The sequence below is a fragment of the Anomaloglossus baeobatrachus genome, chromosome 5 (genome assembly GCF_048569485.1).
Source record: "Anomaloglossus baeobatrachus isolate aAnoBae1 chromosome 5, aAnoBae1.hap1, whole genome shotgun sequence".
Lineage (NCBI taxonomy): Eukaryota > Metazoa > Chordata > Amphibia > Anura > Aromobatidae > Anomaloglossus > Anomaloglossus baeobatrachus.
Window position 1 is genome coordinate 482,196,270 of NC_134357.1, and position 72,089 is coordinate 482,268,358.

The window sequence follows — 72,089 nt, forward strand, 5'->3', positions numbered from 1 at the left end:
GTCCCTCTTCCTTGCACCTGTGTTGACTGATGGTAGCGGTGGATTCCCTCCGGTTACCCGCTCCCCGACTGCAATCTGGGCCGGAGGAGCTCTACACTTTGCCCGCAGGCGCTGGCCCTGAGAAACTTGTGCCGTGGCGGTGGCGGTGTCTCTCCAATACGGGTTGGGCTGTTGCCTTCAATCGGGACTTGGTTGTTGGGGGATCTGCGTCCCCGTCACTGACGGATTTGGCAAATCTGGCGACTCCTAGCCTTGCCGGGGTCCGAGAGGCCCCTGCCCTGGTGCTGACTGTCCTTCGGAACACTGCTCCAGACCACCGGGCACACAGCCAACGGGGTCCTTCCAGGAACTTCCAAACGGTCCCCCTCCAGACAGTCACCGCCGTTGCTGACCTTGCTGTTCTGGCCCTCACAAAGCTGGACCCTTCAGGCTGTCTTTCTCTTCTGTTACTTTACTTGCTTTTCCTCCTTTTCCACTTCTCTACTTAGCTCCTCACACTTGCCCTGCCTGGGCTTCACTTCACTCCTTCCACTTCCTCCTCCCTGACAGAACTCTGTTGTTTACTCAAGCTCGTCCCTGAGCTATCTGCCTGGTTACTTCCTGCCTCCAGAGTTGTGAGCTCCTTGGTGGGCGGAGCCAACCGCCTGGCCCACCCCCTGGTGTGCATCATCAACCTCTGGAGGAAGGCAACAAGGATTTCTGCTTAGCTGTGATGTGCCTACCTGGAGTGTGGGGTGTGGTGGTGTTGTGACCCGTGTCCCCTGGCTTGCCCAGGGCGACACATTCCCCCTTAGCAAAATGCAGACCGTCCGCGGGCTGCCGTCCTACACCGGTTTTATTTTTCTGTAAAAAGGGGATAACAGGGTTAAGCAAAACATAAATAACATTTTTAATAACTCTTCCCAAGACGGGAGGCACATTTACTTTAACGTTGCAACGGTGTACGGTCACGGTTTCCGCTCTCTCCCACCCAAGCAACCTGGCCCTGATGCTGCCCCTAAAACCCAGGCAGCACCCCTTGACCCACAGTCCAGCACAAGTCACCCGAGCGGGATCTGTCCTTCCCCTCCAGAGGGTGGCCACCGGTTCCTTTGGTGGCTGGGCCCTGGCCTGCTCTGCTCAGGGCCCTCCCTCCAACCTGCCTCTCCGGAGGCGGCATTGCGGAAACGGTAACGGTACCCAACATATTTACAAGCCACTTAACGTTTGTGGTGCCCTGCAAGTTCACGGGCTAGTCCATGGATAGTTCCCATGCCAAACTTTAAACGGTCCCCACGGGGACAACGGTGCCGGCTCCTGCCGGTTGCAAATCAACAAACAAATCAGGTGACTTCTTCGGTAATTTCACTTATCATTCAGCTTTTAAACTTTTCAAACACTTTTAAACAGACACACAACTTCAGTGCTGGTCCCAACGGGGACGGTGCAGCGGCCATCCGCTGCCCTACTGGGTGTTTTCGTCCTCCTCACCCGGCTCGGGGCGGAAGGACACGGCCACCAGCCCCTCCAGTGCATGGCAAGCACGGCGCGGAAGGGCCGCCCGATACCCGTTGCCTCCGGTTCGGGGAATATAAGTGGCCTCCATGCCAGGCAGGGCAACGACCTCCTCCTCTTCTTCCGACACAGGCTCAGTGTCAGGCCCGGAGTCGCTATCTTCTGCCCCTGCCGCAATCACAGAGGGAGGCACACCCGATAGGCCAGGTGCGGTGCAGCACGCGAGTGCGTAGGACGGAGGTAACACAGGAGCCAGGGGCAGACCGGGTCCCTCAGCCGCAGCGACCGGTCCCTCGGGGACACAGGGGCGTGGGTCATTCTCCAGCTCCTCCATCACAGCCTCCACTCCATACACTCGGGCCACAGCAACTAGCGCTTCCACCTCCGCGGCCCACTGCTCCATCAGCCCGTCAATCTGACTCCGATAGTGGCGGCAGATCCCCGCCGCCCGGGCCCTCAGCCATGCCGCTGTTCCGGACACTGGCTCGGTAGTCTCTGCAGGACTAGGTGGGGCGGACATTTTCCGTTAGAGTCGATGGACCGGGGGGGTTCCAGTGTGTTTGTCGCGACGCCACACTTACATGCGTCCAGCCGCCATCGCGTCCCCCTTAGCTCTTTCCGGCCCCTCCTCTCTCGGGGCGGGGTTTTGGCCTTCGCGCCTCTACTGCTCGAGAAGACGCTCGAGCGGGAACTTTTCGCGCCAAAGATGGCGGCTTCTGAAATTTTTCTGCCGGATGCCTCCGGCGGTAACAAGGCGCACCTCTACCTGACGGCAGAGCGGTAAGATCCTGTTCGTGACGCCAAGTTGTCGCGGGCGGGGAGGAGGGTGTCAGCACACCGCGCTCACCCCTTCTGCTCGGGTCCGGCAGCTGCTCCTGGTGGCTCGAGCCGTGGGCCGGATCCCGGGGTTTCTCGAGCGACACTCCTCGCCCGTGAGTGAAAGGGGGTGTTTGTTGGGTGAGGGGATTGTTATAGCTCGTGACGCCACCCACGGTTGTGGTGATTGCACCACCGCTGCTCAGTGTGGGGGTCCCGGGGATGGTGATGCGGAGCAGCCAGGTGTTGTGTTGCCCCTCCGTGGGTAGGGGTTGGTGATCCCGGGGCCCGGTGATGAGATGTAAAGTGTAGGGACGCGGGGGCAGCGCTGTGCCTTGCAGCACTATGGTACTCACTCAGCCTGACACACGGACACAGTCTGTACGGTAAACCAACGGCTGGTAGGACGGTCCCACAGACGGCTGCACCTGCACTCCCGGTAGGTGACGGTGATGTCCCTCTTCCTTGCACCTGTGTTGACTGATGGTAGCGGTGGATTCCCTCCGGTTACCCGCTCCCCGACTGCAATCTGGGCCGGAGGAGCTCTACACTTTGCCCGCAGGCGCTGGCCCTGAGAAACTTGTGCCGTGGCGGTGGCGGTGTCTCTCCAATACGGGTTTGGCTGTTGCCTTCAATCGGGACTTGGTTGTTGGGGGATCTGCGTCCCCGTCACTGACGGATTTGGCAAATCTGGCGACTCCTAGCCTTGCCGGGGTCCGAGAGGCCCCTGCCCTGGTGCTGACTGTCCTTCGGAACACTGCTCCAGACCACCGGGCACACAGCCAACGGGGTCCTTCCAGGAACTTCCAAACGGTCCCCCTCCAGACAGTCACCGCCGTTGCTGACCTTGCTGTTCTGGCCCTCACAAAGCTGGACCCTTCAGGCTGTCTTTCTCTTCTGTTACTTTACTTGCTTTTCCTCCTTTTCCACTTCTCTACTTAGCTCCTCACACTTGCCCTGCCTGGGCTTCACTTCACTCCTTCCACTTCCTCCTCCCTGACAGAACTCTGTTGTTTACTCAAGCTCGTCCCTGAGCTATCTGCCTGGTTACTTCCTGCCTCCAGAGTTGTGAGCTCCTTGGTGGGCGGAGCCAACCGCCTGGCCCACCCCCTGGTGTGCATCATCAACCTCTGGAGGAAGGCAACAAGGATTTCTGGTTAGCTGTGATGTGCCTACCTGGAGTGTGGGGTGTGGTGATGTTGTGACCCGTGTCCCCTGGCTTGCCCAGGGCGACACATGTGCGTGTACGGTGCAGAGCCATGTGTGTACGGTGCAGAGCCATGTGTGTGCGGTGCAGAGCCATGTGTGTGCGTGTACGGTGCAGAGCCATGTGTGTGCGTTTACGGTGCAGAGCCATGTGTGTGCGTGTACGGTGCAGAGCCATGTGTGTGCGTGTACGGTGCAGAGCCATGTGTGTGCGTTTACGGTGCAGAGCCATGTGTGTGCGTGTACGGTGCAGAGCCATGTGTGTGCGTGTACGGTGCAGAGCCATATGTGTGCGTGTGAGGTACAGAGCTATATGTGTGCGTGTGCAGAGCCATGTGTGTGCGTGTACGGTGCAGAGCCATGTGTGTGCGTGTACGGTGCAGAGCCATGTGTGTGCGTTTACGGTGCAGAGCCATGTGTGTGCGTGTACGGTGCAGAGCCATATGTGTGCGTGTGAGGTATAGAGCCATATGTGTGCGTGTGCAGAGCCATGTGTGTGCGTGTACGGTGCAGAGCCATGTGTGTGCGTGTACGGTGCAGAGCCATGTGTGTGCGTGTACGGTGTAGAGCCATGTGTGTGCGTGTACGGTGCAGAGCCATGTGTGTGCGTGTACGGTGCAGAGTCCGATGTGGGGCTGTTATTTGCAATGCTGTAGTGATACCAGGTCAGGTGCTGGGGAAGAATATACTGACAGGGAATGTGTGCAGGGGGCGGGCAGAGGGTGCGGCTGGACACTGGGGTGAGGCTGGACACTGAGGCTGGGCGGTGACAGCTCTGACTGAGGTTTTGCACAGGAAGTGGTCAGTTTGCTAGAGCTGAATGTAAACAAGAAGCTGCAGAGAATAAAGGTATAATTCAAGAGGAACAAAAGTTAGAAAACAAAAAATAACAATGTAGGTGTGATTTATATGACAATACAGCACAGATAAACTCAAACATTTTTGTTAAGCTAATGTCGGACAACCCCTTTAAGTGTCTACATTGGGTATGTCAGCAGCTTGGCATAAGGATTTAACTCCGTTCGATGGGGCATATATTTAGCCAATCTGTGGCTATTTCCTTCAAAATGAGCAAGAAGAATGCATTTTCTCAATCCTCTCCAGTCTCATTTTTTTCTTGCATGTTGATAAATATCCTCATAGATTTTACAGTTGCACTGAATGTGGAATGACAACAGTATTGTGAAATTCACAGTTAAATTTGTATATCTGTGGACTCCAGGCATAAAAAAAGCCACATCTCAGTATAAACTGGATATAATAGATGTGTATGGAGGGCTGCCTTATGCGCTAGTTGTGTCACGCTAGGTACGGAGAAGTACCAAGCAAACGGCAAAAGGGAAGGGAAACCCTGTGACCAGGGAAGGGGAAGATGCTGACCCCTGACCAAACCTTATGCTGGTCTCTGGGGTCCCTCACCAGGTTCCGCCCCTAAGCATTGAGCTGGATACCTGACCCTAGGTACCACTAGGTACCACCTAGGTACCTAGGTACCACCATTTAAGGCCTCGAACCCCCAGTGCGAGGCCTTAAATAGGGAACGGATGGGATGAGCTCTTTGTCAACCCCACTAAACAACTGTAAAAGACAGAAGGGGGACACACAGGGGAGAAAGCATGAGCTACTTATCTACAGACGACTCAGGTACAAGTTCAACAGAGCTTTCAGCAACGATACTACAGAGGAGTACAAGCCACCAGCTTGAAACCAAGGCTTGGAGAAATGGAAAATATTACCAGCACCTGTAGGAAGGAAGGGGTATTTAAACAACATGGGAATACTGACAATCAACCCCTAGGTGGAGGTCGAGCTCCTGCTGTGTCCAAAAGGTAGAGAGATGAATCCAGCAGGAAAGCTACTTATACCAATGAATTCTGACAGCAGGAACAATGGAAAGTCAGGGAGCATTCTGCGTAGCCAGATGCTGTGACATTATATAGCCAGATACCATATGACTGTCTGTCACTCGTGACACGCCTGTGACACGTTGGGGGTCTTTGACAAAAAGCAATACGATCCTGAAATTTGTCATTGAGGGATTATTTGTATAATTCTCCTAAGTACCTTCAATATACACGGATGAAATAAAGATGTCAAAAGAGTCCCATTGGTGATAGATCAGCAACTTCTCACTTAAAGCAATGTTAATTAAACAAGTGGCCCATGTGCACTATAAACAATGTGACTAACTATTGAGTGGGAGCAAAATAATAGATAAAACTTATACTGGACCCTCCTCATTTATGACTGGTGGTCCATTTTTATAACATGTTTGATTGACAGACTTTAAAGGGGTTTTCCACTCAATATTTCAATATGAAAAAGCTGCAGTACCACTGCACTGTGATATTTTCTCTGTGTCTGTCAGTCAGCTGATTGGTGGGAACACCAAGATTCAGAACTAGTGATGAGTGAATCTTTGAAAATTCTAATTTTTTATTTTTTTCCCCCCAAAATTTGATTCACAGCAAATCGATTCAAAATTAATCAAAAGTACTACAAAGCCTCCAACTGACCTGAATAACATGTTACACTATTCTCCATTGATCACACTCTAATCTTTACTGCTGTGCTGTCACACACACTGGGGCCAATTTATTTAGACTGGCGTTGCGCATGGCCAGTCTTAATGAAAGGCTTGCTGCAGCATGATGCGCACACCACTTAATGAACTTGGCACATCTTCATAGTGGCATGTGCCTTGACAGAAATGGTACTCCATTCTGTACCTGGAGTAGCATCTCTGGCGTAAAAAAACGCCAACATTTTTGCTAAATTTGACAGGTGTGGATAGCCTTGCCCAGTCCTGCCCAGCTCCTCCTTTAGTTGGAGTTGCTTCAAACTGATATGAAAATGCCAAAAGTCACAAAATTTTTGCATAACTTTACTTTGTGCAAATGTGACGCCCTGGACTATTCAGGTCATCACAGGGTTCTGCACTCTTTTTCTTAGTGTAGGATTCAACTCCTCATGGTTCTGGGTCTCCATCCTGCAGTACTGCCTCCATCAGCATTCACAAATCCTAGATACACTTTGCACCACACCTGTCAGGCACACCAGTGGGCTGCTTAAGCAGGAATAGGGCCACCCACCTAGGTGTCAGGCAGGGAGGTGGGAGGAGTTAAGTTCAGTTGAGTGGTAGCCCTTGAGCTGCGAGGAGCTCTGAGGAAGCTGGGAGTTTGAGCTCCCCGGCGTAGAAGTAAACTAGGTCGCAGACGGTGGTCTGGACCAAGAGAAGCTAGACCCCGGGTCGCAGGGGATTGAGGCTAGGTGCCTGGAACCCATCAAGGAGGACGGTCAGCAGCCTGTTCCTATCACCGGTCCGGGTCCGAAGGCTCGACGGGGTACACGGACCCTAGGTCGGGGAGAAGCTTCAGGCGACCCGGCAATTAACCTGCGGAGGACAGGGCCTTTACTGACTGTTCCCACTAAGCTCAGAGATCGGGGCCACTAGTGCAACGAGGAGGATAGGCTTTCCATACAAGCAGCCCACTGAAATCCCAAGCGTGAGCTCCTGAGAGCAAGCTCCTTCACTTAGCCATAGTGGGGAGCGGGGCCCAGAAAGCTCCAAGCTATCGGGCCACAACGGACAATCTAAAACTTTGTGCCAGAAGGCAGGTTATGGACCACAGGCAGAGCTGCAGGGGACGGGACCCAGACGAGCTCCTCTCGAAAGGCAACGGCATTCAGAGACTTGGTTTATCCTGTTGTCAGAGTCTGCTTCATTGCTGAGTGAGTACCCGACTGTCCCCTGCACTGTGTCCCCGCATCACCATCCAGAGTCCCGGGGCCTACCCCTACCCGTGGAGGGCAACGTCACCTAGCTGCCCCACTCCATTACCCTGGGTACTCCCATGGCAGCGGCGGTACTCCCAATTACCGTACACCACGGGTGACGTCACGAACTATATCAAATCCCCTGTAAATACTCCCTTTGCCATTTGAGTGTGGCCCCTAGACCCCGGGTCCGGAGACCCTCGAGCCACGAGCAATTACCACCCCCGGATCCGAGCGGTTCGATCCGCTGCAGGGGCGGCACACAAACATTTTGTGATTTTGCAAATCTTTTTACATCAGTTTTTTAGCATACCATAAAAGCATTGATGATTCAAACCCTATGTGTCCAGTTTCTCCAGCTGTGGTTTGCGACGTCCTCTCACTATCCAGATTCGCCACAAATAGCTGCTGCTTTTCCTGCTTACACATAGGCCAAGATAGACCTTTCTAATCGGCTGTGATGTGCTAGCTACAAGGGATTATTAGGAAGCCATGGGATCTTTTACTTGCGGATATAATCTTCTGCAATGTGTAAAAGGGCAGCCTCCATTTTAAGGTGATTTTCATGAAACACATTGTAAACCAAAAATTCAACACAAATTTGATTTGATAAATGTATCTATAGAAGGAGTAGAGTGCTGGGTGGTCTCCCTAAGATACAATGGACCATGGATGAAGAACAAGACCAACCCGTGCCAGAGAACGTTTACTATACTGAAGGTGCAGCAGAAAGTTCTTCGCATCCCACACAATAACACAAAGTGAAATGTAACACATACCCTGCCAGAAGGGACCAAGACCCCTGTGCTACACAACCGACACAGACCTGAGATGTCCCAGATGATGACTCAGCAATTTACCTCATCTGGCCCTCTGCCTAGTGTAGGATCTAAAGACTTAAGGCCGCTTTACACACTGCGATATCGTTACCGATATCACTAGCGTGCGTACCCGCCCCCATCGGTTGTGCGACATGGTCAAACGCTGCCCATGGCGCACTACATCGCAGACCCATCAGACATACTTATCTTCCCTGCGATGTCGCTCTGGCCGGCGATCCGCCTCCTTTCTAAGGGGGAGGTTCGTTTGGCATCACAGCGACATCACTAAGCGGGTGCCCAATAGCAGAGGAGGGGCAGAGATGAGTGGGCGGAACATCCCGCCCACCTCCTTCCTTCCTCATTGCCGACGGCCGCAGGTAAGGTGAGGTTCCTCGTTCCTGCGGTGTCACACATAGCGATGTATACTGCCACAGGAACGACGAACTACATCGTACACGCAGCAGCAACAATAATTGGGAATAGGGGGGCATGTCACCAATAAGCGATTTTGCACGTTTTTGCGACGATGCAAAATCGCTCATAGGTGTCACACTCAACTACATCGCTAAAGCGGACAGATGTGCGTCACAAATTTTGTGACCCCAACGAGATCACTTGAGTGATGTCGTAGCGTGTAAAGCGGCCTTTAATCTATAAGGAACGGTGTACATTGATGTGTGCACTAGCTGGCCCTTCGATGGTGCAGCACAAAGGTTTACAAACATATTTTATCTCTATCCTGCCCTTTTTACCCCCACCCAAAGAGTCACTTCAAATGGAGATATGATTGAGAAAGGAGGTGATTAAAGTCTTTTTTACTGTGAGCAATTTGCTCATTGAAACAAAGTTCAGTCCTCTTTGACTCTAGACCTATCAAACTAACTACTCTTGGTGATAAACTCTAGGTTTGTGTATACGTTCCCACCGAGATTTCTGTGGCGGGGTCGAAGCTCAGGACCTACCCACCGTAACTTGGTCACTGGACAGGGGGCAATAGTACAATCAACCATTAGCTAGATGAATGAGAAAGCAGTGAGGAATCTGGCACTTGGAGCATGGATTACAGGTAAGACCTTCCTCGCGGTGTAACTCAGGGAATATTCTGAGGAATTCAACTCTGCATCCAACCATAGTCATCCCCAAAAAAACACTCTTCTTAGGCAAATGTCTCTGAAACTGGAACAGGCATCTACGATACTTCAGACCATCATGGAACTTCAGGATACCAAGTACTTGAGATTTTGACAGATTTTGAGCTCACTCTCGAATGTCTTCACACTTTATCCACAAGAACTTACTGCGCCACCAGATCGACCAAAGAGTCTTTATCATCTCATATAGGAACTATATTAAGCTGATATGTATGGCCTCTTCTAGGGAGAGATCAGTAATATTAAATTTTGGAAACCCATTTTAATGGTATATTCTCATGGTAGATATTTATGGCAGGTCCACTGGATATCAAATAAATGTCTAAAATATGCAAGCTCTACTTCTATCTCTGCACCTATCTTTACTACACAGGCTCCCCCACTCATTGTTTTTCTTAACATAGCAGTCATTGTGAATATAGAGGTGCCCATAATTGTATTGTTAAAGCTCATAGAAGTGATTGGAGAAATCTGAACAAATGCAGACAGCTCTCCAGGAGCACAGACCAATTAAAAAATTAGGACGGAGAGAGAATTAAAGGTCCCAGAGGTGGAACCCACATTTATTAAATATTTATGACAGTCCTATGTATACTGCAAAACCTACTAACACCATTAGGGTTTGACTGGGCAATCTGAGTACAAAAGTGTACACAAGTAGAAGCACCATTAGGATTGTACTGGAATACCATTGGATCTTCCTGTACGAGCCCTAGTGGTCTGACTGGTTTGACTGGATAATCAGAGCACCAGAGAATCCCCAAGTTAGAATACAATTAGGGTTGACTGGACCTTCAGAATACAAGATGGTCCTCAAATAGGAATACCATTACAATTGGCCGGGACCACGATAGTACCAGAGGATCCACCAAGAGAAGTACCAATGTTGGTTCTACTGTGTTGGACTGGACAATCAATGTAAAATAGACATCATCCAGTAGAAGACCTTTAGTGATGAGCTGGAACACCAGCATACCAGAGGAACATTGGAGGGTCCTCTAGTAGGAGCACCACTAGGGTTGTATTGGACCATCAGAGTTCTGTTGCAGAAGATCTTCCCATAAGGGGACCAGTGAATGTGCTACTGTGTTGAAATGGACCATCAGAGTACAAGATGGTCATTGAGTAGATATACTTGCCCTCTACAACTTGAGGGTTTGACTGTAGTTCCAGCGGATCCTCCTGGTGAAGCTGTCCCAGGGCTGGGATGCAGGATCAGAGAACAAGAGGGTAATTTAGTAGGGACATTAATAAGGTTGGACTAGACAATCAGAGTCCAAAAGGTTTCTCCAGTGTGTGTTCCAATGGTCCTTCAGATCTCCTACTAGAGATACTCTTGTACGCTGATAATCCAGGTCAACCCTGCTGGTGCTACTACTGGATAGTCTTCTTCAACCTTGAGGGTCCAATCTAACCCTGATGGCGCTACTACTGGATAGTCTTCTAGTACTTTGAGGGTCCAGTCTAACCCTGATTGTCATCTGAATGAAAGTAGTCTGGTTGCCTGGTCCATCCCTAAGATTGCTCTAACTAGTACGCTGATAATGCCCCAAACAAGGTTGACAACATGTAGTAACCTGAAATTGAAAGTTGTAGCTTTTCCTATAAGGAAAATGTCTCAGAGGGCTATTTGAGGGAAATGTTATTCCGAAACCACTTTATAAATATTCTTGGATATGACTGATTATGTACATTTGGATTAAGTTGATGTTGTTGCAGTATGAGACAATATATGTTACAATACAATTATCAATGCACCAATCCAGAAATTACAGAAAATACACAAATAGCGCATTCATGGTGGCTGTCGCACACAGAAAATCGCCTCCACATTTCGAGCTTCTGCCAAAGCAGAGCAAACAAGAAGTAATTTCAAACAAGGACGTGAGGTCCCTTGGTTAACTTGACAGCTCTCCACATTTATGATGGGGGAAGTCAAAGAAATAAGGGGATTAAATCAAGGATTAACAGAGATTGCCAAAAAAAGAGCCGGAGCTGCATTATAGAGCAGAGAAACAATCATAACTTTGAAAGGAAACATTAGGATAAAGTTACTTTCCATTAGGGACCGCTCACAGCTCGAAATCTACAAAACCACAGGAGTATAGGGGAGAGAGAGACGTTAGTAATGAACATCAGTCATTTGGGTGATTAGGACGAGGGCGATGCATGCCAAAAAAGTCGGAGCAGACTGTGCTACCATTTTCCATGGTCTCTCAAAATTTTCGGAGCCTCGCGCCTGTTTCTGCATGTGGGAAATAAATGAGTTTTGGGAGGTTTAATAGAGTCTCCAGTGAGTGCTTAATGTCACACACACACATGGAAGACGTAATGGGAGTGGGACCCAATGGCTGGGATTGGGGTGGTATTGCAGGTCAGGCTCGAGGTTCTCTGGCACAGTTCTTCTTGGGGAATTTTATTTGGCTACTTTTCGAGCTACTGCTATTAGTTTCATATGTGTCGACTTCGCTTTTCCATTTTACCTTCAAGCCATCCAGTCTTCAAACAGCACATATTTTATGATTAGCTGACACAGGGTAGAGCGCCCATATCTTATACCGGGGGGATGAGAAACCTGAACGCCAACGTAACAAAATGAAGGGGAGAAAGGGGAGATTAGTGGTGAGGAGGGATTGGCAACCAGGCTCAAGACTGTCGGAGGATTTGGTTTCAGCTTCTGTAGAGCAAAGCCACAATGTCAGTACATGGCAGGAGTCAGGAGTAGAGTGGGGCATTCACATTGACGCGGGGTTAATGCATGAGGCACGGCTTGGTGGGGTTGAAAGAAAATTCTATCAAAGTGCAAAAGAAGCTTATAACTAAGGTGGTTATGAATAGTGAGTAGGTCATTAATACTACAATTACTTTTTGATCACATCATGTGGTAAGGACTTATCTGGAGTATATAAAAGTAACTGGTCTTGACTTTTTCTGTACTTCCAACCATACGATTTACCCAAAAAGCCCAAAACACAAAGTGGATGGGTAACCAGTAATCGTTTGTGCTGGTAGTGCACTGGGGACATGGCAATGTCCAAGGACTTCCTTCAGGGTCATTGACACGCTGCCAATATTATTGTATTAAGGTCCCAGTGGGTAGTCATTTGCTAGGAAGGCTTAACAGCCAATGATTGCCGAAGTTATATCCCCATAGTTCATGGCCACCATGACCACCAACACACAGAAAAATATTTTTATTTATATTTTTATTAGAAATAAAACACAACACAATTAGTGACTCCATCTTTATTGAAATAAAGAACCCCCCCCTCCGCAGTAATCCTGGGTCAAGGGTCCCGCGCCGTCCAATCCGGATCCAATATCATCTGATCGGTTTGCTGGAAGGCAAAGCGATCACATGATGTGTCAGGTTCAAGGCCTGAATCACATGACACATCAGCTGATTGTATAAACGGCTTTTATACAATCAGCTGATGCATCAGTGCAAAAAAAAAACAACAAAAAAAAAACAAACTACACACTTCTGTGCAGCGTTCGACTGGCTACCGGAGGAAACTCCATTAATGCCAGGCCTGGATTCAGGTACCTGCACTGCACTCCGGAGTTCTCACCTGAGCTCCGGCGTGCAGCCTGGACTTTACAGCGAGCAAGAGCCGAGTGACTGATTCCCCGGCACTTGCGATTCAGTTCATGACAGCTGCAGACATCCCGGGCTAATCTCTGGTGCTCTCACCTGAACTCCGGAGATCACCTCGGCCTGTCTGCAGCTGTCATGAACTGACTGCAAGCGCCGGGGAATCTGTCACTCGGCGCTCGCTCGCTGTACAGTCTAGGCTGATGCAGCAGTGCAAAAGAAAAATAAAAAAAACAACTACACACGTCCGTCCTGACTCCCGTCCGACCGCTGCAGGAGCTGCCGGTAATCAGCTGATGAAGTCTCCCGACGGCATCAGCTGATAGCCGGCCGTGCGGTAAAATCCAGCGTCACCGCGAGACTTACGATCAGCTGATGCGTCAGGTGACCGCATCAGGTGATCACTGCCAGGTCCTGCAGCTATCGTACGTGCCTGGGAGTCGGCACACAGCCGGAGCGGGGGTGGCGGTACCGGGAAGAGGAGCTGGGAGTGGACATGGTACTGGGAGTCTGCAGACAGGTGAGTATGACATTTTTCTACTGTTCACTTTTGATTTAGCCGCCGCTTCCACCTCCTGCATGGGAGCGGACATGGCACCAGGCGGGAAATGGAAGCAGCGGTGGCGGTACCGGGAGGATTCACGCTTCTGTGTTTAATGACAGAAGGAATCCTCTTCCTGTACATGTCACTTTACTACCCACCCCTTGCGTTTATAGCTGTCTTTTTAGTCATAAAAACGCACTAAAACGCAGCTATATTTGCAATTTGCTGTTTTCATTGCGTTTTTGAACATCTCATTGAACTCAATGGGTGGAAAACGCAGTGAAAAACGCAAAAATAATTGACACGCTGCGTTTTTGTGGTGCCCACAAAAACGCAGCTAAAAAAACGCTGTGTGCAGACAGCAAAAATGAAAACTCATAGACTTTGCTGGGGAAGCAAATTCATGCAGTTTTCTGAGCAAAAATGTACCCGAAAAACTCGTAAAAATGCACTGTGTGAACTTACCCTATGTATGATATTAAAAACTGACCATGATAGTACAATATTACAAAATGATCTGTATAAGATGTCAGAATGGGCAGATACTTGGATAATAAGATTTATTGTTGATAAATGTATAATAATGGACGGAGTAATCCTATTGCTGTATATACATTAAATGGAAATAAAATTGGGACAACAGAACAAGAGAAGAACATGGGGATTCTGGTTACAACTAAGCTGAGCAGCAGCACTCAATGTCAGGCAGCAGCTGCTAAAGCAAACAAGATTTTAGGGTGTATAAAAAGAGAGATTAGATCCCGTGATCCCAACGTATTGTTACCCCTCTATAAATCACTTGTAAGGCCACATCTGGAATACGGGATCCCGTTTTGGGCTCCATTTTTTAAAAAGGACATTCAGAAGTTAGAGTCAGTTCAAAGGCAGCAACTAGATTATTACAAGGAATGGAAGGCCTCCCATATGATGACAGGTTGAAAAAGTTAGATATGTTTAGCTTAGAAAAAAGACGTCTGAGAGGAAATCTCATTTATATGTCCACATACAGGTGTATTATAAACAAAGGAATGGCAGATGACTTATTCCTTCCAAAGACAATACTATGGACCAGGGGGCATTCACTGAGCGTGGAAGAAAGGCGATTTTGGCACCTATATAGGAAAGGGGTCTTTATAGTTAGAGCAGTAATGGCAGACACTATAGCAACTTATAATCTGTACAAATCCATTGATATTAACTAGAACATGACGTTCCTTTAAATATTAATAACAAGATAAGAAGAAATTTGGTTGCAAAGAGGTATAAAGGAACATTAAAAGCGCTGCAGGAATTTCTGGCTAGTACTGATTGTGTGTGCTATGTAAAGGAAGGTGTTGGCCCTGGGCCACTAGGGAACCATATTCTTTGGCTAAGGAGCCACTGTGTGTGGTTGGAACATCGGGTGGGGTGCTAGTCACTTACTGGTTTCTTCAGGCCAGTGTCCGTCACCCCACTGGCGGTCATTGTTGTAGACAATTAGTAACACACGCGATACCAGTGCTCACGTAGCCAACCAGAAAGTTTGCCTGATTCTTCACACCGTTATGATAGACATGGCTTTCCTTTGCTTCATTCCTCTCAATGTAGAGTATTACCTCTTAACCTGTCCCCTTCCGCTATTTTGGAACTCATCCTCCAGAGCCAGCGGCTGTGTCTTCTTCCACCTAACTCTTCTCACTTTCGTCTAATTCTGGGACCTGGCAGTTATCTAACAGGATGACTCTGTAAGACGGCTAGGGTGAGCCGTAGGTTCTGGACCTCTCGAGGTTACTTCAGGTTTTCATGATTGGCCCTAGCAATGAGGACACATCTTCTTACACTTGAACCCTATTCTGTACTGGCCCCTCTCATGACCTTCCAACCATCCTCTTTCCCGCATCTGTCACTTCCCCTTTAAAAATAGAAATAGAAAAACTCCAGCTTACCGTATGACACTGTGCAGCAGGACTAGGTGTGAGTGTGATCCGCTAGTAAGGACAAGCTGTGGTCAATCACAGTCAGAAAGGAAGTGCATCAATATCTGTGTATTCTGCAGCTCCGGTCACCTCCATGCAGCAGTGCTGGAAGCGACGCAGGAGCATCCTGGATTACGCCGGACATGGAGGGCTTTTTTGGGCTGATTAAAGTGGTTAACCAGGCTATATGTTTGTGTTTTTTATTTCTAATAAAGGATTTTTTCGGGTGTGCGTGTTTATTTACTGTAATTTACAGATTAATCATGGAAGGTATCTCGGGGAGACGCCTGACATGATTAATCTAGGACTTATTGGCAGCTATGGGCTGCCAATAACTCCTTATTACCCCGATTTGCCAACGCACCAGGGCAAATCGGGAAGAGCCGGGTACAGTCCCAGAACTGTTGCATCTAATGTATGCGGCAATTCTGGGCGGCTGCTGGCTGATATTGTTAGGCTGGGGGGCTCCCCATAACGTGGAGCTCCCCATCCTGAGAATCACACACACGTGTGACAGCAAATGAACGACCTACATGTGATCTCATAAGATCCCGTATGCAACCTGGGCGTGTCACATCGCAAATGCGATTGTACAGCTAATTGCAACGTGTAAAGCAGGCTTTACAAAGAAAAATATCCAAACCCATTTTATGTTTTGTCAGCTATGTTTTGTAAAAACCTGCAAGTCTGCTAAAAGCATGGGGCAAAATGTCTCATGGTCAGAAGTCAGAACAGACCAATGTTGAACTATGTGGCCAACTTTAAATTCTAAAAGGTATGTTTGGTATGAAGAAGAAGACGATCAACATTTAAGAACGGCCCAGCCAGAACCCAAACTTGAATTCAATTAAAAAACTGTGGGTGACCTGAAGAGTGCGCTGTACAGAGGAGATGCCCAGCAATCTGATAGATTTGGAGCTACTGCAAGGAAGAGATGGCAAAGATTACCAATTCTAGGATGGGCTATGCTCAGGCTTGGACTAGCCCACAGGATAGCAGGAGAATCCTCCGGTGGGCCCCCTTGCAGTAGTAAGTCACTTTCTCCCCAACATAATCAGTAGTTGGCACTATACACTTGTTTCACTATATAGAGATAAAGGAAACATCTCATCATTCATTTTAAAAACTACCCAGTATATTATTATCTAGAAGCATAGATAAATTTGTGACTGTAATATTTGCATGTAGTTGATCGGTGGACTCAAGAGTCAATGTTACTGGTGGGCCTTTGCCTTGATTTACAAGACTATTGTTGTATTTTCTCATATGTCTGCTGTATATGCCGGTAAGTATATAACTCGGACTTGCCCACCAGAGAGCAGGAGAATCCACTGGTGGGCCCCTTTGCAGTAGTATGTCACTTTTCCCCAAAAAATAATCAGTAGTTTGCACTATACACGTATTTCACTATATAGAGATAAAGGAAGCATCTTATCATTCATTGTACAAACTACCCTGTATATTATTATCTAGAAGCATAAGTAAATGTGTGACTGGAATATTTGCATGTACTTAATTAATGGGCCCTCAAAGTCAATGTTACCGGTTGACCCTGCTGCCTCAGTCTGACACTATGCTGATAGAAGCCAAACCAAAAAAACAAAATGGTGTCATAAATTCATAGGGTCCTTCAACAAAGTATTAGTTTAGGGGTGTGCATAATTATGCCACCACAATATTTTAGCTATTTTATTATTATTATAATTATTATTATTATTATCTTTTAGCTTTTTCCACTGTACAGATTATGGGCGACATTAAAGGAGGTAAATGTTCTGAAATTATTCTTCTTGATATGATTTTTTTTTTTTTCATGGCAAAAACCTGGTGTTTTAACAGGGGTGTGTATAGTTTTTTTTTATCTTGCTGTAGAATTAATTGCACTATGCGAGTAAAAATAGAAATCCTTGAATGTTAATTTTTTTTTAGCATTTTTAAGTGTTTCTTTTTCAATTAGATGTCAGGTGGAATCCGCCTAAAAAAAGACACTGTGTGCACATAGCCGTAAAAATAAATTTTAGCTCAAAATAGCCTAATTTTAATAGTGCCAAGACTCACCGGGTACAGCAAAATTTTATTTTTGAAGTTCTAAGAAGTTTTGCTTCCTTTCTAAGAATCAAGAGGAAATGTTCTGTCTTCCCAGCTATCACTTACACTAAATGCCAATCTCCGGGAGGATTGGAGAATATGTTCCATGAAGCTTCGGTGCGGTTTGGGCAGGAAGACGTTGCCCTGTGTTTGCTGTACTGGAGTAATCTGTAATCACTGGGAGGTAGCACAAGATCCTCAGCTAATACAGCATACACCGTGGAGCGAGCGTTACAAGTACTCCACCCTCTGTCATCAGGGCTACGCTGATTTTGGATTTCTCTGATGGTAATTTCTCCAAGTGGCGTTACATAAGTGACTACATAATAGATGGTGCTTTATTCCTGTTCTTGAATATTGACTTATGGGGTTGTTAAAGGGGTTGACCATCACCATATTTTAAATATTATAAAATATAATAGTATAATAAAAGGAAGCTAGGAATGGGTATAAGCATAATAAATGATCATACTAGCCTGTCCTACTCACACAGCTCCTTGCCCAGTTCTCTGTTTTGGAGCTGTCTTTGAATTGGTGACCATGTGAGGTTCATAAAAAGTTGGAGCCAGAAGATCTGGACCAATCCAAAGACTGATTCAAAGATAGTGGAGGACAAGACGCCGCAATGGCAGCCAAGGTGAAGGGTCAGGCTAAGACAGGTGAGTATAAACTATTAATATTTTTTTTTACCCCTTCTCAGTCCTACGAAGAATGTGCCTGTCACGATAGGTATGGAAAAGTACCAAGTGAACGGTGAAAGAGAAGGGAAACTCTTTGTCTAGAGAAGGGATGTCGCGGGCGGAGGAGGGGACGCCGCGCTCTCCCACTGCTCGGGTCCGGCTGCCGCTGCTGCCGCGGCCTGCTGCTGCTCGGTGGCTCAAGCGATGGGCCGGATCCTGGGCACTCTAGCGGCGCTCCTCGCCCGTGAGTGAAAGGGGTTTGGTTGTGGGGATTGTTTATTGTCCGTGACGCCACCCACGGTTGTGGTGATTAGGTGGACACCACCGCTGCTCTGGCTGGGGATCCCGGGAGTGGTGGTATGGAGCAGCCAGTTGTTGATTTGCCCCTCCGTGGGTAGGGGATTGGTGGACCTCCGAGCAATCTCTCCTGCAGACGGTCACCGCCGTCTGCCAACCTTGCTGTCTCAGTCCGGGGCACACACCCGGACCAACTTCAGGCTTCTTGCTGTCACTTCCTCTTGTCACTTCTCTCACTTTCCTCCTTTACCACTTCACCAGCTTCACTCTCACTTCCTTTCACTTTCACTGCCCTAGCTGGACTGCCTGGTTTTCCCGCCTCCAGAGCTGTGAACTCCTCAGTGGGTGGAGCCAACCGCCTGGCCCACCCCCTGGTGTGGACACCAGCCCCTGGAGGAAGGCAACAAGGATTTTAGTTTTGACCTCGGTGTACCTGCAGGGAATGTGGTGTTACGGTTGCTGCGAGCACTGGAGACTATGTCCAGATTTCTTGCTACTGCACATGTGCGAGCGCTGGAGACTAAGTCCAGATTTCTTGCTACTGCACATGTGCGAGCGCTGGAGACTAAGTCCAGATTTCTTGCTACTGCACATGTGCGAGCGCTGGAGACTAAGTCCAGATTTCTTGCTACTGCACATGTGCGAGCGCCGGAGACTAAGTCCAATCTTGGAGCCATTGCACATGTGCGGGTGACATCATCGCTGACACGAGGTCACATGTCTCTGACACCTTCTATGCCGATTGGTCGCTGGTCATGTGCTTGTGACGTCTTGCTCGGTGATAGGCCAGCATGACGTCACTCCTGTCGTTCTGGCAGCGGATTGGCTCTGGTGTCCTCCATCTTGGATGAGGCACAGAGTCTATATAAGACCCTGACACACGCCGCATGGTGCTCAGTCCTCTTGGTTCATGCATATGAGTAGACGCTCTGTGCGCGTTCCTCTAGGCATTCCTCTGTCTATGCTAGGTGAGCGCTACCGGCAGGGTAGCGTTCTTATACCTTACAGCTTCGGCTGCTGTCCGTATCCTTACCTCTTAGGGGAGCGGACATAGGCAGGTGCCTGAGGCACATGGTCTGGCTGGGCCTTGTGATTCTACTCGTAGGTGGACGTTGCCGCTAAGGTAACGTTCCTTATACTGCGTCTGGCAGTTGTTCGTATCCTCGCACACTAGGGGAGCGAACAGAGGTAGGAGCTTTGTGCGGCTTACGCTGCTGTTCGTCTCTTTTGCACCACTAGAAGAGCGGACCTAGGCAGGTGCCATATCTAGTGGTTCGTATCCTCGCACACTAGTGGAGCGAACGCAGGTAGGAGCTTTGTGCGGCTTACGCTGCTGTTCGTCTCTTTTGCACCACTAGAAGAGCGGACCTAGGTAGGTGCCATTTCGCACACATTGCCTTTGTCTCTGTGATTATTAACAGAGATCATTCCACACACCCTCCAAGTAAGGGAGGAATTGCTTTACTTACTTATTATATCCTTCTGTGAGTTAACAGAGGTATTGCACTCTGCCATAGTCTGCAGCAAAGTCTTTGCACGGTGGACCCTGACTGTCTGATACTCCTTTCGGTTATTATCAGACAGCCCCCCGTAACATTAGGACTGAGCCAAGGGTCTGGCAGTTATGGCAGAATATCAGCAGTTACACCATTACATACAAGTACTTGAGTCACGGCTCAAGAGTATAGAGGATAAACCTCAGACCATGGTGACATCTGCACATGATCCTCGACTTGCTCTGCCAAACAGATATTCTGGTGATGCCAGATCATGTCGTGGTTTCATTAGTCAGTGTCAGATACACCTAGAGGTCAACTCTTCTCGCTTCTCTACGGAGAGGTCCAGAGTAGGCTTTATCATCTCCTTACTTCAGGACAAAGCCTTAGAATGGGCGACTGCCCTATGGGAGCGCTCTGATGTGGTTACTCTGAGACATCAAGACTTTCTTGATGCTCTTAAGGCGGTATTCATGGGTCCGCAGGTTACCCATGATGCGGCCCTGAGACTGTTAGATCTATCTCAGGGTTCGTTATCCACTAGTTCTTATGCCATTGCTTTTAGAACTCTGGTGGCAGAACTAGATTGGCCAGAGAAGGTGTTGATTCCTATCTTCTGGAGAGGGTTGGCAGGCTATGTCAAGGATGCCCTTGCTACTCGTGAGGTCCCTGCTTCTCTGGAGGACTTGATCACAGTAGCAACGAGGATCGATGTACGCCATAAGGAACGTAGACTCGAGGTCTCTTCCTCACGCCCTAAGCATCGGGCTATTCCAGTTGTTGAGGGTCCACTACCATCTTCCTCAGCATCTGAAACATCTCCCACTCCTATGGAGTTAGGTCATACGTTCTCCAGACTACGCAAGTCTGGTCCTCCTATATGTTACGTATGTCGTCAGGCTGGGCACTATGCCAACAAGTGTCCTAGTCGTCAGGGAAACTCCCTGGCCTAGTAACCATTAGAGGGGGGTTACTAGAGACGTCTTCTGCACCCTCTAAGTGTTGTATCCCAGGTCAGCTCTCGTTATCTGAGAATACATGGCCTATTATGGCTTTTGTGGATTCTGGAGCTGACGGGATTTTTGTGTCCTCAGGATTTGTAAAGGGACACAATATTCCCTCTATCATGTTAGAGGCGCCTATTCCTGTCCGTGTTGTTAATGGAACTATGTTGTCTGACTCCATTACATTGAGGACAGTTCCCTTGCGCCTTTCCCTGTCTCAGGGTCACATAGAGGAGATTTCTTTTCTTGTTTTGCCTGAGGGTATAGACGACGTCCTTCTGGGTCTTCCATGGCTTCGGACTCATGCTCCTCACATTGACTGGGAGTCTGACAGCATTATTAGTTGGGGTTCGAAATGTCAGTCCCGATGTCTTCCCTTACCACCTAAGGTCGTTGCGGTTGCATCAACTGATCTCTCTCCCATACCTACACCCTATTTGGATTTCGCTGACGTGTTCTCCAAACAGGGTGCTGAGGTTCTTCCACCCCATAGGCCATATGACTGTGCCATAGACCTTATCCCAGGTTCGGTTCCACCTAAAGGCAGGGTTTACCCCCTGTCGATACCTGAGTCGGAGGCCATGTCGACCTATATAAGAGAGAGCTTAGAGAAGGGGTTCATTCGTAAGTCTGTCTCTCCCGCGGGAGCTGGGTTTTTCTTTGTTCGGAAGAAAGAGGGTGATTTGCGTCCCTGCATAGATTACAGGGGTCTCAACGCAATCACAATAAAGAACAAATACCCATTACCTTTAATTTCGGAGCTCTTTGACAGACTGAGAGGAGCTCAAGTTTTTACGAAGTTGGATCTGCGGGGTGCGTATAACTTGGTACGAATTCGAAAGGGTGACGAATGGAAGACCGCTTTTAACACCCGAGACGGTCACTATGAATACCTCGTCATGCCTTTTGGGTTATGTAATGCACCCGCAGTATTTCAGGACTTCGTAAACGATGTGTTCAGGGATTTACTGTTATCCTCAGTAGTGGTGTATCTGGACGACATCCTGATTTTTTCTCCTGATCTGGAGACTCATCGTCAGGATGTCGTTCGTGTCCTTTCCCGTTTAAGGGAGCACTCATTGTTTGCTAAACTCGAGAAATGTGTATTCGAGCAGTCCTCATTGCCTTTTTTGGGTTACATTATCTCACAAGAGGGTCTGGCTATGGATCCTGCGAAGCTCTCTGCTGTCCTGCAATGGTCCGAACCTCATTCCTTGAAGGCGGTGCAACGCTTCTTAGGATTCATAAATTATTACAGGCAGTTCTTACCCCATTTTTCTACTTTGGTGGCCCCTTTGGTGGCCTTGACTAAGAAAGGTGCTAATCCCAAAGCCTGGTCTACTGAGACATCTCAGGCTTTTGAGGCAGTAAAAAGACACTTTTCAACTGCTTCCGTTCTTCAAAGACCCGATGAGAGTAAGCCCTTCCTCTTAGAGGTTGATGCCTCTTCAGTGGGTGCTGGTGCGGTCTTGTATCAAAAGAACGGTGCAGGTAGAAAAAGGCCGTGTTTCTTCTTTGCTAAAACCTTTTCACCGGCAGAGAGAAACTATACCATTGGGGATAGGGAACTGCTCGCCTTGAGATTAGCCTTGGAGGAGTGGCGTCACTTGCTGGAAGGAGCAAAACATCCTTTCCAGGTCTATACAGACCATAAGAATCTGACGTACTTACAAACCGCTCAGCGTCTGAATCCTCGCCAAGCCCGCTGGTCCTTGTTTTTCTCCCGCTTTCACTTCTCCATCAACTATTTGTCTGGGAGTAAGAATAACAAGGCAGACGCCCTGTCTCGCTCTATGCTTTCTACCCAGGAAGAGATTGACGAACCTCGTCTTATCCTTCCCTCCAGGGTTTTTCATACGCTCTCCCCTGTGACGTTAGACCAAATCCCACCGGGCAAGACCTTTGTTCCGCCTGATCGACAGAATGATATACTGTCATGGGCCCACACCTCAAAGGTGGGTGGGCATTTTGGTATTAGGCGGACACGAGAGTTACTGGAGAGGTGGTATTGGTGGCCACACTTAGCCAGCCACGTCAAGAGATATGTCGGTTCCTGCTACTCGTGTGCTCGCAACCGTCCATTACGGCAGAGACCAGCTGGGCTCTTGCATCCTTTACCAGTGCCAGATAGACCATGGGAGGTGGTAGGCATGGACTTTGTGGGTGATCTTCCATGTTCACAGGGACATAGATTTCTGTGGGTCATTACGGACCATTTCTCCCGGATGGTTCATCTCGTACCGTTATCGAGAATCCCATCTTCCAGGGTACTAGCCAAACTATTCCTCAAGCATGTCTTTAGGCTTCACGGGATGCCAGATCGTATCATTTGTGATAGAGGCCCGCAATTTACTTCCCGTTTCTGGCGAGATCTTTGTAGCCTTCTGCAAATTGAGTTGAATCTCTCTTCAGCATACCATCCGGAGACTAATGGTTTGGTTGAACGTACCAATCAATCTATGATTATATACCTTCGACACTTTGTTGCTGAGAACCACGATAACTGGTCCTCCCTCCTACCCTGGGCAGAATTTGCCCTTAACAATTCGCTGGCTGAGGCCACTGGGCAGACACCGTTCGTACTCAATAATGGGCAACACCCTAGGGTACCGGTACCGTTTCCCGCTGCTGCACCTCCTCCTCTTGTGGCCGACTGGGCAACTAATGCCAGAGAGGTTTGGGATCGGACTCAAGAGTCGATCCAAGCAGCTAAGGACCGTATGAAGACGGTGTCCGATCGGTTTCGTCGCCCGGCTCCTGTCTTTTCTCCAGGGGACTTTGTGTGGCTCTCTGCAAAACACGTGAGACTTAGAGTGAGCTCTGTCAAATTTGCTCCTCGCTTCCTGGGTCCTTATGAGGTTCTTCGACAGGTAAATCCTGTAGTCTATCAATTGAAGTTACCTGTCCATCTTAGGATTCATGACAAATTCCATGTCTCACTGCTAAAGCCGGCTATTTTACCTCACGCTCGTGAAGTGCACTCTCCTGCCTCTGATTCCTCTCGCTCTAGCTATGAGGTACGAGCCATAGTTGGTTCTAAGATGGTTAGAGGGCGCAGGTTCTTCTTGATAGATTGGGAGGGCTATGGCCCGGAACATCGCTCTTGGGAGCCTGAGGAGGCTGTCCATGCTCCCGACTTAGTTGCCGATTACCTGCGTCGCCGGGAGGGGGGCCCTTGAGGGGGAGGTACTGTTACGGTTGCTGCGAGCACTGGAGACTATGTCCAGATTTCTTGCTACTGCACATGTGCGAGCGCTGGAGACTAAGTCCAGATTTCTTGCTACTGCACATGTGCGAGCGCTGGAGACTAAGTCCAGATTTCTTGCTACTGCACATGTGCGAGCGCCGGAGACTAAGTCCAATCTTGGAGCCATTGCACATGTGCGGGTGACATCATCGCTGACACGAGGTCACATGTCTCTGACACCTTCTATGCCGATTGGTCGCTGGTCATGTGCTTGTGACGTCTTGCTCGGTGATAGGCCAGCATGACGTCACTCCTGTCGTTCTGGCAGCGGATTGGCTCTGGTGTCCTCCATCTTGGATGAGGCACAGAGTCTATATAAGACCCTGACACACGCCGCATGGTGCTCAGTCCTCTTGGTTCATGCATATGAGTAGACGCTCTGTGCGCGTTCCTCTAGGCATTCCTCTGTCTATGCTAGGTGAGCGCTACCGGCAGGGTAGCGTTCTTATACCTTACAGCTTCGGCTGCTGTCCGTATCCTTACCTCTTAGGGGAGCGGACATAGGCAGGTGCCTGAGGCACATGGTCTGGCTGGGCCTTGTGATTCTACTCGTAGGTGGACGTTGCCGCTAGGGTAACGTTCCTTATACTGCGTCTGGCAGTTGTTCGTATCCTCGCACACTAGGGGAGCGAACAGAGGTAGGAGCTTTGTGTGGCTTACGCTGCTGTTCGTCTCTTTTGCACCACTAGAAGAGCGGACCTAGGCAGGTGCCATATCTAGTGGTTCGTATCCTCGCACACTAGTGGAGCGAACGCAGGTAGGAGCTTTGTGCGGCTTACGCTGCTGTTCGTCTCTTTTGCACCACTAGAAGAGCGGACCTAGGTAGGTGCCATTTCGCACACATTGCCTTTGTCTCTGTGATTATTAACAGAGATCATTCCACACACCCTCCAAGTAAGGGAGGAATTGCTTTACTTACTTATTATATCCTTCTGTGAGTTAACAGAGGTATTGCACTCTGCCATAGTCTGCAGCAAAGTCTTTGCACGGTGGACCCTGACTGTCTGATACTCCTTTCGGTTATTATCAGACAGCCCCCCGTAACATGTGGGGTGCGTGTTGTGTTGTGACCTGTGACCCCTGGCTTGCCCAGGGCGTCACATTCCCCCTTAGCAAACGCAGACCGTCCTCGGGCTGCCCATCCAACACCGGTTTTATTTTCCTTTTTGTTTTTCTGAAAAATAGAAAACGGTAACATATTTACAATTAAAATAACATCTTCCCACATTGGGAGGTACTCTTATTTAAACGTTATGGTAATAAACGGTTAACGGTTACGGTTTCCGCTCTCTCCCACCCAAGCAACCTGGCCCTGATGCTGCCCCTAAAGCCCAGGCAGCACCCCTTGACCCCAGTCCTGCACCAAGTCACCCGAGCGGGATCTGTCCTTCCCCTCCAGAGGGTAGCCACCGGTTCCTGTGGTGGCTGGGCCCCAGCCGGCTCTACTGCGGGCCCTCCCTCCAACCTGCCTCTCCGGAGGCGGCAACTGCGGAAACAGTACCGGTAACATAACTTATTTACATGCCACTAACGTTTGTGGTCACCCTGCAAGTTCACGGGCTTGTCCATGGAAAGTTCTTCATGCAACTTTTTAAACGGTCCCCACGGGGACAACGGTGCCGGCAACGGCCGGTTTTCCCAATCAAGGTGCAAATCAGATGACTGTTCGGTTCCATTTACTTATCATCATTTTCAAAACTTTCAAACAAACACAGGCCTTGGTCCCAACGGGGACGGTGCAACGGTGCTCCGCTGCCACTACTCTGAGTCTTCGGCTTCATCTGAGGGAGGGGGTGCAGAGCTCAAACGGCCCTCCTGGCTGCCCCTCAATTTCGCATCCAGGGCAAACCACCCCCTCTCTCCACAGTGCCGGGTGTACTGCACTATGTCGCCCGGCATCAGGTTACGACCAGGGTGCTCCTCTGGCAGATGAGCGTTCACATCCCGCCGGGCTATAAACACTTCGGCCTCCAGGCCCGGTTCATATATAAACCCATAGCCGCGGCGGACATCAAACCGCCTCACCTGCCCTTCATACAGCGGGCCCCGGACACGAAAGGTCGCCTGACAGAGTTTCTCCTTTTCCCGGATTGCACGGGCCACCAACTCCGCCTTCTTCCTTTCTCTCTCACCGATCTCCGGGCCCAGCGGTACCGGCTCCCTGTCCCAATACGGCGCTGCTGCGAGCTCCGGCGCACGGGTCGGGCCCCGCGGGACTTTTTGGACGCTGCCCACTGTCAGGGATCTGGGCGGCAGGTCCCGCGGCGTCTTGGCCTTGGGCGCCGCCTTGCAGCGGCAACCCGGCGCAACCTCAGCCGAGGTGTGGGGGATGGGCACAGGGGCTTTCCGCGGTTGGGCCTTCCATGGCAGCACCTCTGATTTGCTACGGGCTCCGGCTACAGGTCGGCCCGCCGGGGCGGGCATGCTGGGTATCGCTACCGGTTGCGGTGGCAGCGGGCCTAGTGGCGGGGTCACAGCTTCCGAGACGGGTGGCGAGGGAGGTAACAGGGCGAGAGGGCTTGGACCGGGTCCCGCAGCCGCGATGACCGGCCCTTCAAGGGCATCGGGGCGTGGGTCACTCACCCTCCCTTCTTCAGCTTCCTCCTCGCGTCTCCGAACGGTTGCTATCACGTCCGCCATGTCGGCCTCCCACTCCTCCATGAGGAGCTGCAGTTTGACCTGCAGCCTTTGATAGAGCTGCGCGGTCCGGATCTCCACCCACGCCGCGGTTCCCGGCGCGGGGGCTACGGTGCTTCGGGACGGCATCCACATGCTACGGCATCCACATGCTGCTGGCGACTTCTTCCAGGAACAGGGTGACTGCAGAGTCCTGGCATCCCTGCTTTTATAGCTGCGTTCACATGCAGCCAGCCGCCATCACGTCCCCCTTAGCTTCTTTCCGGCCCCCCCTCTATCGGGGCGGGGTTTTGGCCTTCGCGCCTCTGCTACTCGAGAAGACGCTCGAGCGGGAACTCTTCGCGCCAAAGATGGCGGCTTCTGAAATTTTCTGGCCGGACACCTCCGGCGGTAAAAAGGCGCACCTCTACCAGACGGCAGAGCGGTAAGATCCTGTTCGTGACGCCAAGTTGTCGCGGGCGGAGGAGGGGACGCCGCGCTCTCCCACTGCTCGGGTCCGGCTGCCGCTGCTGTCGCGGCCTGCTGCTGCTCGGTGGCTCGAGCGATGGGCCGGATCCTGGGGACTCTAGCGGCGCTCCTCGCCCGTGAGTGAAAGGGGTTTGGTTGTGGGGATTGTTTATTGTCCGTGACGCCACCCACGGTTGTGGTGATTAGGTGGACAGCACCGCTGCTCTGGCTGTGGATCCCGGGAGTGGTGGTATGGAGCAGCCAGTTGTTGATTTGCCCCTCCGTGGGTAGGGGATTGGTGGTCCCGGGGCCCAGTGATGGGGTTGGGATGGTGGACAGGCGGGTTATGGGGCCTGTGGAGGTGCAGGGGCGCAGGGGCAGCGCTGTGCCGCACGGCACGGAGGTACTGACTCAGCCAGTAAACACAATACAGTTCTCGGTAAACAAACGGCTGGTTGGAGGGGTCCCTCGGACGGTTGCGGTGCTGATGTTCCCTGCAGTTGACGGTGACTGTCTCTTCCCTGCACCTATGTGTAGTCTGTTGGTAGCGATGGATTCCCACCGGTAACCCGCTCCCCAGCCTGGATATGGGCCGGAGGAGCCCCACTCTTGCCCGCAGGCGCTGGCCCTGGGAAACTGGTGCCTTGGCGGTGGCGGCGTCTCCCCTTAACGGTCGGACTGTTGCCTTCAATCGGGACTTGGTTGTTGGGAGACAGTCGTCCCCTTCACTGACGGATTTGGCAAATTATGGCGACTCCTAGCCTTGCCGGGATCTGAAAGGCCCCTGCCCTGGTACTGACTGTTCTTTGTATACCGCTCCGGTACCGCCGGGTCACCACCCGTCCACGGTCCTTTCGGCAACCTCCGAGCAATCTCTCCTGCAGACGGTCACCGCCGTCTGCCAACCTTGCTGTCTCAGTCCGGGGCACAAACCCGGACCAACTTCAGGCTTCTTGCTGTCACTTCCTCTTGTCACTTCTCTCGCTTTCCTCCTTTACCACTTCACCAGCTTCACTCCTTCCTTTCACTTTCACTGCCCTAGCTGGACTGCCTGGTTTTCCCACCTCCAGAGCTGTGAACTCCTCGGTGGGTGGAGCCAACCGCCTGGCCGACACCAGCCCCTGGAGGAAGGCAACAAGGATTTTAGTTTTGACCTCGGTGTACCTGCAGGGAATGTGGGGTGCGTGTTGTGTTGTGACCTGTGACCCCTGGCTTGCCCAGGGCGTCACAGGGAGAGATGGTGACTCCTGACCCAACCTATAGCTGATCTCTGGGGTCCCTCACCACCCTAGATAGGTTCCGTATCTATGCGCTGAGCCGGATACCTGACCCTAGCTATCCCTAGTGCTGGACCCTAAATAGGGAACAGATGGGATGAGCACTTTGTCAACCTCACTAAACACTAAAGAAGACACAAGGATGACACACAGGGAAAAAATGCATTAACTACTTATTCACAGATGACTCAGGGAAAAATTCAGCAAAGTTTCAGCAACAATACTACAGATGAGAGCAAGACACCTACTTGCATCCAGAGCTTGAATGAACTGAATAATATCACCAGTCCCAGTCCAGGGAAGATGGGAGTATTTAAGCACAAAGGAAATACTGATACTGATCAACAGTTCGCCAGAAGGAGAGCTCCACTGGGTCCTAAAGGGTAAGAGATGAAACCCAGCAGGAAAGCTACCTAGTGCAATGATACTAACAGCAGGAACAATGGAAAATCAGGGAGCATTTTGTGCAGCAAAACGCTGTGACCTTCTATTGCTAGAAACCACATGATTGTCTGTCACACATGACACAACCGTGATACTGCCTTTGTGTAAATAAAATCCTGAAAAAATTGGATCCCGACAAATCAAAATTTTTATGGAAATTTGGGAAAAATTTGATTTGTTATGAATAGTTTATCTCACCTAACAGATCCCCGTCATTCCTTACACTACTGGCTGTGTTTCTGCAGCATTTCTTGTGGACATCACAAGACTACAGTAATAATAATAATAATAATAGTAATATTTTTTTTTTATATAGTGCCAACATATTCTGCATCCCTTTACAATTCAGAGGATGTAAAACATTACAGAGTAACACATGGTTCAGTGCATTCCAAGAGAAGTAAGGGCCCTGCTCACAAGCTTACAATCTATGGGGAAATAGGGGTAACACAAAAGGTAAATGGTAAAAAAATGTGTTTGTCATGTAAGGTCCAACCACCAGTATAATAAATAAGGGCAACCAAACAATGCTGCATGTATCAGTCATTAGTCAATATCTGTACAAGTACAGATGCAAAGAGCTAAAGAGTATGTGGAAGAGAGAACAAGTGAAAATTCATTAGATTAGTGCAGTGAGGAGATAGGCCAACCTGAAGAAATGTAATTTTAGGACATGCTAGAAACTGTACTTCCTGGGATTTAATCTGAAGCTCTGGGGTAGCGCATTCCAGAAAATTGGTGCAACACAAGAGAAGCCATGGAGATTGGAATGGGAGGATCAGATTCTTGAAGATGTTAATCTTAGATCATTCACAGAACAGAGAGGATGGCTAGGGTGGTAGACAGAGATGAGGGAGGAGATATAGGATGGTGCAGACCTGTGGGAAGCTTTGTACGTAAGAATGATAAATTTATATTGGATTCTGTAAAGCAGGGGTCGGGAAGTATGGCTCGTGAGCCAGATGTGGCTCTTTTAATGGCTGCATCTGGCTCGCAGACAACTCTTTAATCAAAAAATACCACATTTTCCTATTTGTAAGACGCTCTTTTTTCCCCAAAAACGGGGGGAAGTGGGGTGCATATTACTAACCGCATATGGCTTACTGGGGTGGCAGTGGTGTTCAGGGCCGGCGATACTGTGGGCTCATGGGGTGTCGCTGCGGTGAGCACCATTGAACTGCCAGCGGACTACGGGCTGTTTTGAATCTCCCACAGTTGACGAGATCGACTTCAAGAAAATGGTCGCAGAGGCGGTGCGTTCGCAGATAGGACACCGCAGCCATTTTCTTGACGTCAATCACGTCGATCAACACACGCGCTGCGGCCATTTTCTTGAAGTCGATCTTGTCAACTGCGGGAGATTCAAAGCTGCCCACAAGCCCGCAGTATCGCTGACCCTCCACTGCTGCACACTGAGCCGCAACACCCCCTCTTCTGAAACAGCCGGCAAATCAATGGCGCCCGCCACCGTGACACCCCACAAGTCCATAGCAGTTTCGCTGACCCTCCGCACACTGACCCTTTTTAGCCAAGACACCCCTTCCTCTGTGCCCGTAGCATCACTTACCCTGCCTCCTGGCACCTTCGGAGTTGCTCCAACACCGTCAGTATGGCTCTCATAAAATTACATTTTAAAATATGTGGCGTTCATGGCTCTCTCAACCAAAAAGGTTCCCGACCCCTGCTGTAGAGGATTGGTTACCAGTGCAAAGACTGGTACATGGTAGAGGCATCAGTGTAGCTGTTGGACAGAAATATGATCCAGCTACTGCTTTCATGATAGGAGAAGGTAGAGTTTAGAGAGAGGGAGACCAATCAGTAGAGAGGTGCAGTAATCCAGACGAGAATGAATCAGAGCAAAAGGAAGAGTTTTTGCAGAGTCAAAAGGTAAGAAAAGGTCAAATTCTAGAGATTTTTTGAGGTGAAGGTGACATAAGGAGTGATATGATATAATGAGTGAAGGTGTCAAATATAACCCCAAGACAGTGGGCATTTTGCTTGGGAGATATGGTGGAACCACAAACAGAAATGGCAATTTCAGGTTTCGCTAGATTAATAAAGGGTGGAAATACAAGGAGTTCAGTTTTTGACAAACTCTATTTTAAATAGATGAAGGACTTGATGACAGAGACAGCAGACAGACAGGTATTGTAGTTATGTAAGGGTTGTGACTGAAGAAAAAGTGTGTAATTGGGTGTCAACAGCACAAAGATGATACTGGAAACCAAATCTGCCAATGGTTTGTCCAATAGGGACAGTATATAGAGAGAAGAGGAAGGTGCCTAGGACTGAACCGTGAGAAACCCCAACAGTAAAGGTCCAGTCACACTAAGCAACTTACCAGCGATCCCAACAACGATAGGGATCGCTGGTAAGTTGCTAGGAGGTTGCTGGTGAGCTGTCACACTGCGACGCTCCAGCGATCCCACCAGCAACCTGACCTGGCAGGGATCGCTGGAGCGTGGCTACACGAGTTGCTGGTGAGCTCACCAGCAACCAGTGTCCAGCTACACATGCAGAGAGCAGGGAGCAGCGCACACTGAGCGCTGGTTCCCTGCTCTCCTAGTTACAGCACACATCGGGTTAATTACCTGATGTGTGCTGCAGCTAATGTGCACAGAGCAGGGAGCAGCACACAATGCTTAGCGCTGGCTCCTTGCTCTCCTAGCTACAGCACACATCGGGTTAATTAACCCGATGTGTCCTGCAGCTACATGTGTACAGAGCAGGAGCCGGCACTGACAGTGAGAGCGGCTGAGTCTGGTATCAAAGGTAAATATCGGGTAACCAAGGACAGGGCTTCTTGGTTACCCGATGTTTACATTGGTTACCAGCCTCCGCAGAAGCTGGCTCCTGCTGCCTGCACATTTAGTTGTTGCTGTCTCGCTGTCACACACAGCGATCTGTGCTTCACAGCGGGACAGCAACAACTAAAAAATGGCCCAGGACATTCAGCAACAACCAACGACCTCACAGCAGGGGCCAGGTTGTTGCTGGATGTCACACACAGCAACATCGCTAGCAACGTCACAAAAGTTGTTCGTTAGCAGCGATGTTGCTAGCGATGTTGCTTAGTGTGACGGGGCCTTAAGGGGAAACGGAGAGGAAGATAAGCCGCCAAAAGATACAGTGAAGGAGATGTCAGAGAGATAGGAGGAGAACCAGGAGAGAACAGTGTCCTTGAGCCTGATAGAACAGAGCATAGTGAGGATGAGGAGGAGCTGGTGATCCACACTATTGAATGCCGCAGAGAGATCCAGGGGAATCAGCAGAAAGTAGTGACCATTAGATTTATCAGTTACTAGATCATTAGAGACTTTACTAAGGGCAGATTCAGTGAAGTGTAAAGAATGAAACCCGAATAGTAAAGCGTCTATAAGAGCGTTATCTGAAAGATAACATATTAGACATGAGTTGACCAAGCATTCCAAGAGTTTAGAGATGAAGGGATGAATAGAGAAAAGTCTGTAGTTGGTAGCACAGTTTTGGTGGAGGGATTATTTTTTTTTAAGTAATTAAGGGTTGAGGGTTAACGAATAGTGATGGGCAAGCTCTAAAGAGCTGGGGTGCTTATTACTCAAGTAGAGCAATTTGTAATGCTTGAGTGCTCATCTTGAGTAGTGAGCATAAAGGAAGTTAATGGGAAACTCTTAGGTCTGCCGGGAGGTCTGGAGAGGCAGTAGAAATTGCTGTGGGGAAGACAGAGAGATAGATATACCCCTGAAATACTCTGTGCTGCTAGTGGAACCTGCACTTCCCAGCTTGTGGCCTACTACAATATTTCAACATCAATTTCCTGAAATACTCTGTGCTGCTTGAAGACAGTTCTCCTTCCATTGTCTATCTCTCAGTCTGTGACCAGCCACAAGATTATCATCCCCCTGAAATACTCTGTGCTGCAGGTAGAACCTGCAGTTTCCAGCTTGCATCCTACCACAATATCACAACATTCCTATCCTGAAATACTCTGTTCTGCCAGGGGTCCCTGCATTATTCACAGTGTAACGCTTCATCTGTGACCGACCACATCATCAGCTTACTGCTTTCCTGAAATACTCTGTGATTCTGACCTCCTATAAGACTGTGGCATTCCTTTTCTTAATTACTCTCTTTCTCCTGGGAGACCCTTCTTCTTCCACTATGAAACTCTCAGTTTGTGACCAACCCTAAGGTCAGTACACTTCTCTCCTGAAATGCTCTGTGCTGCTTTACTTTCTCCATTGTATAGACCAAGCATAATACCGCCATATAGTAACAAGATTGCATTGTATAGACACAGCATAATACCACCATATAGTAAGGAAATTATATTGTATAAATCAAGCATAATACCACCATATAGTAACCACATTACATTGAATTGTATAGACCCAGCATAATACCACCATATAGTAATCACATTACGTTGCATTGTATAGATCTAAAAAAGAACAAAGAAGAAAATAATATGAACATATAACCTACTGTAACTAAATAGAAGCATAATGCATATAAGTAAACATAGGGGACTTAGTAAGCACTATTTTTGATCAAAAAAGCGTAAAGCCATCCCACCGCGACAAGGTGCACCCAGTCGATAGAGTGAGTACCTGCATTCTCTAATATTAAAACTTCACCATGTGTCAACAGACATCAATCTGAATAAGGGCAGAGAGTGGCTGGGTCCCAACTGGATACACAGACATGGGAGGCACTACATGAAATGCCCAGCTCATCTAGTGCTTCCCATTGCTGTGTTTCCAGTTGGGATCTCTATTGATTTCTGGGACTGAGATTTGTTCTGAGGGCTACATTGTTTTCAGGAACGGGTCTGAGGTCTGGATTAATTTTTGGATCTGGCCTAAAGTGGGTCCGTTCTGGAGTCAAAATAAATTCTGATTTCCAATCTTGGGTTTTGATTAATTTACGGAACTTGTCTAGGGTTTGGAATAATGTAGGGATGTGCTAAATTAATTTAGGCAAGAACTTGTCATGTTTAGTTTGTCAATGGAAAACCTGGCACATGGCATATCACAAACCTTGTTCCATCACCATCGTAATCTTCAGTATGCCAAGGTTACACATATTAGTTAGCCATCTGGTAGAGATCCTTCTTGTTGAGTAATTCAGTTTTCAATGGTTGGCATATTCGTTTTGTTGTATTATGGACCCTAGGGCCGTGCTCTATACCCCCAATATACTAATTATATTTTATGTGTACCTCCCACTGTGCTTATATTTGGGTAAGGACAACCATTTCCTCATCTCATTTTGGCCATCATTCATCTGAAAGTCAAGGCTGTGATTAGCAGAATGAACTGATGTCCCTAAATGAGGTCTTGTCTCCGTGATTTTACTAGAATAATCACACGCCGGTCCGCTGATTTCATGTTGTTTTCATAACGGGAACAAGCAAAGACAGATAGCAGCTAGAAAAACTGTAAATGACCGCTCACAACTTGAATCGACTTTGGCTTTTTCACAGAGGCTGAGAAGGAACAGCAAGAATATATCCAAGACCAAGGCACAGTTGTGAATTTAAATTTAATTCAAAGTTTTATTTCTCAAAGACTTAAAGGGTTGGAGCCATTTTCATAGATGGGTATTGCCGGCAAATACCTGTAAATATAACCATTTTTTCAATTTCCTGATTATTAAAATAGGTCGCAGTCAGAAAGAAACTATTGTGCATGTGTAGACCTTCATCTATTTCGACAGCAACTGCAATTTTAAAAGGTCCCTCAGACTTGGAGGGAGAGAACCTCTAAAGCCCGCTTTACATGCTGCAATGTATCTTACAATGTGTCGGCGGGGTCACGTCGTAAGTGACGCACATCCGGCATCGTAAGTTACATTGCGGCGTGTGACAGGTACGTGCAATTGCGATTGAACATTAAAACGTTCATCGCATACACATCGTACCTTTCTCTAGAATTGCACGTCAGATTGTTCATCGTACCCGGGGTAGCACACATTGCAGTGTGTGACACCCTGGGAACGATGAACAGATCTTACCTACGTCCTGCGGCTCCCGGCCCACAATGCAGAAGGAAGGATGTGGGCGGGATGTTTACATCCCGCTCAGCTCCGCACCTCCGCTTCTATTGGCCGGCTGCCGCGTGACGTCGATGTGACGCCGAACGTCCCTCCCACTCCAGGAAGTGGACGTTCATCTCCCACATCGAGGTCGTTGGAAGGTAAGTACGTGTGACGGGGGTTAATCGTTTGTGCGGCACGTTCAACAAATTGAACGTGCCACACATACGATGGGGGCATTGCAACGTGTAAAGCAGGCTTAAGACACAACCACCTCTCCGTTTCTGACACTGCTCTCGTCAATACGCCATAAATGTCCCCGATGGACCATCTCTTTAAAATAGCCATATACATGACAAGATGAATGTCTGCTAAAACCACTGATTTCAACAAGACCATCTGACCATTTATTGTGTATATTCATGTTCCGATTAGAGATGAGCAATGTTCGGCTCGAACGGTTCGCCAATTTCAAATTCGGGTGATTTTGGTCGATGTTCGAGTCGTTCAACGAACTCGAACGATTTGCTTCAAGCTCGGCAGTTCGAGTTACCGTTCGATAACGGTTCGATCACCAAAAGCGTGGCTTTTAACAGTAAGGCTATGTGCGGACGTTGCGTATTGTTAGGGCCAGGTGGACGGGCAGACTCAGGAGGTGGATCCACTGGGCCGAACGCCTTCCTGAAGGCAAGGAGTCCGGTAGCCGGAGCACTACAGGTAGCAGGATAGTCCGTGCAAAATAGCGGAATGTAGAAGTCCCTGGGACCACGGAGTCACTGATGGTAGTTCGGGTGACGGAGCTCAGGTTCGGAGGCCAAGATGTTGTCAGGCAGAGTCCGGAACCGGTGGAGCGAGAGGACGGGTCACCACAGGGATCAGAGATGGTACGGACTGACGGGATGGCAGATCGTCAGCGTTCGGGGTTCGGGAATCGGCAGGACCGGATGGCGAGGCAGGAGCGGCTCTAGAAGAGAGAGAGGTGAGTATATCACAGAGACAAGGAGACCTGACTCCTAGCTTAGGAAACACGAAGAACAGGCCCCGCCCACTTGGACATTAAACCCCTTTATACCCTGTACCTGTGTGTTCAATATCCTGTCTGTGGACGCTGGCCCTTTAAGAAAGGGTCAATAACCACACGCGCGCCCTAATGCGCATGCGCGCGGCCCGGGTGCCAGAAGCCAGGGCAGGGAGCGACGAACAGGAAGCAGGGGAGCCGAACTGGAGCGAAGCTGACAGCGGACGCTGGGAGTGGGGACCGGGACGCCTGGGGATCCTAGGTAAGGAGGCCTGGCGGCTGTGGAGCGGGGGACGCCGGACAGAGGAGCCGGGGAGCGAGCCAGGGAAGCCGGGGAGCGTGGCAGGAGAGCCGGGGAGCTGGACAGGGGACCCGGGGAGCTGGACAGGGGACCCGGGGAGCTGGACAGGGGACCCGGGGAGCGTGACAGTACCCCCCCCCACGCCCCCCTCCCCGCAACCGGGACAGGAAGGCACGTATCAGAGGAGTACCCACATTCTCCCGGGGTTCCCAGGACCTATCCTCAGGACCATACCCCGCCCAGTCCACCAAGAAGAACTGCCGGCCCCATACGGTTTTCATGGCCACGATATCCCTTACCGCATAGATGTCGTCATCGGCAATAGGAGGAGGAGCCGAACTGGCAGCAGCGGAGAAGGGACCAAGGACAACCGGCTTGAGCAGGGAGACGTGGAAGGAGTTGGGTATCCTCATCGTGGCCGGGAGCTGCAGCTTGTAGGAGACCTGATTTATTCTGCAGAGGACTTTAAACGGCCCGATGTAGCGAGCACCCAGCTTGTAGGATGGTAGCTTCAATCGGACGTACTTGGAAGCAAGCCAGACGAGATCTCCTGGAGAGAAACACGGAGGATCCAGACGCCTCTTGTCTGCATGTCTCTTCATCCGCAGGGAAGCACGTCCAAGGGACGCCTTGACAGAGTCCCAAATTGTTGCTAAGTCACGGGCTACAGCATCAGCAGCAGGGACATCCGAGGAAGAGGATACAGGCAATGGGACGGAAGGCTGAAGTCCGTAAACGACATGGAAGGGAGAGCTGGAGGAGGACTCACTGACGTGGTGGTTATGGGAGAATTCAGCCCAAGGAAGAAGCGTGGACCAGTCGTCATGATGGGCGTTGACGTAGTGACGTAAGAAGGAGGTCAAGATCTGATTGACTCGTTCCACTTGGCCATTCGACTGAGGATGGTAGGCTGAAGAAAAGTCCAGAGTCACTCCCAGATGTTTGCAGAGGGCCCTCCAGAAGCGGGAGGTGAACTGAGTTCCTCTGTCGGACACAATGTGTGATGGAAAGCCATGCAAGCGGAAGATGTGTTGTATATAGGCGTCAGCGAGTTCCTGGGCAGAGGGCAGTCCAGCCAAAGGGACGAAATGAGCCATTTTGGAGAACCGATCAACCACGACCCATATGACTGTGTGTCCGGAGGACAGGGGCAAGTCTGTGATAAAGTCCATCGCAATGTGTTGCCACGGAACGGAGGGTATAGGCAGAGGCAGAAGACGACCATATGGCAGGTGTTTGGGCGTCTTGTTCCGGGCACAGGAGGAGCAGGCTGAGACAAAAGAAGCGACGTCTGTGCGAAGGGATGGCCACCAGTAGTGACGTACAATTGTACTCCATGTTTTCTTCTGACCAGCATGGCCGGCTGTTTTCGAGGCATGGCCCCAGTGCAACACTTTTTGCCTGTCAGTCTCAGAGACATAGGTCTTCCCAGGCGGTATCTGGGCCAGGGTGACAGGAGCCACCGGAATGATTTTACTAGGGCAGATGATGGGCTGGGATGTCTCCTCCTCCTGCTCCATGGGCATGAATGACCTGTACAAGGCATCTGCGCGTACATTCTTGTCCGCGGGTCGGAAATGGAGCTGGAAATCGAACCTGGCAAAGAACAAGGACCACCTGGCTTGCCGTGGGTTCAGTCGCTGAGCAGACCGCAGGTATTCCAGGTTCTTGTGGTCCGTGTAAATGAAAACGGGGTACACTGCTCCCTCCAGAAGGTAGCGCCATTCCTCCAGAGCCAGTTTGACTGCCAATAGCTCTCGGTCACCGATGGTGTAGTTGCGTTCAGGCGCTGAGAAGCTCTTGGAGAAGAAACCGCAAGTAACCATCTTCCCGGAGGAGGACTTCTGCATGAGCACTGCTCCGGCTCCCGAGAAGGAGGCATCCACCTCCAAGGTGTACTGTCGGTTTAACTCCGGACGGTGGAGCACAGGGGAGGAAGCAAACGCCCGCTTCAGGGAGCCAAACGCGGCGTCGGCCGCAGGTGACCAGTCCTTTGGATTAGCCCTCTTCTTGGTCAAGGCGGAGAGAGGTGCAGTGAGAGCAGAGAAGTGAGGGATGAACTGACGGTAATAGTTTGCGAATCCCAGAAAGCGTTGGATTGCCTTCAGTCCAGAAGGAGGGGGCCAGTTGAGAATGGCAGAGACCTTCTCCGGATCCATCTGCAGGCCGGTATCGGAGATTACATAACCCAGGAAGGGAAGAGAAGACTGCTCGAAGACACACTTCTCGTACTTGGCATACAGACGATTCTTCCTCAGTCGTTGTAGTACCAGCTGCACGTTCTCTCTGTGGGTCTGGAGGTCCGGAGAAAAGACCAGGATGTCATCAAGATACACCACCACACAGACGTAGAGAAGGTCTCGGAACACATCGTTCACCAATTCTTGAAAGACTGCTGGTGCGTTACACAGGCCGAAGGGCATCACACAGTATTCATAGTGCCCATCGCGAGTATTGAACGCGGTCTTCCATTCGTCCCCTGAGCGGATGCGGACCAGGTTGTAGGCACCCCGAAGATCCAACTTGGTGAACACACGAGCTCCTCTAAGCCGATCAAACAATTCGGGGATGAGCGGCAGGGGGTACTTATTTTTCACGGTGATTTGGTTCAATCCCCGGTAGTCTATGCATGGGCGTAGGTCGCCTTCTTTCTTCTTGACGAAGAAGAAGCCTGCTCCAGCAGGAGAGGAGGATCTTCGAATGAATCCCCTTGCCAGGTTCTCTGTGATGTAGGTAGACATGGCCCTTGTTTCGGCAGGAGACAGCGGATATATCCGTCCTCGAGGTGGTGTAGTTCCCGGGAGCAGGTCGATGGCACAATCGTAAAGACGATGTGGCGGAAGTACCTCTGATTCCTTTTTGTCAAAGACGTCCGCGAAGGACCAATAGGCCGAGGGCAGTCCCGGTAGGGACTCTGGAACCGGAGGTCGTCGGATGGGTTGTATGGTCTTCAGACAGTTCTCGTGGCAAGAGGAGCCCCATCGGGTGATTTCACCAGTGCCCCAGCTGACTGACGGTTCGTGTGTCCGTAGCCAGGGGAGTCCCAGCAGGATTTGATGGGACATGTGTGGGAGGACGTAGAGAGCGATGTTCTCGGTGTGCAGGGCACCGATACGCAGTTCCACCGGCTTGGTGATCCACGAGATGGTGTCAGAGAGGGGTCTCCCATCCACAGAGGCAATCACGAGGGGTTTGTCGAGTGGAGTAACAGGCACCTGTTACTTGTCCACCGTGGCCTGCTGGATGAAATTGCCTGCTGCCCCGGAATCGAGGTACGCCTCAGCCGTGAACCGCGTCTCTCCCGTTGTCACTTGAACAGTCCACGTAACCGGGTCTGAGAGAGTCCCAGCACCAAGGGTGGCCTCTCCTACCAACCCTAGGCTTTGGAGTTTCCCGGCCTCTCTGGACAGGAGCGTAGAAGGTGTGTGCCCTCTCCGCAGTAGAAGCAGAGGCCCTTGGCGAGCCGTTCTGCTCGGCGTTGTTCAGACTGCCGCAAACGGTCGATCTGCATGGGCTCGTGGACAGAGACACCAGATGCCGTTGACTGAAGAACGGCGGGCTTCTGCGGAGGAGAGGAATGCCGTATCGGACGTCTCTCACGGGACACTTCCTTGGATCGTTCCTGAAAGCGAATGTCCACTCGAGTTGCTAGGGCAATCAGGGCATCCAGGGTGGATGGCACGTCACGACCAGCCAGCTCATCTTTGATACGACCCGAGAGGCCTTCCCAGAAGGCGGCGGTTAGAGCTTCATTGTTCTACCCGAGTTCCGAAGCCAAGGTGCGAAAACGGATGGCATATTGACCCACCTTCAGAGTCCCCTGACGTAACCGGAGGAGAGATGAGGCAGACGCGGCGGCGCGTCCGGGCTCGTCAAAGGTGCCACGAAATGCCTGCAGGAACTCCTGGATGTTAGTGGTCACAGGGTCCTCCTTCTCCCACAAGGGGTTCATCCACGCCAGTGCCTCACCCTCTAGATGGGACATCATGAACGCGACCTTGGCTTGGTCGGAGGCAAACAAATGCGTCAGCTGCTTGAAATGGAGGGAGCATTGGTTTATGAATCCCCTGCAGGTCTTGGGATCTCCGGCGTACCGGGGTGGTGAGGCCAAACGAAGCCTGGAAGCATCCGAGGAGGCTGCCACGGGAGCTGGGGCCGTGGATTGTCCAGTGGAAGCTCGAGATGCCGAAGATGTAACCGACGCTTGTAGCGTGTTCAGGCGGGCGTCCACAGAAGACATAAAGTTCAGCATGCGGGTCTGGGTCTCACGCTGGCGTTGGAGTTCCTCCTGCAAGGCCGCTAGTGCTTCGGCGGGATCCATGGCCTGTTCTTACTGTTAGGGCCAGGTGGACGGGCAGACTCAGGAGGTGGATCCACTGGGCCGAACGCCTTCCTGAAGGCAAGGAGTCCGGTAGCCGGAGCACTACAGGTAGCAGGATAGTCCGTGCAAAATAACGGAATGTAGAAGTCCCTGGGACCACGGAGTCACTGATGGTAGTTCGGGTGACGGAGCTCAGGTTCGGAGGCCAAGATGTTGTCAGGCAGAGTCCGGAACCGGTGGAGCGAGAGGACGGGTCACCACAGGGATCAGAGATGGTACGGACTGACGGGATGGCAGATCATCAGCGTTCGGGGTTCGGGAATCGGCAGGACCGGATGGCGAGGCAGGAGCGGCTCTAGAAGAGAGAGAGGTGAGTATATCACAGAGACAAGGAGACCTGACTCCTAGCTTAGGAAACACGAAGAACAGGCCCCGCCCACTTGGACATTAAACCCCTTTATACCCTGTACCTGTGTGTTCAATATCCTGTCTGTGGACGCTGGCCCTTTAAGAAAGGGTCAATGACCGCGCACGCGCCCTAATGCGCATGCGCGCGGCCCGGGTGCCAGAAGCCAGGGCAGGGAGCGGCGAACAGGAAGCAGGGGAGCCGGGCTGGAGCGAAGCTGACAGCGGACGCTGGGAGCGGGGACCGGGACGCCTGGGGATCCTAGGTGAGGAGGCCTGGCGGCTGTGGAGCGGGGGACGCCGGACAGAGGAGCCGGGGAGCGAGCCAGGGAAGCCGGGGAGCTGGACAGGGGACCCGGGGAGCTGGACAGGGGACCCGGGGAGCTGGACAGGGGACCCGGGGAGCGTGACACGTATCTGCATGCGTCTTGCGTCCCCAACACAATCCCTCTCTCTTTCCTACTCACTGATCACGGCGCTGCACGGCTGTCACAAAGCTCCGGCAGCTTTTCCTCTTTTGAAAATGGCTGCCGCTCATTATTCAATCTGTTTTTCCCTGCTTTCCCCGCCCACCGGCGCCGATGATTGGTTGCAGTCAGACACGCCCCCACGATGAGTGACAGCTGTCTCACTGCAACCAATCACAGCTGCCGGCGGGCGGGTCTATATTGCGCAGTAAAATAAATAAATAATAATAAAAAAAAAAAAAAAAACCTGCGGTTCCCCCCAATTTTGATACCAGCCAAGATAAAGCCACACGGCTGGAGGCTGGTATTGCCAGGATGGGGAGCGCCACGTTATGGGGAGCCCACCACCCTAACAATATCAGCCAGCAGCCTCCCCCGAATTGCCCTGGGGCAGTGGCAATCGGGGTAATAAGGTTAGGTTAATCATGACAGACGTCTCCCCAAGATACCTTCCATGATTAACCTGTAAGTGAAAGTAAATAAACACACACAATGAAAAATCCTTTATTTGGAATAAAAGACAGAAAAAAACCCTCATTCACCACTTTATTAATCCCAAACAACAATCCAGGTCCGAAGTAATCCACACGACGCTTTCAGCTCTGCTACATGAAGCTGACAGGGAGCGCCGTAGAACACGAGCGATCTGTGTCACCTCCACGCAGCAACTGAAGTGAGCTGCGCTGTCACCGGAGACTTCACTCAGGTAGTGCCTGCGTCTCTCTCTCTGGATTCTCTACTGCAATACAGAGGTCAAGATTACCAAATCTTCCTATGCTTTGCATTACAGGCAGTGGCTTAATGGGAAGAGCTGCTGCCTAAGTAGAATTAGTTCACGAGTTCGAGTCCTGGCCGTCTTGGTAAAAAAATCTAATTTATTTATAATTTTAAATTATTTATTTATAATTATAATTGAATTTAATTATGCACTGAGGGGAGGAGCCGGACATCAGCTGTGAGCCGCGGGACACACCTCTAAAATCGGAGTACTTAACGGAATGAGGCTGCTTTCTCTCTCTTTTTCTCTTTTTCTCTTTTTCTCTCTCTTTTTCTCTTTCTCTCTCTTTTTCTCTCTCTTTTTCTCTTTCTCTCTTTCTTTCTCTCTCTCTTTCTCTCTTTTCCTCTCTTTCTCTCTCTCTTTTTCTCTCTTTCTTTCTCTCTCTTTCTTTCTCTCTTTCTCTTTCTCTCTTTCTCTCTTTTTCCCTCTTTTTCCCTCCTTCTCTCTTTCTCTCTCTTTCTTTCTCTCTTTCTCTCTCTTTCTCTCTCACTTTTTCTCTCTTTTTCTTTCTCTCTCTTTCTCTCTTTCACTCTCTTTTTCTCTCTCTTTTTCTCTCTTTCTCCCTCTCTCTCTCCTCTTTGTAGCTGAATAATCCACTTCTAGATTCTCTACTGCAATACAGAGGTCAAGATTACCAAATCTTCCTATGCTTTTCATTACAGGCAGTGGCTCAATGGGTAGAGCTGCCGCCTAAGGAGAATTAGTTCACGAGTTCGAGTCCTGGTAAAGAATTTTATTTATTTATAATTTTAAATTATAATTATTATATATTTATAATATAATTATGCACTGAGGGGAGGAGCCGGACATCAGCTGTGAGCCGCGAGACACTCATCTAAAATCGGAGAAGTTAACGGAATGAGGCTGCTTTCTCTCTCTTTCTTTCTCTTTCTCTCTTTCTTATTCTCTCTTTTCCTCTCTCTCTCTTTCTCTCTATTTCTCTCTCTCTTTTTCTCTCTTTTTCTCTCTCTTCCCAGTACCTGCGTGTGATCGTGAATCTGGGTTCCTGCCTGAACCTTAAACCGTACTACTTCTAGTCTCATCTGTACCAGCTTCCACCCTGCCTGTTTTCCAGATCCTATCTTGGCAGAGCCTCTGACTCTGTCTTGCCTATTTCTGTCAGTGTCAGCTTCCGCGGATCCGAGGACTGCCTTGAAGTGGTACCTGGCAGATACATGTGTAGTGCCCCTGAGATCTTCAGGGCACTACAGGGAACTGCATCCTCTTGGGGATGCAGGACCTACCCCCTCGGACCTGGAGTACCAGTGCCGATACCATCAAAACACGACCAAAAGGGATTACAGAGACAGAAGGAGAAGGTAGTGTCTAAGGGCAAAAATTGAGAATGACTGCTGTGCCATTTGTATTGAAACCTTCTAAAGGCCCCGTTACATGCAATGACATCGCTAACGAGATATGGCTGGGGTGATGGAATGCGTGACGCACATCTGGCCTCGTTAGCGACGTCTTTGCGTGTTACACTTATGAGCATCCGCTAACGATCCCAAATACTCACCAAACCGTTGATTGTTGACACATCGTTCATTTTCAAAATATCGTTGCTTGTTCAGGACGCAGGTTGTTCGTCGTTCCTGAGGCAGCACACATCGCTACGTGTGACACCCTGGGAACGATGAACAACAACGTAAATGCGTCCTCCGGCAATGAGGTGGGAGGGACGTTCTTGCGGCTGCTCTCCGCCCCTCTGCTTCTATTGGTGGTCCGCTGAGTGAAGTCGCTGTGACGCCGAACGAACCGCCCCCTTAGAAAAGAGGTTGTTTGGCGGCCACGGCGACGTTGTTAGGAAGCTAAGTATGTGTGACGCGTACCGGCTATATTGTTCGCCATGGGCAGCGATTTGCCCGTGACGCACAAACGACGGGGTCGGGTGCGATCGCTAGCAATGTCGCTGAGTGTAAAGCAGCTTAAGTCAGTTATAGTGGGAAAATGATGATAAAGTGGCTAACCCCTTTTATAACTGTATTTCTTCTTCACACGTCAGTGATTGCAGTACTTATGAAGTCTGTTTTAACATGTACCGAAGACACGGACATGCTGACCAATTAAAATCAATGGGTCTGCGCACACATCAGTGTTTTCACAAGGACCGTGTGTCCGTATGGAGCACACGGGTGTCAGTGTGTTCTGCACGGAGACAAGTCCATTTTTCTCTGGCAGAACTGATGTCACACAGACCACACTCTGATGTGACACGTACCGGAGAAAAAACGTGTCTTTGAAATAAAATTATTTTTTATACTCACCTGTCTCCAGCGCTGCTCACATTTGCTTCCAGGCCCGCACATTATGCTCATGACTATTCACTACTCACGGAGGCAGCAACGCCGGAGACATCAGTGTGACGACATGGACTCTGTCAGTGACTAGCATGGGTTAAATTTCTTAAAATTCAGCCAGACAAGAAGATAGCTTGTTTATAGACACGTGATAAGCCCTCATTGTTTCTACAAGACTCTTAAGCCCCCCGTCACATTTAGTGACTTACCAGCGATCCTGAAAACGATACGACCTGATAAGGTTCGCTGGTAAGTCGCTGGGAGGTCGCTGGTGAGATGTCACACAGTCAGACCTTATCAATGACTCAGTAACGATACAGGTCGCAGTAGCGACCTGTATAACGATCTCTGTTGTCATTGGGACCCTGTCACACAGTGTCAAACATAGCGATGCGTCCTGCCCAGCAGGACATCGCCTTTGAAGAAAATAAACCAAAACAGTGTGTAACGATCAGCGATTTCACAGCAGGGGCCAGGTCCCTGCTTAGTGTCACACATAACGAAATCCCTAGTGAGACCCCTATTACATCACAAAACCTGTGACTCAGCAGCGATCTCGCTAGCGATCTCGTTATGTGAGAAGTACCCCTTAGGAGTCTAATGTTACAGTTCTTGTTGACTCATGTAATTGCCTTGGCCAATGAAGGCCAGACACCCAGATAAATCAATTATGCAAATTTCCCATTATATTACAATGTGTATTGCTAGATGTGATGTAACTGCTGTCTCTCCCTCGTCTCCGGATATTTTGTATTTGGTTTGAAATCTAGCCAATAAGAGCCCAGTCTTATCCACGAATCGTGAAGACCCCAATGGTCTGAATGGAGAGTTCAGGGGTATAAGAAGGAGGACTGACCATTGCCCTGGGAGACTCTTGCTACATGCTACCAATCTAGAACCTGCGGATGTGTTTGGCAAGCCATAACCGAACCTGGATTATGATACTATATGGACTTCAGCATCGAATGCAAGGATTCGGCTGAGCTATCAAGGACTACCTCAGGAAGGAATCCAGCCTGGGACAATCCAGTCACCTGACTACAGGCTTTGTGGTCCTCAGCCAGCTTCCTAAATCTGGCGTTATTCCATTCTCGGTGGGTGCCTGCCAAAAGCGGGGTGCTACTGGTTTGGAGTAAGTAGCCCTGGAAGCTCTGGGGCATGGACATTCTAATCTCTGGTGAGCCAGTGGAAGGGTGAGAAACTGTTGCCGGTTACATTTTGTGGTTTTGCTGGTTATGTGCCGTTAATTGTTTAGGGATCCAATAAAGTCTTAATATTGTGATTCCCTCACTCTGTGTTGTCTGAGTAGTGTTCCGCCCACGGTTAAGAAGGTCGGGCGTTCAGTTGGGATGAGCCCTGGGCCATGCTGTCTTTCTAAAGGCGGCCGGGCCAGTGGACGAGAGCACCCACTGACGCCCGTGTCTCCACAATCAGCAACGGGGACAGCAGTGGGGTGGACAGGTGAGTAAAAAGTTCCTTCTCTCTGTGTGCTATCACGGATAGCACACGGTGAACACTAGTTTGCCAAAATCCCAGCACACGGATGGGCAATACACACCTTTAACACGGCCGTGCAAAATGTCAGTGTTTTTGCATGGACGTGTGAAAGAGGCCTAAGGTGGACGTAGAAGAGGGTATAAATTCAGCTTTTAAGTCGATATCCTAAATTATTCTCTTTTGTTGTGAAAAGAATTTGCCTGGCATTTAACAGCAAATCCCTTGTTGATCTCCCAGTTCTAAATATTACATTGACATTGGAGATAAGCCTCACACAATGCAACAGAAAACAACAGAAAATTTCTATCTTTTCCCATCAAGAACATATGGAAGCTCGCCCATGCTGGGATATAATAGGACCAGAACTAATGGGATTCACAAATGAGCGTTTCAACCAACAACTATGTAAAATGTATGGACACTTTTCAGTTTTTTTACAGTAAAGCCCATGTTGATAATTTCTTGCATCCATCATTAAATTTTTCACTTTAATTATTTTTTTTTAACAGTTTTAAAACTCCTTTTACATTCTGGACACTTGCCCTTTCAATGCCCACTATGTAACTTTGTTCCCAAAGAAACACATGGAAGATATCTGTTTACTGATCTAAGGATATTGCCTCAGTCTTTAAGGAAGGAAAGAAAGACAGACTCTAAAAGTTGCCAGGGCACTTGCAAGTTTTTCTGTGGTTTCCTCCTAAAGTCATATCAAAACCAAACCTCTGCCAATTCCAAGCACTGGCAAAGTCATGGTGTCTGGAGAAGGTTCAGCATAACTCGGGAATGAAGACAGAGTCATATCCTTATAGCTATTTAGGTAATATTCTGTAAATCATCGGCCAACAAGAGTTGGAAGGGAACATTAGTTCCTACCAATAGTGCAAACAAGAGAGTCTGGAATACATTAAAATCCTATTACAAGCCTAGCTCTCTTCCCGAAATTTAAATAATGACTAAGCCATTTATCAGCTCTTGAGCATAAAAGTTCTATATATCGTAAACCCTGGATACATGCTCCTCCCAGTCTGGAAAGCTTGTCAGCTCTATTTTGCTGTGGATGATGCCATTCTGTTTTTCGAACATTAGCTGTAGTTGAATGGTGCCTCCAGTAAAGGTAAACTCCTCTACAGAAGCCTATAGAAGAGACCTCTGTGTTTCCGAGCCAATAAATACAATAAGTACTGTGTCTACCATGGTGGAGAGAGAAGTCGGTATTGATGCACACTGCAGTTTTGTTCTTCAGGCACTTTCAAATGTCAAGCAATTATTAACAGATTTAACGCTCTACATCAGGGCCGGGCAACATGATACATCTCAGAAGCCTCCAAAGTGGACATTGGTTCCAAAATGAGACCACACATATCTGAAGCTTCAGACTATAGTGAGAGAGTAGCCTCAAAAGTATTTACAAAGACCAAAAAAATTACTCAAGCCCTATTAAGAGTCAGATTTTGACATATTGGCACACAGTGTTATTTTTTGGCCAATGAAGGACACCTTGGTGGAACATGATGGACCTCATCATAAGTCAACAAGACTCATCAGGTGCCATTAGCATCCTTCATGTGATGGATTCCCCATTACATCATCATTTTGGTTAGAAATGTAAGCCACAATGCAGATGTGACTAGATTTGTAATAAAAGTGGCCATACACGTCCAAAGAAGACAAGGGAACAATCATTAATCAAATGATCATCTGGTGAGTTATCATTATGCCTAAAGGACAAATAGTATTTTTGGGGAACTTCATCGTAAGATTATCATGAAAAGATATTTTATGAGTATCTGACAAAATATTTCAAACATGACAGGTGAACAACAAGGATCAAATTATTATTTTGCAGCCATATTGACCATGACAGTCATTTAAACCAGAGCAAGAAGAAGTGTTTGCAGCACCTTAGGTAAAAAAAAACAACTTCATACAACGGAGCAGGGATGCAGGTCAATCCAAGGGAACCGCTTGAGGTGATTATACCAAAATAACAGACAGCATCCCGGGGGTTTTCTCCATATCCTTTAATCCATCCAAGACATATGCAATGTTTCGCCCCACAAAGTGGCTTTTTCAAGTCATTTAAACCAGTTCTACATGTTCAAATATACCGGGTATCTGATGAATGATCATTTATGCAGATTAACTATAAACTTACATATTTAACCACTTTAATAAGAATATAAAAGGTGTGTTCCCATCTGAGACATTTATAGACTAATGACAGGATATGCCAGAAATGTCCGATAGCTATAAGACCTAAAGATAACTGTCCTCTGTAATGCACTGTCAATAATGGAGATGTGGTTGCGCATGTGCCGCTCATACAATTTATTTCTACAGCGCTGCGAAATTTGCAAAAGACCTGCATCTGATATGTCATAGACTTCCATGATGGAACAACCTCTTTAACAGCTCGCTCACACAAGTGTATAAATCGGACAAGTGCAATCCGATAAAAAAAAGCGATTGCACTCGGACCAATGTTATTCAATGAAGCAGTTCAGATCTGCATTTTATTTCTCAGCGGTATTCCAGAATTTTGCGATTTGTCACCTAAAGTGAAAAAAATTGAATGCTCTATGACACGAACCATTAGTAGGGCATCCACTTTTAATGAATAGATTACAATTGTGTATGTAAATGGTCTTGTAAAAGATTAATAGCTGCTTAGTAAAAAAAATTGATTTTATATGGGCAGCACACAAATGACAAGTGAGAAAAAATCTGCTCACTTTTCTGGATGAAAAAGGGACCCATATTTTTATACGCTCATGTGACCCCAACCTAAGAGAAATACCAGCGATCGGTCATTTATGAAAAAGTGTTCTAAATCATAATATCCAAAAAGCCAATATTTCGGAATTTTGAAAATATTCTAGTAGTTTATTTAATCACTTTGTTTTTTTTAATTTTTAGCAACCTTATTATTGAGAAATATGGTAAATTTATATCCACTCAATCCCATAATTTCTAAATTATATTAGACTTTAACTATATAGACGTGGTCAAAATGAAATTGATCCAGAAAATGAAGAATTTATTCTAGAAAATCATTGCAATTACACATGTTTTGTTATACACGTTTATTTCTTTTGTGTGCATTGTAACAATGAAAAACAAAACAGGAAAAAGGCAAATTGGACATAATTTCACACAAAACTTCAAAAATGGGCAAACAACATTATTGACGCGTTTTCAAAATTTTGGGTAAACAACTTTATTTCAAACATGTGGTGCAAACTCACCTGTGGCAGTAGTTGGTGTGGGCAATATGAAATTCACACCTGAAATCAGATAAAAAGGGGAGAAGTTCACTGAATCTTTGCTTTTATGTGTCTGTATGCTACACTAAGCTTTAGAACAGAAGAAGTAGAAGAGAATGGTCTGAGGACTTGAGAACCAAAATTGTTGAAAAATATCAACAATCTCAATTTTAAAAGTCTATCTCTAGAGATATTGATGTTCCTTTGTCCCCAGTGCGCAAGATAATCAAGAAGTGTATAGGTTTTGTCAGGTTCTTCTCTTACAGCTTACATCTGGGTCTGGGATACAGTGTTTTCAGCCCCCATTAAATTGAAACACACAAAAAATAATGAATTCTTCACATAAAATAAAAAGTGAATGTCTTATTTATTGAGTTGAATGGATAACAAAAATTCAACCACAATCATTTAGTACTTAGTATTGTTGAATGGCAGGCCAAAGTCATAACTGTAGGAGGTACAGAGGTTGTAGTTGAGCCTAGAGCCTGGATAATTCAAAAAGATAAAAAAAAATAAAAAAAAAATTAAAAACATTAAAAAAATAAGTAATTAAATAAGTTAAAAAAACAAACAAATATTAATACAAAATAAAGATATTAAAAATACTGAAGAAAGATATTTTGGGGGGGGTCTTCATGTTACATCTCCGTTTGCAGCATGGTGGATCTGGATTCTAAATCAAGGATACGATTTCATCGGAATAAGTTGACCATCTATAACAGTCTACTGACTTTTCCCCAAAAAATTATGTCAGGAAAAAGAAGAATAGTGACGTTGGAGTTGAAACCTTAGTCCATTCTCCCAGAGGTGTGAGAGACATGTTTTCTCCTCTCTCCCCATTGTAAATATGGGCTGTAGGTTGCTATCGTAAGAGTACTTTTAGGGTTTTTGTGCCACTGAGAACAATAACTGATGTGAGTGGTATCAATTTCTGTAAAGAGCTGTGGAGTATGTCACCATCTTATAAGCTTTGGGAAATAAGGAGATTCACAGTGTGAATATACCCAGAACATTTGGGAGTTGTATTTCTTCTTCGGGGTCTTGGTTCTTGGATTTCACTCCCAAAAGTGGGACTTGAACCCTAGCTCCCCTCTTGTCCTAAAACATCAAATAGCTCAGACTTGTACAAGTTCTAGAATCACCATATCAGCACTTATATTTTGGAATCTTCTCTTGGCACATGAAGCACCATTTTGGAAGGTCTTCTTACTTAAGATTTTCCGGATGGAATGAAGCCACTCCAGTAACATTACTAAAATACATAGCGCTATATTTATAGTGATGTCATCAAAATTTGGCTTTAGACTTTTTCATAAGTGAGAACTTTACTCCAGTCTTGGCTCAGGATAGGGTATAGGTTTTACATTTTTCCTGTACTCAATGTCTCCTCTTCTTCTTAAATCTAGGATTATTCTCTTTCGCCTTATGGAGATCCCCAGCTGACCACGGCGTCATACCGGCCAGGTAATGTTACCTTGGTAAAGAAAGGATGAAAATTATCTCTCATTCATCAAAATAAGAGCTAATTGCAAGCTCCATCTGACTACTATAGGCTGCCAAAAAGAGCGGAGAAAGGGTAGCGAGTCAGTAGAAGACGTGAGAAACGTAGGGTAACTCCTTTAAGTATCTGAAATGGAGAATTTCCATATTTGGCTGGAAATGCCCTTTAATTAGAGGCCAGAATATTTGATTTTTTTTCACCTATCCTTTATAGTTAATTGGTTCCATAGACCACTTCCTATTTTATTTTTTAATGATGTCCTTTTCTCCGTTCTATGGTCACATCACATCACTGCCCAAACTAAACACCAGTTAGGTACACCGTGTATGGAACAAGGTGAGTCTCTGCCTAGTCTGCCATGAGAGCACGGACTGCGCGCTGACCGCTCGTTACGCCCTCATCTCGTCATGTTTACCCTTCGATAGAAGAATTAATAGGAGCCAGTGACATTCTTCACCAGCCTATCATTACTACTCTTTAATAAAGCATTACAAAGTTATTACCGTGCATATCATTACTTCCCAACGCTCGGCCCCTAATTACAGAGTTAGGGACAGAGCTCAATAACGTGTCTGTTGTACCGAGGTTTTGACTGCAGAGAGACCGGCGTATGGAAAAAAAGGAAAACGTCCATTTATGCCCCAGAGGTAATGAAGTTAAATTATCACAGGCGACAGTCTCTAGAGCTGCAATTTAGCTATGTGGTCTGTCTTACAGGAGTGAAGGGTGAATTGAAGTTGTTTTCATTGCAAATAATAATAATAATTGGAAAAAAAAAACCTGATATATTGAGGCTTAGTTTATACCTAGCAATTTCCATATTAACAGATTTTAGGACAAGGAAAATATCTGGAAATATCCATAAAAAAAAATTTATGTAAGCAATAACAACATAGACAATAAATAGTATATGTAATATATGTATATACTGTATGTAAAAAATAATAATAATAAAGAAAGATATGGTGGGTGAGGTTTTAAAAACACCTGTTAACAGACTTGAGCGCTTGTTAATGTGTATAGTTTTTTTGGGTTACATTGGGATACCAGATTCTTTCTCTGGAACCTACCTGAAATTGCACCCTCAAGCCTTAACTTGCACCCTGAAATCTGAACCTACCCAAAACTGCACCCTCAAACCATAACTTGCACTCTGAAATGTGAATCTACCTGAAACTGCACCCTCAAACCTTAACCTGCACCCTAAAATGTGAACCAACCTGAAACTGTACCCTCAAACTTTCACCTGAAAGGTGAACCTTCCTAAAACTGGACCGTCAAACCTAAATCTGCACCCTGAAATGTGAACCTATCTGAAACTGCACCCTCAAACCTTAACATGCACCCTGAAATGTGACTGTACCTGAAACTGCACCCTCAACCCTTAACCTGCACTCTGAAATTTGAACTTACTTGAAACTTCACCCTCAAACCTTAACCTGCACCCTGAAAGGTGAAGTTACCTGTAACTGCACTCTCAAACCTTAACCTGCACCCTGAAATGTGAACGTACCTGAAACTGCACCCTCAAACTTTAACCTGCACCCTGAAATGTGACCTTACCTGAAACTGCACCCTCAGACATTAGCCTGCACCCTGAAATGTAAACATACCTGAAACTGCACCATCAGATCTGAACCTGCACCCTGAAATGTGAACCTACCTGAAACTGTCCCCCTCACACTTTCACCTGAAAGGTGAATCTACCTAAAACTGCACCCTCAAAACTAAATCTGCACCCTGTAATGTGAACCTACCTGAAACTGCACTCTCAAACCTTAACCTGCACTCTGAAATGTGAACCTACCTGAAACTGCACCCTCAAAGCTTAACCTGCACTCTGAAATGTAAACCTACCTGAAACTGCACCCACAAACTTTAATCTGCACCCTCAAATGTGAACAAGAGCTTAGACCCTTAAACCTGAATTTGAACCCTGAAGACTGGATCTGTACTATAAATTCTGACCCTGCAAACTCAAACATGAACCTGCACCTTGAAACCTGAGCCTGTGTTATGAAATGTGGACCTATGCTCTAAAACTTGAACTTGTACCTTGAAATAGGAACCTGCATCTTGAAACATGAGACTGGACACTAAAACCTGAATCTGCACACTAAACCATGAACTTGTTCCTTGAGACGTGAACTGCACCCTGAAACATTAACCTGTACTGTGAAATGAGAACCTGAATCTTGAACCTGGACCCTGAAAGCAGATTCTGTACCCTGAAATATAAGTGTACTCTGAAATGTAAACCTGGAACCAGAACCTGTACACTGAAACATTAGCCTGCACCCTAAAATGTGAATATGCACCCTGAAATTTTAACCTGTATCCTGAAAACAGAACCTGCATTCTGAAAAGTGAACCTGTACTTTGAAATTTGAACCTGAAGCTGTAGCCTGAAATCTGAACTGCTACTCTGAAACCTGTATCCTAAAATGTGAACCTGTGCCCTAAACCCTGTACCTGCATCCTGTTACTTGAAACTGTACGAAACCTGACTGTGACGGGGTGTACATCAGAGCAAAGAGAGACAACAGGCCGAGGATGATCCAACAGGTTTACTAACAGGAATACAGGAACAGCACACGACAAGTCCAAATAAAACAGATTCGGGGGCACCTCCCGATAATCCAAAGTGCCAGATCACAACGTAATAGTCCTTTTCAGAGTCCCAGAAATCCCACACAATCCACTGGACGCCACACAGGCCTAGCTCCGTCCGTGTCCACAGCCACCCAGGCTGGGGCTCCTGCTCTCTTCAAGTTTCAGCTCACTCTGACTGAATCTCCCAGGTAAGCAGAGTTTACACTAGTTGGACTCTAGGCCCACCTCCCCCTACTCCCAGGGATGGAAGTGCCTCAAGAGGATACAACCTTGCATTTTAGGGGGTGATTACCTACAACAATAGAAATGTACACAGAAGTAGTTCAAATAAGACAATGAACCCAGCTTGAAATAGGAATCTGTACAGCAAGATACACCTCCCCCATAGCCCACCATCACAACCTGTCCCCCCTTTTTAATAAGTGAGTATGCCACGAGGTCTACACAGACCTCTGGCCATCTCACTTACGTCCATATTGCTCAGCTGTGAATAGTCTATGGTTCTTCTGGCTGGGACAGTCCATCAGCATTCTGGTGTTGGCTTCCACACTTGTATTGGATGGAAAAGGTGTAGGTAATCCCCTGTAGAGCGATAGGGTTGGAAGGACAAGGTTCCTTTTGTGTATTCCCTCACTCAAACTCTGCTTTCTGCACCCACAAATCGGCATTGTATATCTCCCACATCATTGCCTAGGAGAATGTCTGCAGGAAGACCACCCATCACCCCAACCACACATCGCCTGACCCCAAAACCAAAGTTCAGATCCACAGTGGCTGTGGGAATAGTCCTCCATTGTCCACCAGCCAGTTCAATAACAATCCCAGGTCCTCTATGGATTGCCTCAGGCCGAACCACTCGGGAATCAGCCAGTGTGAGGAAAGCACCCGAGTCACAAAATCCAACAAGTCTCTGTCCATCCAGCACAACCTCCTGCAAGTGCTTACTCGATGAGCAGAAGTCGTCATAACTGCGGGTCGCACCCCGTAAACTCCTGGTGGTGCAACATGGGGGGCTGAGTCACTAGGACAGTCCTCACATAACGGTGCCACATCTTCCTCCATGGCACTGGGCTGTAAATAATTAACAATCCGATTGGGTGTAGGATCAGTCCTCATTTGAACAGCTGGGCAGTAGACTTGCCGATGCCCCTGGCTGTCCACATTGATAGCATCTGAGCTGGGTCTCCCTCCATCCAAGGCGTCCTCTTGGGTAAGGGGTAGGGGGAACTTGGAGGCCGGCTCCACCTGAAGGTGCTGTAGGGGTTTGAAGATGATTCCTCCATGGCCTGGCTGGGCATGAGGCCTGAAAATGCCCGGGATGCCTACAAACATAACACCTGCGCTCTGTTACTTCCTCTCCCCGGCGTATTCCAGAAAGTGCAGTAGAAGCAACTGGAGGCACATTAACACGGGTATCAACATGTGGTGGCTTAGAGGAACGGGGAACAATGGGGACAGAATAACTGGGGGCATCCGGTGTTGTGGAGCTGTTAGGCATCTCTCCATCCTCCAACAGAACCCTCCACTGAGGCTTGATGGTGAGAGCCTCATCAGCGAGAGCAGCAGCTTCCTCCACTGTCGCTGGTTTTCTCTCACGCACCCATTCCCGGATCTCAGCGGGGCACTGGGCAAAGAATTGTTCTTTTAGGATGACCTGCAGGAAGGTCTCCCAAGATAAGGCCTCCTCTGCCTCCAGCCAGCGATTACATATTTGTTTGAGTCTATGAGCATATATCTTAAAAGACACTTCCCCATCACAGGCTAAAGCACGGAACTGAGTCCTGTAAGTGTCTGGGGTCACAGCATAATGTTCTAGAATAGTCTGTTTAATATCCGCATACTCACAATTCCACCGAGGGTCCATAGCTCTATAGGCTTCAGCAGCTCCCCCCTCTAGGAGCCCACCAGATGCCGGACACGCTCCCTGTCCGGGACTTCCATTAATCGACACTGATGCTCAAAGTCCTGGAAGAAGCCCTCAATGTCGCCTGCAGCCCTCATTAAACGGCTTAAAGTCTTTGCGGGACACCCTGGAAGTTCCCTCATGATGGGTGCTGGGGTTACAGTCTGTCTAGAACCTCTCGCGGCTTCCACAGCGAGCTCCTTATCCAGCAGTGCCATCTCCTCCATCCTGCGCTCCTTCTCTTTAGCTCCACGCATGGCCTCCCTCTTATCTTCTATGGTGGCCTCATCTCCAAGCAGTGCCATCTCCTCCTTGTACCACACAACCCATTGACTTTTTTGGGTATTCACCTCCGGCTGCCGTCTTTCTTCCGTTTGCTGTGAGGATCCTTCCTCCACATCATTTTGCGAACAGACTCCTTCTAGCGCCTCAATCAGCTGCTCCTTGGAGAGTCCTTTGAAACGAACTCCTACTTCACGGGCCTTTGATTGCAGGCTCCCCAAAGTCCAGGTCTTGTACTCTGCAGTGCTGGTTCCTGATGTTGAGCCATTGTCCTCCATTCCTTCTGCTCTGATCCCAGCGCTGCCAACTAGTTTGTGACGGGGTGTACATCAGAGCAAAGAGAGACAACAGGCCGAGGATGATCCAACAGGTTTATTAACAGGAATACAGGAACAGCACACGACAAGTCCAAATAAAACAGATTCGGGGGCACCTCCCGATAATCCAAAGTGCCAGATCACAACGTAATAGTCCTTTTCAGAGTCCCAGAAATCCCACACAATCCACTGGACGCCACACAGGCCTAGCTCCGTCCGTGTCCACAGCCACCCAGGCTGGGGCTCCTGCTCTCTTCAAGTTTCAGCTCACTCTGACTGAATCTCCCAGGTAAGCAGAGTTTACACTAGTTGGACTCTAGGCCCACCTCCCCCTACTCCCAGGGATGGAAGTGCCTCAAGAGGATACAACCTTGCATTTTAGGGGGTGATTACCTACAACAATAGAAATGTACACAGAAGTAGTTCAAATAAGACAATGAACCCAGCTTGAAATAGGAATCTGTACAGCAAGATACACCTCCCCCATAGCCCACCATCACACTGACCTGTACCTTAAAGCACTACTAGGGCAGGGGGGGGGGGTCACCACCATAGTGGTGCTTTAAATGTAAAACCTTCACCACCTACTGTCATATGAAAAAGTTTGGGCTCCCCTATTAATGTTAACCTTTTTTCTTTATAACAATTTGGGTTTTTCCAACACCTATTTCAGTTTCATATATCTAATAACTGATGGACTGAGTAATATTTCTGGATTGAAATGAGGTTTATTGTTCTAACAGAAAATGTGCAATCCGCATTTAAACAAAATTTGACCGGTGCAAAAGTATGGGCACCTCAACATAAAAGTGACATTAATATTTTGTAGATCCTCCTTTTTCAAAAATAACAGCCTCTAGTCGCTTCCTGTAGCTTTTAATGAGTTCCTGGATACTGGATGAAGGTATATTTGACCATTCTTGTTTACAAAACAATTCCAGTTCAGTTAAGTTTGATGGTCGCCGAGCATGGATATCACGCTTCAAATCATCCCACAGATTTTCAATGATATTCAGGTCTGGGGACTGGGATGGCCATTCCAGAACATTGTAATTGTTCCTCTGCATGAATGCCTGAGTAGATTTGGAGCGGTGTTTCGGATCATTGTCTTGCTGAAATATCCATCCCCTGCGTAACTTCAAGTTCGTCACTGATTCTTGCACATTGTCAAGAATCTGCTGATACTGAGTTGAATCCATGCGACCCTCAACTTTAACAAGATTCCCAGTGCCAGCATTGGCCACACAGCCCCAAAGCATGATGGAACCTCCACCAAATTTTACTGTGGGTAGCAAGTGCTTTTCTTGGAATGCCGTGTTTTTTTTGCCTCCATGCATAACGCCTTTTTGTATGACCAAACAACTCAATCTTTGTTTCATCAGTCCACAGGACCTTCTTCCAAAATGTAACTGGATTGGCCAAATGTGCTTTTGCATACCTCAGGCGACTCTGTTTGTGACGTGCTTGCAGAAACGGCTTGTTTTGCATCAATCTCCCATACAGCTTCTCCTTGTGCAACGTGTGCTGTATTGTTGACCAATGCACATTGACACCATCTGCAGCAAGATGATGCTGCAGGTCTTTGGAGGTGGTCTGTGGATTGTCCTTGACTGTTCTCACCATTCTTCTTCTCTGCCTTTCTGATATTTTTCTAGGCCTGCCACTTCTGATCTTAACAAGAACTGTACCTGTGTTCTTCCATTTCCTTACTATGCTCCTCACAGTGGAAACTGACAGTTTAAGTCTCTGAGACAACTTTTTGTATCCTTACCCTGAACAACTATGTTGAATAATCTTTGTTTTCAGATCATTTGAGAATTATTTTGAGGAGCCCATGATGCCACTCTTCATAGGAGATTCAAATAGGAGAACAACTTGCAAGTGGTCACCTTAAATACCTTTTCTCATGATTGGATACACCTGCCTATGAAGTTCAAAGCTCAATGAGGTTACAAAACCAATTTAGTGCTTTAGTAAGTCAGTAAAAAGTAGTTAGGAGTGTTCAAATCAAGAAATTGATAAGGGTGCCCATACTTTTGCACCGGTCAAATTTTGTTTAAATGCAGATTGTACATTTTCTGTTAGTACAATAAACCTCATTTCAATCCAGAAATATTACTCAGTCCATCAGTTATTAGATATATGAAACTGAAAAAGTTGTTGCAAAAACCCAAATTGTTATAAAGAAAAAAGGTTAACATTAATAGGGGTGCCCAAACGTTTTCATATGACTGTATGTTATACTCACCTTTTGACGTTTTCATACTTTAGAGACGGGGCTCCAGTCCAGCGGCTTCATCATGTGCCCATAAGTCAGAAGCTACATCACAGGAGCTCAATGCATCTCTATGAGAGGCAGAACGAGGCCAGAAATTGGGTCTCATAGACATGCATTGAAGAGTGACCCCCAGCATTCTCCATGGAACACTGGAGCTGCCAGTTTGTCACTTTTCAGCACAGACCGACCATAACACCCATAGAAGAGGATAAAGACGGCGAAAAGAGAGTATAAGACAGTGCTCAGGTGACTTTAAATATAAAGCACAATTACAACAGTGCAATAAAAATACACTGTAGTGGTCCTTTAAAAGCTGTCCATGTATGAATGTAAGTGATCGGCTGAAGAAAGGTAGTATGATAGCATGTACAGTCATGGCTAAATGTATTAGCACCCTAATAAAAAATGGGCAGGACAAAATTGTTGCCACCCTCATTTGGCTGCACACAATATGGAATAAATAACTGCAATCAGTCATTTCGTAAAACCATCCACAAGCTTCTTACACCTCTCACTTGGAATTTTGGACTCTTCTTTTGCAAACTGCTGCAGGTCTCTCATATTTGAAGGCACCTTTTCCCAACAGCAATTTTAAGATCTCTCCACAGGAGTTCAATGAGATTTAGGTCTGGACTCATTATTGCCACTTCAGAACTTTCCAGCACTCATTGTCCTGCTGGAAGACTCATGACTTAGGACGCAAACCCAGCTTTCAGACACTGTGTGTCCAGTGTGTCCCTAAATCCTTTGGTAATCTTGAAACTTAATGATGTCTTGCACACAGTGAAGGCATCCAGTGCCAGAGGAAGCAAAACAACCCAAAAACATCTTTGAGCCTCCATGTAGCGCCTGGTCCCGCCAGATGCCGAGGGGGGCGCTCTCCCTCACATCTGCCCAGCCCCAGCATGGCCCCCACGTGCACTCCCGGTGCCAGCCCCCGGCAGCGACGTGCTTCCTCTTACCTGTCCCATGGCTCTGCTCACTCCCGGGTCAGGCGTCCTCTTCCTGGAGCTGCTGTAGTCTCTTCCTGTCTCCCATCCACACACAATTCTGCAGTGAGCAACTCTAGGCTGCACGCGAGGCCACGCCCCCTTTCTTAAAGCAGCAGTGCCTCATTTTCTGGAAGTGACCTCAGAGGCCACCTGTTACCTAAAGACTATTTAGGTTCACCTCCCCCGGCAGCAGGCACCCGAGCAACGCTTCTACTAGAGCCCTGCTAGTGTTCAGGCCCCTTTGTACTACTGCTATCCGTGTGTTCCTGCCCGTTACTAATACTCTATCTCACCGTAGTGCCATCTGTACCTTCCGGCTGTGGACGTCACCGGTCATACCCGCAGTGGACGTCACCGGCCATACCCGCAGTGGACGTCACCGGTCATACCCGCAGTGGATGTCACCGGCCATACCCGCAGTGGACGTCAACGGTCATACCCGTAGTGGACGTCACCGGCCTTACTTGCACTGAACGTCTCCGTGCCACCTGCTGTGATCATCTCCGGTGCCACACCCGTGTTCTGCCTGCTGCAGACGTCGTACCCGAGCTACGCCTGGCCGTACAGAGACTCCTACCACTGGTTCCTGGCTGCCATGCCTCTAGGCCTTCTGGGGAGGCACCGCACAGTCCCTGTATAGGGGTTCGCTGCTGGTCGCCTTCTCAGGGGAGTCCGGGGCACGGTCCAGTGAGTCCACCTCCGGACATTCGCCGCTCCTCGGTGAGCGTAACACTCCACTATATTTGACTGTAGGTACTATCTATGCTCTTTTCTTTGTAGGCCTCTTTCTGTTTTCGGGAAACAGCAGAATGATTTATATATTAATGGCTGTGTTGAGTTATTTAGAGGGCACCAAATTTACACTGTTATATAATCTGTACACTACTGTACATTGCATCAAACTGTCATATCTTCAGTGTTGTCCCATGAAACCATACAATAAAATATTTACAAAAATATGAGGGGTGTATTCACTTTTGTGATATTCAGTAAACTATATAATTGACAGTTCTCTAAATTGAGGTAACTGAGGCGAAACATTCTCTATATCACATGGAAATGTTGGCATGTGAACTGGTTCGGTGCTCCCCACTGAGGGATTTCTCTCTCATGAAAGAGGCAAAGAAATTGGGCACTAAAATGTTATGCTATGAAAATCAAGACATTCGTTGAAATCTCATCCACTTGGAAACATGCAGATTGGCAGGGAAAATCTGGAGTTTAACCATACCCCAAAATCGCATCATATTTGTGATCAATATGATTTTGCCTCAAAGTCCTGGATGCCCGATGTAGGAAGGAGCTATCATGAGTCTCATTGACGAGAAGGGATAGACAACAGGGCAGGGCTTGAGGATCTTCTCTACCTTTGGAGCACAGCAATCTTTTGTCCTGTTAGAATTTCTAGTAACTTTTTTTGTTTTTCATTATATATTTTCAAGTTTTACATTCAGACTTTTAATATTCGGTACTTCCATTTGTGTAATTTTGTTTTTCCGTGCATCACATATCATTATTCTTAGTGACAATATACAGTATCTGTATAAATCAGTACTAACTTTAACAAGCTCGTTCTTCAATTAAAACGAGAACTCTTTGGTGTCAAGCCAGAAATGAATCTCTTGTTGCAAATCCTTGTGGAAGTGACGGGTTAAGCCAAAAGTGATTAATTTTGAGTTAGCCAAACTTGTTTTGAGGAGCCGGGGTGTGAATGCTGTTCTTTTTTCACCTTCTTACAACACATGCGGGCTGAACACTGGACGGGCTTGTTCAGCTCAGGTCTCATTTCCAAGCCCCTCGAGTTTAATATGCTTCTAAATGAAGTGTTACAAATTTGTGTTTTATCTGTAGCGAGCATTAACTCCAACTGTTTAGTTTCCCTGTCGAAGGAACACGTCTCCCAGTGACAGCTCAGGCTATGTCCGCTGGGGGTACAAGTGCTCCCTACTAGTCTTATATTAAAATAGAATATTTATTTGCCATCATTAGTTATGGGCGAGCGCTAAAATTCTCAGGAGCTCATTACTCAAGATAAGCAATTTCTAATGATTGAGTGCTCATCTCGAGTAGAGAGCCTAATTGAAGACAATGGAGAAGTCAAGCAATTTTCCAGAGTGCATAATTTGAAGATAGAGCCTGACTGACCGTGACTGAAGCAAAGGCAAGCGCCACCCCCATGACTGAAACAAAAGGTATATAATACATTTACATAAGCACTTTTTGTCATGCGATGTTCGGTTCCAAACTCATCAGGTGTCACAGCAGTGTCAGGCTCTGTTCACACTGCAGAATCTGACAGGCAACCTGATGTCTCCTAGTTGTTCAACCAGAGCTGGGCGTCAGCTGTTTCATGTCCAATATTTCTCAGTCCTGCAGGAGTTAATTCCTGCTGACTTGGGGAACTCTGCTAGGAGCTCAAGTTACTAATTACTAAACAACAGCAGTCTCCTTCTAAAGCTGGAGTCACACTTGCAAGTGACTCCCGTGAGTCTTGCATCGCATCACTTGGCACGGCCTGCCATTCCCCGGACAGGAGTGGGTCTCCTGCATAGAAATACATGCAGCTTACCCACTCCTGTCCAGAGAGCGCAGGCCTTGCCTGGTGATGCGATGTGAGACTCACGTGAGTCACTCGCAAGTTTGATTCTGACCCTCTATAAGGTTCTGGATCCTGGTACTCAGTGCCAATAGTAGCTCCAGCTTGTGCTGTGATTCTGGTCTTAGTGTGGGGATCCAATCTGTTGGTGATCTGTAGTGTGCTATACTGTGTAGTGTAGAAGTTTCCTAGTTGTCTGTTTACTTCCTCCCTTTTATGTTATTTTCCACTGTGCACATATAGTTGCTCCTTTGTGTTTGCAGTTTTTATGAGTTTTGTTTTTTCCCCTGTCCATGTTTAGTTGATGGGTTTGTGACTATGGTCTTGGCCTACCCCTAGGGGAGGGGAGTTACACCAGTGCTTGGACAGGAGTTAGGGTCACGTTGGTGGCTCAGACCTCACTACCATCAAGTGTACCTCTGAGATAAGAGACAGCACAGGGTCCCCAGTCTAAGAGTCAGCCTAGGTGTACCTGTACAGTCATCCCGTCCCTGTGACAGTTTTTTTTATGATAAATACAGGGAACTTTTGTTTGAAAAAAAAATGTTAGTGATGCAAATTGCATCACTAACAAGATATTGGAGGCAGTTTAATATCAAAAAAGGATGTGACAGGTTCCCTTTAAGTGTATTCACATCAGGGCAACTCACTGTATTGTATTTTATTGTTGTGATTTTTTTTTTTTAAACCTATAAAAAACAGAAAATGAATAACTGCTGGATAAGAAACTTTGAATTAGAAACCAACTTCAGCCCTGAATAAGAAACCGGACAAATAAGCAACCAACTTCAGCATCATCTGCCACAATCTCAGCTCTGCTACATCTGAATGATACAGTCAGATATAGAAGAGCAGAGACAGTGACATGATAGAGAGAGAAATTAAGAGATAGAGATTGAACATACCCATGAGGTCTTCAGAGCTTCAGCACTAGGAGTCCGGCTCGGCGAGGAGTCCCTGCACTTAGCTGTGAAATCCCCAGTTTCAGAAAGCTGCTTCAATCAGTGAAAGAAGCTGCTTCACTATAACCCGAGTTCGGCACTGCTTGTTACTTGATCGAACATTGTCATGCTTGGTGGAGTAACGAGCAATGCCGAGCAGTGTCGCCTATCACTAGCAGTCATCATTAAAGATGAACCGATCAGACATAGTTCAAATTCGCCTGTTCGCATGGATTTTCCCAGGAATTTTTTTTCACAGAGAAGTTATTCTCTGCAAATTAAATGGCTTGTATGAAAGGACCAAGAAGCATAATAAACATATGATGTAAAAAAAACCCAAAAACTTATACTCACCTTACTGCTCATCTCTCTAGTCCCTCCGCTACTAAACATCACCCATCCAGTCATTATCGCATCTTCTTAGCGCCACCGCTAGCCACTGTCTGCTATTTTGTTTGATCTGAATTACAAAAAAATCTTAATTTTGACCAGTGTGGATTTTTGTAATATTCAAGTAGAATTAAATTCCACTTGAATATATTCACTCATCTCTGTTCATCATGGCATTAAGCTCAAAAGATTTAGAGTAATGTAATTGGTTTAAAGGTTTTATTGACTGCTTCTCCGGATGACTCTGCCCGGTATTTCCTACTTACAGTCATGATTGGACATATTTCAATATTGGTAAGCATCCGGCACCTCTTATGTAGGAGCAAAACAAAGGCTTGGATACTTTAAAGTTCATCTTTTTGGATCCATGTTACATCTCGGGCTATTTACTAGGCCCCATAGACAACTGCTTTTAGATAAACCTTAATGTTTCAGAAGTGTTTTAAGACCATTTACATCAAGATTTACCACTATTTTTAATGGGAAAACCATATCAGACCCCTAAATTGATAGAGATCTGATCCCTAAATTAAATTGAACCCTTGACCCTGAATTCAGCCCTAGGTCGTAAACTCTTTCAAATCCGTTTCTCAAATGTTGCATATTTATTAAGGGAGTTATTAAGTTTTGATAAAAGACAACCAGACTAGTTTCCTAAATAAATTCCATCCCCAGATCCTTAACTCATCCTGGAGAAGACTCCTAAACTCATTCTGACCATCAAAAGAGAATAAAATTAGTTGATCGGGCTAATAAAATAGACAAATTTAGACATCATATCCTATTCCAAAATTAATCAGACTCTTGACCAAACCCTAAAAGGAATCCGCTAACATGCCATACTCCTCTAAATCATTTAATCACCAGACCTGTCCCCTGAAATTATTGAGACCCCAGACCAAAAAATAAAGTATATAGTTACTAATCGCAGTGTATCGTTCCCTTTTGGGAACATTATGTCATTGACCAAAGTCATGACTTTGTGTGATGGGTTCTGGCAATAGTTCTGCTCTTGACAATAGACAAGGCATGAAAAATACATTTGAGGAGACCTTTCCCTTCATCTATGACATTAGGTCTGAGTTGGTGCCTAAAGTCCATAATTGGACTACAGTCTGCCAGTTTAGTACTCTTCTTTTTGTTTCAATCCTCATTGATGTGGTGGAGGTAAAGTAATTCTATAGACAAGGTCAGATTTGTTAGATGTTGCTTTAATTGCCATATAGTTTTAGTTGAAATTTCAGCTTCATATGGCTGTTTTACACTACTCACAAAAAGTTAGGGATATTTGGCATTCGGGTGAAATTTTAGAATGATCCTAAAATGCACTGTAAACTTTTCAGGTGAACTTAATGTGATCTGGATGCACATATCAAACTGTTCGGTGCACAACTTGCTGTTCTCTAACAAGGAGCTTAATAGCAAAATTCACAACAGGTGTTTGATCCATGAATCTCCCAATAAATTTTGGGGTACAATTAGAATTGTTATTTAAACAGTCCTCCTCATCATGCTATTCACATTTTAACATTATGAGATCAAGACAACACCTAACAACAATTGATCAACAGTCCGTCACCATTGTGAGTCTTCTTCATACAAGATGTTCTCACATGGAAAGGCCACTGAGCTTAGAGTGTCAGAGTGTCATCAGCAGGTTGTACAGAGATAAAAAGAGACTAGAAAAGTCACAGAAAGGCACAGAAGTGGACATCCTTTGGCCACATCCCACACAGATGACCATTTCATTGTGAACAACGCCCTTCGGGACCGGATGATGAATGCCACACAACTCCAGGCACATTTAAGGGAGATGAGAGGCACTCAAGTGTTATGTCAGACCATTCAAAACTGTTCACATCAGCATGGTCTCTGCATGCTAGATAACCTGCAAGGGTCCCTAGCCATGCACAGGCGTCATCTACGCTGAACAAGGGACCAGTGGCCCTCAGTGCTGAATAGAAATGTTGGCTGCCATGCCAACAATGTTGAAGACGTAAAGGAGAATGTTATGCATCAACCACTGTTGTCACCAGAGCCTTTGGTGGTGATGGTGTTACAGAGTGGGCAGGTGTGTCTAGTCAATACAGAACAGCTGAACCATACAGCCAAGTGACAGAGGCAGAGATGGCAGGAGCGTTTCCAGACACAGATATTATGAGTATACGGTACACAGAATATAGGGAGACCCATAGTGCAAATTATGTTCATGCTTCATAAGATAACAGACCACTATCCGGAGCATAATGGGTCCATTACATACACTAATGAGCTAAAGGGTAACAATGTTTTGAACTTTTGACTTTCAGACATCATATGTCATCATCAACTGCAGCTTTGTGAGTGAGACTACCTTCATTTTATAGACAATCATCATGACTATCTCATACATAACTTTTACGTGCAACTATTAAGCACATTATTACTTATGCAGATTCTTATCATGCCACAGTAACATGCATGTAACTGCATTGTAACTGTTTTGCACATAAAAATCTAAATAAAAATTTGTATTATTTTGTTAGTATTTTATAAATCCACCTTTTGCTTTCAACACTCGTACTGAGAATGCTTTCTATCAGATTCAGGCATATTTTAACCAAAATCTGATCCCAGGTCTCTACTAAACGTTCCCAATATTGGTGCATATTGCTCCTCTCACTTGGATATGGATACAGCTTTTTTTCAACTCTACCCATAAGTGTCCTATTGGGTAGAGGTCTGGGGACTGTGGAGGCCAATCCAGCACCTCTACGTCATTGTCATTGAAGCACTTTGTCAATCTCAACATATGTTTCAGATCATTGTCCTGCTAAATCACTATGTCTTCCTTTTCATAACCATAGTGCTCGAGTTATAAAGTAACTCATCTTGTAGGGTATTCACATATAGCTCAGCACTGAGACCACCATCGATCCTGGTGAAATATCCAACACCTTTGGCTGTGAAACAACTCCATATCATCAGGCTTCCTCCACTGAAATTGACAGTTTATTCCCATTTGCACCCATCAGAACCTAGTCTATTGACTTTCTTCTCATTGCTCCAAATCATCCGTTTCCGATCTTCTACTTTCCACTTTTTGGAAAACTTGAGCCAACACTTCTTATGACGATATTGAAGTCACAGTTTATTCACCTTTTTTAGGTCATGATTCCAGATAGGTGTAATGTGCCTTGCACGGTGCTTGCATGGACATCTGTGATCTCCCTATTATGAAGCATATCAGCCACCTCCACTGCCGTGCTTATCACGCCAGAACTGATAGACCTTTTGATGAACCGACTTGTTGACTCTGATATTTTACCTAGACTTCCACCTCTTGGCTTTTGAATGGATGGACAGACTTCATTTTGTATTCTTTGAACTGCCATGGCACTCATATGATGCAGTTTGGTAAATTTCTTGGCCGAGAGACTACTATCGATGAGGTGGATGATGCTGTTTCTCTTTTCTTTGTAATTATTCTTCATTGCTGCTCCTCGATTCCATCCAGTGACCTTTCACTTGAGAAACAACGTAATAACACACTAAGCTATTAGGAAATGTGAGAATAGGTTGTAATATGTAGTATATAGCTAAGAAAAGATTTTTCAAACACCAGGAGCAAAACAGTAACAATGGAGTGGCATGAGAAAAATGTGCATAATTAATTATATACTAAATAGTTGCAAGTCAAATTTATGTATGAGATAGCCAAGATGATTGTCTATAAAACGAAGGTCGTTTCACGCTCAAACCTATGGTGGATGGTGAGATATGGAGCCAAAAATTGTATCTTCCCATCACTATGTTTGGCCCTTCTTCTTTGTTTGCTAGTGGTGCAGTTTCCAGGATTCCAATGAGAATATTTCAAAACATCTGTTCGTATAAAAAGAGTGTTGCTAATATTGGGGCCTTCCTGTGGGACTTATCTTGAGGGCTTTTCTGAACCATAATGCGATATCAAACAGAAAAATAAAAAAAATTGGTATATTCACTATAGCGCTCACCTCTCTGAGCCCTCTGCTATGCACTGCCAACCGTTTGGTCCTCAATGCATCTTTTTACCCCCTCCCCCCCGCCCGCCCCCGCTACACATGTTAAAATCTTCGGTCTTCTTGTACTGTTCTGGAGTTCCTGGTATGATAGCAGCTGGGAGGACTCTGTGAAGGTACACAGTTAATGGTGCATTCTGTGACATGGTGTGCAGACCTCAAGTGGGCACAAGAGGACCAAGTATTCCAACGCAAGCAATGAGGTTCAAAAGATGCGTCAAGAACCCGATGTTGGGCGGGGAGGAGCAGAAGGGATGGCGAGGTGAGCTGTGAGGTAATTCTAATATTACTTTTTTATGCTCTGGATTGTAGCAAGGCCCCAGAAAATAAAAAGGGCCATTCAAATTGTGGAAAATACCTTCCTGAGATAAAACGCTCAAACAGGCAAAATGGAATCTTGCCTGATCTGCTCATCTCTTGTAATGATAAATGTCCCTCAGACACCTCAATCTTATAATCTAGTTCTGAGATTTTCAGAGGTTAAAAAAGATGAACCTCTATAAAATAGTCACACTTGCCGCCAGGTGAAGGTACTGTATAGAGTAGAAATGGACCAACTGGACCACAGGTGGGCCCTAGGCCTGTGCTTTTAGTGGGAGCGGCTTGACTAAGTATCCATCAATAAGCGGACGCCAGGTACTACTTCCAGGACAGGGCCCTGGACTTTAGCAGCTGACCCCAGGCCAGGGGCGAACATAAGTGTAGACAGGTAATCATACAATTAAAACACATACATAGACATAATGGCACAACAGGGTAGAGAAAGGTACAACTGTACCTCCCACTGATTAGAGGGAGGGTGGGTTGGAAACCAGAAAAGTTCTGTATACTATCATATGACTCTACTTCATTACTTTTGCAGCTAATGATGATTATTGTTATGGTGTGTTCCTGTGGGCTGCCTATATAGCCCGGTGTTATGCAAATAATGACTTCTGTAATCCAGCACTTCTTGACCTGTAAAGTTTGCAGGCAGGGGTAGGAGTATGGTTCAGTATCTAGTAGTGCCTAATGGTTTATACCTGTGAGCTTACTGAATTTTAGCAGGTGTGACTTTGAGGGGCTAATAAGTACTTGAAGCAGTGAATGTGTTAATGGGACTATTGCTACTGGATAAAGGCTCCTGCAGCTTACAGTTATATAACTATATACAAGGTATGAAGTTATTTTGCACTCTACCAGCATTTAAACTGATTAAGTTAGGTATATAGGGACAGGGGTGTCTCCTGGTGGTGAACAAGACCGTTATATGTGTGCTGATAAAATGAGTACCTATTAGGGATGCACACAAAAGCTATGAAATTGTAATTGATTACTCTGGTAAAATAATTTAGCTGAAAAGCTCACTACTAGGAATCTACTCCTGGTATTCCTCTATATGACCCTCATGGATGCACATGATGGTAGACTGATATCTGCAAATTTGATTAATTGTTACACTTATGAGTCTAAGTATTATGTGAGGACCTGAGGAACTTTTCTGGTTTCCAACCCACCCTCCCTCTAATCAGTGGGAGTTACAGTTGTACCTTTCTCTACCCTGTTGTGCCATTATGTCTATGTATGTGTTTTAATTGTATGAAATAAAGTATAAATTTTATAGAAGCATGGCATCATTTATATATTCTTGGCTCAAGGATATAAGTGGTTATATAAGTGTAGACAGGGCTGGGTCTCAAGTGCAAACTGGGACCACAAGAGTAGCAGAGGCAGATGGTATGGTCAGGGCAGACAGACAAAGTCTCTAGCAAGGCTGAGACCACTGGAGTGGCCGAGGCAGAGAGCACAGGTGGGACATCCAGGCACAGTCTTTGGTGTGGTGAGGGCCAACGGGATAGCTGAGGCTGGAGGGATGGACTGCCAGGGACAACAACAGGATGGGAACCAACAGGACAGGACAGACACAGAGACCTGCCAACTAGCTAAATGAGTACTGGACACTAGCTAAACTGGCACATTGATCAGGCAACTCCCCCTAGTGGAAGCTTGCCCTAAATACCCAGTGCCTCTCAGCAATAGGCTGGGAGGCACTTCCTTGAAGTGGCACGCTGGCCCTTTAAGAGAGGGGCAGTGATGCGCACGCATTACTGTGACACACGTACAGTCTCCGGGGGGCGGGGAGGAGAACTCATGCGTAGGAGAGGCAGGGATGCCGGGCAGCGCGGAGGGACTTGGCCGCAGTGGTGAGTCACTGCATGTCCCTGTAGGAAGGCAAGGAGTGCAGGGACGCAACATTACAATATATATGTTACAGGCAATGTATGAAAACCTGGCATTCTATAGAATATCTAGGAAATGTATACAATCCCTGTCGTTTTCAGGCAAGGTATGAAATATATGTGTTGTTCTATACTTTCCCTAGGCATACATAAAATGGTTAGGTATTGTAAAGAATGACAAGAACTACTCAGGCCAAAGTCTGATATAATGCACAGATTAGAAAAGCTTTTAGTAACAAACAGTCAAAAACTAATGAAAGAAGTAACAAACAGTCAAAAAACTAATGAAAGAGGAAATCCTAATCTTTCCTGGAAAAAACACAAAGAAACAGAAGTGTCATTCCTGACTATTAGTCTTTAGTAACAAACAGTCAAAAACATGAAAGAAGAAAAGCAAAATGAACAACAGGATATCTTTGAGGGGGAAAAAAAAGGAATCAGAAGTGTCATTCCTGACTATTTGTTGCAGTACAGGAGGCTAGAATGGCACTTTGAATTGCACTTCATTTTTTTTTTTTTTACGCAAAGGCATTTGTTAGTTTGGCACTTCCACTTTTCAGCCCTTAGCAACCAATCAGATTCCACTTTTCATTCCTCACAGACTCTTTGGAAAATGAAAGGTGGAATCTGATTGGTTGATAATGCTAAGGGCAACTGAGCCAGTTTCACAGATCTGCTGCTGCCTGCTCTGTCCATCTACTTTTGGACGGACCTCCCCTGTAGTATGCTACACTCTGCCTTTTTGTCATTTAGGTATTATAGAATGACTAGGAAATGTATGAACATCTGATGTATTTCATACTTTGACGACCCATTTCCAGCATTGTATACATTGATACATTGCCTAGGTATTCTATAGAATGCCTGTTTTTACACATTGCCGGTAACATATAAATTAAATTTATTATCTAAGGAAGAATTATTGCTTATCAAGGTTGAACATTCCCTAAAAGATATTTTTTGTAGACCACTTCTTGTCTGTCTTCCCTATATCCAAAAGACCAAGGAACTGTCCTTAAATAAATCCAGCAACGCTATTTCGACATGTGCGGTGTTATGTGTTTCATCCACTGGTCCACATCCAGTTTATTTGACATTACCGAAAAGCTTTTCCATAGAGGGTAAAAAATCATCTATCAGTCTGAGGACCACCTCTAATAACCAAACATTTTCTTCCAGAACATTCGTTCCTCATACACGAAGACCCCTCATAAAGCTGGAGCTGAGAGGTACCATTCCAAAACCACAGATGAACATCAGAATCTCATCACTCCTTCTGTAAATGAACGATGCCCTACATTTGCTTTTGCCAATAACTGGCCAAGTGTTTTGATTTTCTCTATGCTCGCTGAACGAAAGTAGAAGAAAAAAAAATCAATTACTCAATTAATTAGCTGTCCTTTTTTTCCACGCGAGTGTCGTGTAATGCATAAAGACCTTGGACCAGTGAAAACAAATAAATGATTCGCTAAGCAGCCACCGAGCCGTCCTTCGTAATTAAATCCCGTTTGTTTCTTCTCTCGGCCTCTCCGTGTGCACAATCAGGACCTTGTGAGAGGCAGCATTTATTAAACAGGGAAAGTGCCAGCGAAGCCTGCGCTCCAGGTAACTTAAGATCCTAGCTAGCAAGTGGATGTTTCAATCATTTACTTTCTCCATGCGAGAGGAAAAGGCCAGTCTGCCAGCTTTCTTAGAAATATTGCTCCTTTCCATCTCGCGAATGAATCTGAAGACTTCTTGTCCACCGCCTCAATCAATTATATAGTTATTCAAGATAAAGCAAACAGTTTTCCAAGGGCCTGCGTACATATTGGTGGTTAGGTGTGCGGGCAGGGCCGAGGAAATAAGGAAATTGTTGGAAAATCTAACTTTTTTTTAGACACATACAAATGGAGATTGCTTGAAAAGTATGCAGAGAATTAATATCTCTAACCTCAGACCCATAGCTGTCAAAGCTTCGACTAACATGAACATTTGATATTTCAAAATTATGGGGATTATTTTAAATCAAAGGAATTAACTCGTTCACGATGTGCCAAAGAAACTGAAGATGATGTACGTTATCCTTCAGGACCTACATCCTCTATGTAAAGTCAGAAGCCTCTCATACAATCAAATCAGATCTCATGCTTTGCACTGAGGAGGGGCAACTTCCCGAAACAAGTGTCTTCAAATTGAGATTCTGGTTTGGCTATTATCCTAAGTCATATAACAAGGCTCCTTAAAGGGTTGATATTGACTTTTAGGATTGCTACTTCCAATAGATTGACTTTTAGTATTGCTACTTCTAATAGATCATTCAACTCCTCTTCCTCTCTAAAGAGGCAATTTGCCTATGAACATAAACAGAAACATTATTTCTGACCATTATATGAGTTTTAGAATGTACTGTATTTATTATCAGTACTCTCTACCTATAATTTGTATTTATCAGTACTCTCTATCTCTAATTTGTATTTATTATCAGTACTCTCTATCTCTAATTTGTATTTATCAGTACTCTCTCTCTAATTTGTATTTATAATCAGTACTCTCTATCTCTAATTTGTATTTATCAGTACTCTCTATCTCTAATTTGTATTTATCAGTACTCTCTCTCTCTAATTTATATTTATAATCAGTACTCTCTATCTCTAATTTGTATTTATCAGTGCTCTCTATCTCTAATTTGTATTTATCAGT